Source organism: Puntigrus tetrazona, chromosome 14, assembly GCF_018831695.1.
Source record: "Puntigrus tetrazona isolate hp1 chromosome 14, ASM1883169v1, whole genome shotgun sequence".
Taxonomy (NCBI): domain Eukaryota; kingdom Metazoa; phylum Chordata; class Actinopteri; order Cypriniformes; family Cyprinidae; genus Puntigrus; species Puntigrus tetrazona.
In genome coordinates this window covers 11717348-11789436 of record NC_056712.1, presented here as the reverse complement: position 1 = coordinate 11789436, position 72089 = coordinate 11717348, and the positions used below count along the sequence as shown (strand labels likewise).

The following is a 72089-nucleotide window of genomic DNA, read 5'->3' as shown; positions in this document are numbered from 1 at the left end:
GTCAGATATAATGGAAAATATGTTTTATAATAATAATTGTATTATTAATATGAGTATTAATAACAGTATTTGTTTAAAACAGAACCTTTACAGTGTAAATGTTTTTACTGTAATTTTACTGTACTATAATTTGTACTGTAATATAAAGAAATATTTTTTTCAAAAGTAAAAATAAAACTTTCAAACGCACTATTGTTATTATTATTATGACAACAATGATGGTGGAAATAAAATTTTTCATTTATGTATTTAAAGAAACATAATTTTTTTTTGGAAATAATCAGTCATTCAATGGCACTTTTAGCATAGCTTAGCTTAGATCATTGAATCCAATTAGACCAGTAGCATCACGTTCAAAAATCATGCTGGCCTGTGGAAACTAGTCCCCAGCTTGCAAGACACACTGCCTCCGCGAGCAAGAGGGTCTGGCTGTTTTCAGGCGCTGCGTGATGTCACTGCGCCTGCTGCACCCATGGTAACGGCAGCAAAGTTCTTATTACGCCAGAATGATATAGTATAGTTATATCGTATAGTTCCTGGTCATATCAGCCTAGAATACTGCAATTTTCCTTTTTGTGCCGGTTTTAGTACAAAATATAACTACAGAAGAGTCAGGTTTGAAACATTTTTGAACACAATGTTACTGGTCTTATTGGATTCAATGTTCAATGCTAAGCTATGCTAAAAGTATTATCGCTAGACCCGGGGATCAGCTGAATGGATTCAAAAACAGTAAAACGCTACTTAATGAATTACTTTAATTAATTTTAATTAATTAACTCTAGGGGAGTTTGAGAACGAGCCTATTTCCTTTAAATTCACAATGCATTTTTAATGGTTTTACTTTTATAAATAGGCTGCATGTATTGTACAATTGCTAAAATGCTTTTTTTCACATCAGCTTCTCTTAAATGTCTCAAATACAGAATGTCATAATGTATTTTTTTTCAGTGACAAATAAATCATTTTTATGGTCTCAATTTGTCATCTTGTTCACAGTAGCGCTCAAGTATGCCATACAATCCTGCACAATTTAACATCTTCGTTCTGGGCTCTTGTGTACTCAGTTGACGTGTACTTTGGAGAGATTTTGAAAGCTTTGGAGAAGTCTGAGTGCTGATGAGGAGCAAGTGTAAAAGATCCGTCTGGCCTTTCACTCCCTCTGTCATTCATCAATGCCGTCTGACAGCCTGATGCAAATCCAGTAGGAAGTTTGTCTCTATTTTCATGCCACTCACAGAGAAAATGTTCCCAGGGCAAGGTGTCTAAAATTTCTGCAGAAATTAGAGTCTGAAAAAATGTTCAGTCAACCTTGGAATGGAATGACAGAGTATGAAAAGTGTCTTTCAGTGTAGCAACAGGAGTACAAAACATCCGAGGACAACAAATTTATAATTAGAAATGCTACAAAGGGCTTTTCACGGTAGGGAAATCTCTTAAGAAATATGCTTGTGGCACGTTTTTCCTGATCTTGCACACAAATTATTATAAATAGCCAGAGGAAAGCGGCTTTGAGAACCTATATAAATGAAGCAGCATGCTGTTTCAAAAAGGTGTGTATAGAGGTGAGAGTCAAAACAGTGTGTAAATCACATTCTCTCAATCAAATCTCTTCTGTGAAGCAACGCTATTTTAGGACTACAATTCCAATTCATTGTTTTTTTTTAATGCTGTTCAGTGATGTTTTAATAAAATCCCATTGGTTGTGTTTTTAGTATAATGTCACATAAAAAAACAACAACAACAAAACCATACTTTTGTAATATACTACGATTCAAAAATATGGGATTAGTAGGATTTCTAATGCACATCAAAACTGTATTTATATGATTAAGAATACAGAAACATTGGAGTTTCTAAAGTTTTTAGTATACTTGGAAAAAAGAGACTGAAAGGAGAATAATAAAATGACTCAGCATTTTTATTTTGATTAAATATCATTCTTTTTAATTTTATATTTATCAAAGAGTCCTGAAAAAAAGTATCACAGGTCCCCAAAATATTAAGTAGCACAACTGTTTCCAGTATGGATGAAAAATCTGTATATTAGAATGATTTCTGAAGGATCATGTGACACTGAAGACTGGAGTAATGATGCTGAAAATTCAGCTTTGCTTCACAGGGATACATTATATTTTAAAGTATATTAAAATAAAATAAAAAACTGTTATTTTAAATTGCAGTAATATTTACAAAAAATATTTCATATTTCATATACCAAAGTGATGCTTCAGAAATCATATAATTTTGTGGTTTTGTCTTATTACTATCAGTGTGGAAAATATTGTGCTGAATATTTTTATTTTTCAAATATCATTACTACAAAATTAGGCTCATTATAATTACTTATACAAATATAATTGAAATATTTAGTTTCGTTTTTTTAAAATGTATGAATTATTATTTGAAAGCATTGAAAGCTTTTGGCATGTTGTCACTAAAGATCAAAATATGTTTTTTTTCTCCCTTTTCCAGCAGTGACAGTCGAAATGGCTTTAAAATATGCGCCTATAAAGGAAAGTGTGACATGTAGTCCCTATCTTTCCTTATAACAGTTCCTATACATCTGCACTCATTATCTCACAGGACCATGGTCTTTCTGCAGCGCTGGGCCATGCTTTTCCAGTCTCTTTGAGAGACAGATGGACAACATTTCCTGTCTGCCGGTGAGAAGAAATCAACCCTGATGTTTCTGTGGCTCTCTACTCCTCCTGGATCCCTATTGTCCCACCTGGCACCAGGACTGAACTGCTTCACAACACACTCAGCTTGAATGTCAGCATCAAAGCTTTATTTTTAGATGTTCTGTGCTGTGATTGACCCACAATTATCTGAAGGCTCCCAGCATGACATTGTTGGGAATCGGGAGGTTCAATCAGGAGTTAAATGAGAGTTTCCTCTGTTTGTCTTGGTGTTAAGGAGGACCTCTAGATCGCTTGTTAACGCTGGCTGCATGGCAGAGCCTGACTCGTTTCACTGTCAGCTCTCTGTTTGTATGCTCGAGAAGCCCCAGGCCCGAGAACAGACCCCTGTGCTGAGAAAAGACCCCCCACCTTGTGTCATCTCCTCTCCTGTCTTTGGCAAAGTAGCGGCTTATTGCACAATATGCTGGGCCCTGACAGCACCCACAAACCCAGCAAGCATGATTACACACACACATATTTAGACAGGAGCTGCGGCGCGCACACACATGCTGGAGAGGCCGTGTGTCAGGGCCTGTCACCTTACTTCCTGTGAACCTGGATCTCCTAGTCTTTGCTGACAGGAACAGAAGGGGCAGAGGGGAGCAGGAGAGGGGTAAAACACTGTCATTCCTGTAGTTCTTTCCCTTTTTAACTGACAGGTTTCTTGCAAGTCAAAACGTGATGCTGCAAGGTCAGATGAGTGGCAGAAACATGTTCAGTGGTGCCCTGAATTTTCACTTTTTGGCATGACTTGGAGTCAGGTTTTTAGCTAACTGTTTGGCTTCTGTTGGTTGGTGCAGGTCTATTGATTCCGATGGACATACTGTAAACTGTATGTATATATATATATATATATATATATATATATATATATATATATATATATATATATATATATATATATATATATATGTGTGTGTGTGTGTATTATTGCAATTGTATAATTATAATTTTAAATATCTGTTTGAATATTTTAATATATTGTAAAATTGAATTCAGCCTCATTACTCCAGTCTTCAGTGTAACACGATCCTTTAGATTGTGCAAATTAATGTTTTTTTTTCTCATGATTCATTTATGAATATAAGGTTTAAACATTAGAAATGTCTTGGGTGTTACTTTTAATCAATTTTAAACACACAAATTGTTTATTTATACTAATCATTAATATTGACTTAACAGAAGTTAGTATAAACATATACTATAAAATAAAATATACATTAAATGTCATATTAGCATCATTCGTGTTTTCACTAATCACATATAATCTATATAACCATAGGCTAAATGCAAATTTAAATCTTCATATTTTTTCCGCTAGCACAAGCACACCCTTTTATAAACTGTGTTCATTAGCAACTTAAATTTCAATCATATGGTTTCAGGCATGAAATACACAAGTCATATTTACTGCTTTTATGATGATTTTATATAATGTTTGTTTTGTTTTTTCATTTTTGCAGCTTGACAGCATCTTTTCCCATGTGCTGTCAATGAATGCTAAAATTGTGTTGAGAGACATCTTTAAACAAGGATGAGTAAGTTATGGTAGATTTTATTTTTAACTTTAGAAGTTTTGAATGAACCGACAGTCAAATGATTATCACAGCTAGAGTGTGACGTAATGCTGTGATGTAGTCAGTTGCTGAATCACTTCAGGTTTTGATGCGGTATTTTTCCAGACAGTCATATTTCACCAGCGCCACTGAGGTTTAACTGCCAGCAAAACCCAACTGGCATCGATCACAAGGAATGACATCATATTCTGTCTGCATATCCAATTTCAGGGAGGTGCTGGTGCATAAAATTGAAGAATGAGGAACAGGGTTGATCTGAACCATCTATCATATCATATCACCTACCCACACACACACGCTTCTGAAGCTATATTAGCGAGGATCTCTAATAGATGCAATGGATTTCATACTAAGATAATGACATTAGTGCACACCTGCATGAACCTCTTGACATTATTAGACAGAGTTTGGCTGATTTCAGAAAAAATGAGACTAGATAAAATGTCCCCACAAGTCTGTTTGTGACATGCTAACATTTTTGAGGACATTTTAAAATGATTTGGCCAAATTAATGAATTAAAGGATTTTGTATTAACCATCCTTGGTTTCACGTTTTGTCAAATTTTGCACACATTTTACATTTTTTACTTTTTAATTAAAATGTAACAATTTTTATTAAAATGTAATTGAATTTTTTTATTGTGGGGATTTTCCTTTTAATATTAGTTAACTATTAGTTAACGATAGTATTATTATCTTACCTTAGTTTTCAACATGGTAATCAAAAGTTGTGTGTTAATATTATTTCCATGTTATGGACCTGACGTGAACATGAACTAACAAAAAACTGTTGTGCTTTCATTAACTAACATTATAAATAAAAAAACTAATGTATTGCTTTTTCTTAATTTATGTTAGTTAATGTATTATAAACTATTATTAAGAAAAAGATCTTTTTTGTATTATTACCAATAATGATATTTTATATTGTCTAGACCACACACAAACCTTTTTTATTTTATTTTTTATGAAATATTATTATTATTATTTATGTTTTTTAACTTTTGGTTGGTTACTTCTTTGCTGTTTTTATTTTGTATTATGATGGTAACACTTTAGTATAGGCACCTATCACTATTCTATCTTAATACATTATATTGCCAAAAGTATTCTCTCACCCATCCAAATAATCCAGATAAGGTGTTCCAATCACTTCCATGGCCACAGGTATATAAAATCAACCATCTAGGCATGCCGACTGTTCAACAAATCCAGTCATAAAATTTCCTAGCTCCTTAATATTCCACAGTCAACTGTCAGCTGTATTATAAGAATGTGGAAGTGTTTGGGAACAACAGCAACTCAGCCACGTCAGCGGACACTGATGCGCTTAGTGCCAAGGGGCCGCCAACTTTCTGTCAATCACTACAGACCTCCAAACTTCATGTGGCTTTCAGATTAGCTCAAAAACAGTGCGCAGAGAGCTTCATGGAATGGGTTTCCACGGCCGAGCAGCCATACATCATCAAGTACAATGCAAAGGGTCGGATGCAGTGGTGTAAAGCACGCCACCACTGGACTGTAGAGCAGTGGAGATGCGTTCTCTGGAGTGACGAATCACACTTCTCCATCTGGCAATCTAATGGACAAGTCTGGGTTTCGCAGTTGCCAGGGGAACAGGACTTGTCTGACTGCATTGTGCCAAGTGTAAAGTTTGGTGGAGGGGGGATTATGGTGTAGGGTTGTTTTTCAACTCTGAATGCTTCAGCATACCAAGACATTTTGGACAATTCCATGCTCCCAACCGTGTGGGAACAGTTTGGAGCTGGCCCCTTCCTCTTCCAACATGACTGTGCACCAGTGCACAAAGCAAGGTCCATAAAGACATGGATGACAGAGTCTGGTGTGGATGAACTTGACTGGCCTGCAAAGAGAACCCGATAGAACACCTTTGGGATGAATTAGAGCGGAGACTGAGAGCCAGGCCTTCTCGTCCAATTTCGGTGTGTGACCTCACAAATGCGCTTCTGGAACACACTCCTACACTTTGTGGACAGCCTTCCCAGAAGAGTTGAAGCTGCAAAGGGTGAACCAACGTCATTTTGAACCCCATGGATTAGGAATGGGATGTCACTTAAGTTCATACGCGAGTCAACGCGAGTCATTTTGCCAATATAGTGTATATTGGCTGTTTACTAGTACTTATTAAGCACTTATTCTACATTACTAATCATACCCAATACCTAAACTTAACAAATCCCTTACTAACTATTAATAAGCAGAACATTTTATTGATGTAATGGTTAGTTAATGGTGAGAATAGGACCTTAAAATAATGTACTACTATTATAATTTAATCATAATGATCTTAATGTATTTTTTTCTTCTAATTACACTTTTAACTCCTCACAAATCATGTCAGAGGTAGGATGAAGATTATTTTAAGTATTCCTCACAATGTAGGTAAAACTTGAGTTCTTTTCTTTGTTTCAAACACAAAATTAGGCTCATTATAACTACAGTAGCTGAAAACCTCTTGAGGCTGTCATTTTGTAGCTAATTGCCAATTTTCCATTAACGCATAGAGATTGTAAATATATACTGGGTGAAAAGGCCGCAGTTGTGTCACAAACAATCACACAGACAAGCTGGAATTACTCTTGGACTAGTGCGTCCATGACCTCGCCATTAACCTTTATTAGTTTAACAAATTGCCAATTTGAACTTCTCATTCAAGTATGACCTTTCTTTTGTATTAGTTAAAGCTTTTAAATCAAAAGCGTCCTTTGGGAATAATGCTGTTGACTGCAGGAGCTGTGCTGAGAATAGAAGAAACAGCTGAAGGTCATAAGAAGATGACCTACAACGTCTTAGTTTTTTTTAACTCCAGCACACACACACACACACACAGAGTGGTATATCTTAGCACTAACTCTAACTGGCTAGAAGATATCAAGCAGGCCCCCAAAAAAGCCTTTATTTTCCAGACACAACAGAAGGGTTGGAGGAAGTGAGGAAGAGAAGGGCTCGCGATGATTTGCGATGGGGAGAAAGAAGTGAAAGTAATGCCTTCCTGTCCTTCATGATCCACTGCCCTCTACGCCTCACTGGTAATGCCGCTCATCAGAATCACACCTGAGTGGCAGCAGGAGGAGAGAGACGCTCCTGGGAGACTGACTGCTGAAACAAAAAATAATTCTCTAACAGTGCAGTCTGCCCTCGCGTCTAATGGAAACACTCCACTGAAGCTGGTCTGCATGATGGATGAGATGTTCAGTGCTTTCATAGTGGCATCTTTCAGTACTGATTTAGAAGGCTGCAGGCGAGTGTACTAATGACCTTGCTTTATCTTACAGCGCTCTGTTCTCACCACTCTGTCAGATTACAATCAGAAGTGGTGTTTCCATTTATTCAGTTGTTGTTTTTGCTGCACTCCACCTCTATCTATATAATCATTTATTAGATAAGAATTTAAATGACTTTGCACGTTGCCTAAAATCCACATGCACCTTTTTAAAAAAAATTTATGTTGTTAAATAAGACACATGCTCACCAAGATTGCATGTATTTGATTAAAAATACAGTATAAAATGTACATTTTATTTAAATTTAAAATAACTGCTTTCCATTGTAATATTTCTTCTATCTTAAGATTTCTAGCAATGTTTTTTTTATATGTAATTGAACACATTTAAAATTGCATAATAGTAGCAAATGGCCTATTACTTTCTGTTCATTGAGCGACATAAGACCTATTGTAGCTTTTATTCAATATAGCCATTTTGAGGTATGTCATTTAGTCAGTTCATGAGGACTTTGCTTGAGAGTTTGAATATTGTATGTGTGCCCTTAATTTTCTTGTGACTTTTATAAATCCACATGATATTTTCAGGCTACTTGCATCTCTAAATGTCAGCTCAGCTCACCTAGAGAGACACCAACTGCACTTTTGCAGATCTGACGGCGTCATTGAGTTTCTTTCAGTCGTGTTTCTCACCTCCCACCAGCAGGTTTGAGTAGTTTTCCATCAGCAGACATTTGAATTATGCAAATGAAGTAAATAATACACCACCCAAAGGCAGGTCCTGTTATGAATTTTGACTTAATTAATCCGTTGTGATCTAAATGAATAATTAAAGTTCCAATAATCATTTCAAACCTTGTCTTGAGTGCTAGGAGACTGCAAAGGTTCTTTGGGGCATCAGATCAAGCGCATTTGTATCTTTTTGGTGGTCAAGTGTCTTAAAAGGATAATTGAAATTCTGTGAATTTTATCCTTGACTTCACATATTAGATTTTCCAATAAGTAAAATGGATGATACATTCTTCAAAATGTATTTTTTTTATACTCCACATAAGAAATAAATGATACACAGAGCATGAGGATGAGTAAACAATCACAGAAATGTCATTTTTGGGTGAACTGTTCCTACTCTGGTTTCAGTCGTTATGTCAAGTGACAAAGTTTGAAATTAAATTCAAATGAGCTTTAAAAATGTTCAGTTAAATATTTAATCAAACGGTCATTCCTGTTCTCTTATATTTTATGGTCTGACTATCTTAATTTGATTCCTCAGAATGTCTTTAACATGTTGTGCTAGCTCTTTGAGCTTTTCTGGCTAAGTACATTTGAGTCAAACCGGTGACATTTCTGATAAAAAGAAATACGAAGCACTCCTAGATGTTTCAAAGAAGCCCTCTCTTTTTGAACCATTAGCAGAGCTATGTATGGCATTCTTCCGAAACATCAGCACAGGCAGGCTGAGTTGAAAGAGGAACTGTAAAATGGAGGCTTCTGTTCAAGGTCATTGCTTTGACCTTGGTGGCAAAGAATTTAGTTAGTTTTCTCTCAGCAGAGTGTGGAGAGAGTGTGAGAGGCTGGAATCATGGAGCCGAGAATAAACTAAGTTAGACCCCTTCGATCTGTCACTTAGGCTTTGTTCAGACAGGCAGCAAAAATCCGATATTTCCGTATCCGTCCACAATCTGTTTAGTTCAGAGGTTCTCAACCTTGGGGACAGTTTCTGAACAAATGGATCCAATTTGATTACTTGCACAATGACAACACGGACATTCTGTCCTAAAGATTAGATCTGAAAAGCAAAAGCTGTGGACTGCCGCATCTATTTTTAAATATCTACAGAGAAATTATTGATGCATTTGAGTGTTTTTTAATCAGCTAAGACTGCTAGGTCTTTTCTTAGCATCAAAAGTTGATGTTGTACATGTTTTATTGACTATATTTTAATGCATGTATCTCATGTGGAGTCAACAGCGGCAAATGTGAGGGAGTGTTTCATGCTGAGACTGAAATAGAAAAACAGCCCATCTGATACATATCGATGACTTTTAAACACATGATTGATTTTCAAGAGATTAAATCAATGGTTTAGTTTCTTTAGTTCCTCAAGAATGCTTTTTATTCCTACTCTTGAAACTGGAATTCTGTGCATGCTTATATACATTTCATACTTTAAATCAAGCATCCTAAGAAGCGCATCTCAGCTTTATAGGGACATTGCTATGTCTGTTTCTGGTTCTAGTCTTGTTTAAGAATAATGAGCCACCTAATCTCATTAAAGTACTATTAAACACCAGTGTGTTTGCAGTGACGAACAAATGCTTACAGTGTTAATGATTTAGTATCTGCATTAAATCCTTTAATTAAGTATATTTGGTTTGAGTTTGGGCAAATTAATTTACCATGTGCCACTATTTTAAGACATTATTTTGGCAGAATCTTTTCCAGGCTTCTAAGATGTCACTCAGTTTTGTCCCTTAACAATTAAATTTACCGAGTGCAGTCAAAACTCTAAAAATGTATTTTTATTATACAATAACACTTGTTAATGATTAACTTTTCTTTCAATAACTTAATCTGATGCTTATTAATCGTTAGTAAGCTAGTTGTTCAGTTTAGGTATTCAGTAGGATTAGGGAAGAAGAATAAGGTCATGCATAATATATTGCTAATATTCTAGTAATATGCATGCTAATAAGGAACTAATAGGTGTAACTGTAAAATAAAGTGTTACCTTATACCAATTCCTAATTATAACTTTTTTTCAGGGGAAAATCATGTGGACATGTGGTGCAAATGTGAAACCTAACTGAATGCATTGCAAAATAATAATAGCTAATAATTTATTATCAGCAAGGTTGTCGAAACGTATTGATTTTAATCGATTAGTCAAGTGCAAGAATTTTAATTTGATGAGATTGAAAACACCTTTTTTTCATTCTGTGTAAATTTTTGGCAGATTGTTGTTCATCTAACATATTTTATAGTGAATCTATAAAACAAAACATGAGATTTGTCTTTTACAAAACTGGGAAACCAAAATTTACCTTATTTCAGTTTTTCACGAAAGTGCAGGTTGTTTTTTCATCCGCCCACAGTTTGTTATGAACAAAATTTGTATGTCACCAATGAAAAAATCAGAGAAAGATGCATTTATTCTCATAACCTTCCCAGTGTTTGTTCCCAGTTCCACCTTCTTGCTCTAGAGCGCACAAAAAAAGTGCTAGGTTATGTGTCCCCTGCCCCCCATCCATCCGCTTCCACTATTTTCCTCTGCCTTGATCTTTTTTTTGACTGAAAGTGCAGTGCGTGGGGATTTCCTTCACCCTGTGATTTGCAAGAGCTTGGCAGCTGTCGTTTTCCAACATGGAGAACAGAATGAATTATGGGAGCCCACCAGAGCGTGATGCTCCAACATTAATGAGATACAGCAACACATTAATGTAGTAGGTCTGCGTTCCAGCTGCAGAATATATAGTTAGAAAATCCCCTGTTGAACAACATTAAGATGTGTGATGATGTGAGAACTTGCTCTCTTTAAAAACTTTTTGCTTGAAAATTGTTTGAAAACAACAATTAGATGTTTTTATAGCTTTGTTAATAGTATACAGTTCCGAGTGTATGCGTTGCAAATTGCTATTGATTTTAACCTCCTCAAGCACAAGGTCTGATGCTTACATTTCTATAGCGTGTATATATATATATATTTTTTTTTCATGCTTCAAATAGATAATAAAACTGCATTTCATCAAAGTGTTCCCGTTAGTTGCCTTTGTAAGAAAGCTAGGAACATAACTGTAAGACAAAGGGTGTGGGAGAGATGTGCTTTCTGGGCTGAAGATATAGACCTTGGTTTTCTCACTTTCCTTAGCTGCCTCTTAAAGTGATTCTCAGAGAGCAGGTTACCAAGAGGCCATCATAAGCTTGTTTCACATTAATGTTTGAGGATTTCCTGTGTCCCCTGGAGAGCCAATCTTGCCATGTTCTGACTCTGATGGGCCACCATACAGGCTTCTAAAGGCAGAGCAACAGGAGAGCTGTCACAATTGCGATGGTGCAATCACCTTCTGCAAGCACCCGGTGAATGCTATGTGAGGAAATGCTTTTAAAACAAATCTTTGCCTCTTGAGTGACCTTCATGTCTGCCATAATCTCTGCACTCCCATGCATTCTCAAAGCAGGCATACTAAAATAACACAAGTATAGCGATCGTTAATTGAAATGTCATCACCGTGACATCGAGAATTTCCAGGTCTCAAACCCTGAGCAGTTTAACAATTGACTGTGTGATGCAAATAATGCTGTATATAGTAGTTGCTGAGGTATATGCAATGCTATTGTATTGCTATATGTAATGCAATTACACTAGATTTTGGGGTAGTTATTCAAGAAGATGCATATAAAGCTGTGCATTCATGCTTCAGAGATTTGTCTGAAACCTTGTAGCATATCTTTATTTTTATTTGCTACATTATCACATTTTTAACTTTTCAGTGTTTTCTGTACAACTATTCAGAAAGATTATATTCTATATTTGTTTAATATTATACTGTTGTGTATCATATTTTCTAAATGAATTTTTCTTATTCATAGCACTGATTCCTGTATAGCATGACATACTTTATCAACAAAAAAAAAAAAGTTTTAGCATTTTTTGATTTTGTAGCATTAAAACTGATACTATGGTGGCCCAGTAGTGTTCAACATAATAGCCACAAACAATGACAAAATTCGCACAACCCAACAGAATTATACACAGAACACAATGGAAACAAGTCAATGGAACAACATGAAATTGCCACAAAACAACAAAAACAATCCACTGTGACCACCTTAAATGTCAGTCAGAAGATTTGTTTCTCCTTGAAATGAGTAATTCTTAGGCAGAAAAAGATACCATCTGAACTGGCTAAAATAAGTTGGCATCTGAACCAGACTTTATGTTGATAGTGAAAATATACCTGGCTGATTTATACTTTGTGAAGGTGAGTAGGTCATCTTGGACATCCGACAGGTTTTTTTTTATATAGAGGCAATGACGTTGTGTCCTTCAGTGTCATATGAAGATATTGCTGGCAGTGGAGGGAGGAAGCTCAGATTTGTCATTGGAGGGCTTGAGGTGACAAACAGGTTGAAATGTCAGTGATAGATGGGATGTGGTTGTTGGCAAACAACTTACAAAATCACAAAAAGTGTGCAATGAAAACAGTAGTGTTGTGAAATAACTGTTTTCAAAATCATTTTTATTATCTTATTTTATTTATTTTTTATATTTCATTTATTACCTGTGTTTTCAGTGTCACATGATCATTCAGAAATCATCATATGATGTTATGTTGTTGGTCATTTTTAAAAAAAATGTTTTTTAAATTTTTTAATTAACAGAAAGTCTAAAAAAACCTTCTTTTTTTGTAAATTCCTTTAAATCCGTCATTTTGCTGAACAAAAGTACTGACCCCCAGACTTTGAACAGTATTGTACACTGCAAAAAAAAAGATTGATTGAATTCACAAAATGTTTTAAGGTAAGTGGTTGCAATGAATTTATTTTAGTTACATTTAAATTAACAAATTTAGTTGACTAACTTTTCATTTAATTTTTGAGTTTACTTTTTAAATGTAACTCCTTTTAAAAAAACTTCATTATCAGTTTTACATTAAAAATGCATTCTAATAATTGTTATACAGAGTCATATACTTGCGATTTACATTTTTATTTAAGTAAAATTACAATGTTAATGTAGTATTAATGTAATGTTCTACTGATTCACAAAAATGAGTTTTGAATTTAAACCGTAATTGGCAGACCCCTGAGGTCCTGCTGGAGACCCCCTGTTGAACACTCCTGATTTATGTTTTTCTTTTAAGTGTGTTTTTGCTTTGTATTACGATAACGATTGTGATGAATTTGTGTGTTTTTTAGTTTATATAGCATTGGCTTGCAGTTTATTAGATTCTACCTCCCATATCTCAATTTCACCACTGACTTTGATCGTTGAGAGAATAACTTTTCTCAGGAGCTTGCTTGTTTTGTACAGATGGCTCTGAGAGACACTCATGTCTAATCAACGAAGATTAATAGCTTCAGAGAGTTATGCAGTTGTTACAAAGAGAGAGAGAGGGAGACAGAGAAAAAAGACAAAAAAGATGATGAATCTCATTCCCAACAGGATTAAATTAAAAATGAGAGCGCAACACTTAATTATGATCAAGATAATTACAGATGTTGAATATTTAAAAGCCATGAGAACTTTGTCTTACAAACGTATTGTACTGTGTCACTTCTAGAGGTGAATGTGAGGATAACATAATATGCTTCAGCTTTAGTTTAACCGGTTTGAATTAGTTTACACTATATTTTTTCTTTTTTTTTTGCCTGAAGCCATGTGAAAATATTTAGATTAAGCTACATATATTCAACTGAGCCTTACAACGTTGTAAAAAAAATAAAATTGCATGTACTTACTTTCTCAGATAATATTTACTGATGTTTCAAACAAGATGGAAATGTATTGTAATGAATTAAAAAAAGCATTATGTACATTATTGGATCTCGTTAATGGCCCTAGTTCTGTGTTTGTGGAAATAACAATCAATCAAAGGATCTCTGACATGAGACACATGAATTGGCCCCTAAAGCAAGGCTTCGTGATTTAATCAGCTTCAGTGAGAGGCAGGTAGAAAACGAGAGTAAAAGTGCAAAATGAGAGGAGAGCCCGTGAGGTTCATCTGAACTTTCAAAGAAATCCAATTAAACGACGGAGATAAAGAGGCAAACACCAGCAGGGTTCCCTTTGTCTGCGGCTCTTTTCGTACAAAATGCTATTTGCTCACTGCATTGCCAGGAGACGTTAGACAAATAAATAAATAAATAAATAAAAAACAAGCCTGGACTGCTGCTATTGAAGTCTGATGTGTATTTTTTTGCGCGCGGGTTCAAAGTGAACACAAAGCGTGGTGCTTGACAAAGCAAAATGAGCGTCAAGGTGCTTATCGCATCTGCTAGTTTTCAATGAGTCGTGATATACCTTTTCTTTGCATGCGACATGAGACGTGCTCTCTGGATCCTAAAATAACACAGCGGAAGGAAAGCCATTATTCACACAGGTCTTGTGCATCTAAAACTGTGTAACTTCAAACCAGTTACACAGTGTTTGTCAGTGATTTCAGATTTTGAAAATGACACACTTTGTTGTTTGTATTATTGATTTGTGTGACTGTGACTGATATGCATGTTTCATTAATATTGAATTTATGACTTAAATCCTATTGATGTTTTTCTTCTTGTTCTGATTGCTAGTGTTATTTAAGGGTCGTATGTCTTTGCAATGATGAATTACAGACTAAATGAATGATGGGTTGTTGGATACGGCAGATGGATGGATGGATGCACTTCTGTTTTTCTTGTTCTTATTGTTATTTTTGGATCGTTTTTCAGGATTGTTACTGAAATTTTTAATTGGCCATGGCTCTCTTGCAAAATAAAAAGGGGTAGATAGATAGATAGATAGATAGATAGATAGATAGATAGATAGATAGATAGATAGATAGATAGATAGATAGATGCATTAGATGGGTGGGTGGATGGATGGAGATGAATTCAGTAAATAAATATACGATTGATGGATGAAATACAGTAGATGAATGGATGGATACAGTAAATAGACAGATGGATACAATAGATAGATGGATGGATGGATGCAATATTGGTTGTTACTCTGATTATTAGTTTTGGGTCATTTGCCTTTTCAATGAAAAAATACAGACTAATTGGAGAAGGATGAATGCAGTAGATAGATAGACGTATACAGTTAGCATGTACATTATATAACATTAATCCAAATTCACGTTTATGTTACTTGCTATATGTAGGATACAATTTCTCATTTTTGCTTCACTGGAGCATTGAGGCCTGTAAAGAGGCTGGTGCCGCGGGGTCTCAGAGAACTGTAATCTGTCCTTGCAAAGGGTCTGCATGAACGGCGAGGGCCGAGTGATTTATGATGCCTAACTGATGCCAAAAGCTGTGACTATGAGCTGCCAGTGTGGCTCCACCCACCTCTATTACTGGTCAAGAGCCATGGCAACAGCGGATTAGCAATTACATTATGAATTGGCTGGTCTTATGGAAATATTTTATGTTGAATTGATTTGAAACTGTATACAGTCAGTCTGTTTCCTTCTCTTATAGACTTTTATTAGGTTAAGCATTGCCTTGGTTGATATTTGTGTCATTAAAATACTTTCTTCTGTTTCAATTTAACAGAGACAAGAAAGTTGAAGGCTGATTATATATAATTAATAAATAAATCGTAAAATATTACCAGCCTGACACAGTAAGATTAGCTCAACCAATGGCACAAGTCTATGCCAGTGGCAGAGAAACCTGTTTGACAAAATTACACCCTTCACTGTTTTAAGTGCACTCCATTTTTATTAGAGACCTTGTGAGCATGTTTAAGATTGTAACGGACATAACGGGTTATAACAACGAGAGCATTCTTTCACAACACTGTAGATTAAGAGGCTCCCAAGACATTTTCTTTTCAATTCTGAATGAAATGAGTTTGAAGCAGTTTTTTTTTTGCTGTTGGCATTCTATATGAAAATAGCCTCTTTCAAGCTGTGCAACTGGATTGGAATAAAATCACTCCCGGGATTAATAGTGTCCTTTGATGTTTCTTAAGGTTTTATGAAATGGTTAATTTTACTGCAGCACACATGTCTTCTCTCATGCTAATAACTGATGTCCTCTCTTGTCCTTGTCTTCTGGTGGGCTCTGCATTCTGTGATCTGTAGCGCATCTATTTCTTGCGTCCTCTAGAACCACAGCCTGGCAAGCTCAGTGCTTCTACTCCAATCAAGATAATTAATAAGAACAGCTTCAGTATGAGTGTTGATTCCCCTCTCTGAAAGCATATATTTCAGCATATATGTACTATATGACATCTCATTATTACTGTAAAAACATGCAATGTTGATAATGTTGTACAAACATTGTTTTTGTGTTATAATGTAACATTTATGACAGTTTGCAGAGTAGTGTATTATAGCAAGCTGCTTTTTATGAGTATTGTGAATTACCTATATTACATATATATACTTTACCTATATTTTTGCTCCTTTTGTCCATTTTGAAAATTTAAGTATGGCTTTACTACAAATAATAATAATAAAAAACACATGGTTACTATAGTTGAGCCATGGTAACCACACATTAACCATGGGTTTGCTACACTAACCATAGCTTAACCCTAGCATTTGTAGTAAAACAGTGATTATATAAATTGTAATTAATACACCCCCCAAAAACATAGTATATACTACACGTTTAGTATAATAAAACAATGATTAATTTTGGAAAGGGGTATACATAAAGTACAATTGCCTGTAATTTCCAGTTGGAAGAAACTAGTGGCCTTAAAACACCAACAACGTTTTCCATTTTCAGTGTTAACTGTTTTCCTCAAAAGCTTCTTTTATTTAACTTTTTTAAATTAAGAGTAGCTTATCTCGCCAAGCAACGTCTCCCCAACACTGAAAGTACTGTATTATAGTTCTGTTGTAAACAAACCTCACTGATAAAGACTTGGCTCACAGTTATAAGAATGCAAGATTAATCTTCTCCATTGTAGAGTCATCAGCCTAACCAACAACTTCTGAAACACCAGGGAATTACCATTTCAAAGGCATTCATTCATTTGTCTTGTCTCCTTTGCATAAATCTCTTCTAGCCTCCTGATATTGAGTGGACTGAACACCTTAACTTCAATCTGAACCAATTAGCTCTTCCACAATAAGTAATTGGTATTCTGATAGGCGCCTGGTGGACTACACGTGGGAGGCTGCCTTGGCCATAGAGAGTTGAACTTAAGTGGCCCAGATGTTTCATCAATCAGTAAGATAATAAGATATCAAAGGGCCCCTCTGGGATGGCGGTGATGCTCCACCAACTCTTGAATTTGTCTTCTTATTCTTCATGTATGCCCTGCTTTAATAAGCATGAAAAGCTGATTTACTTAACGCCGCTCTTCTCTGAGGCCATGGAAAGAGAGAGACATTTGGGTTCAGTGCGTTAGGCTCAGTTATCAAATTTCTATAGGTGGCTGGCAGTTCAATTTTGCAGCCCAGCAGAGCTTAATCCAAAGAAATGCAGAGCATGAAGTAAGAGAGCGGATTTGCTTGGGGAAAATGGGCTGTGATATTTAGCACCGCCATATTCAATGGCAGCGGAGCTTGTGTAAATATGTTTTCAGTGCACACTGGGGCTGCACTATCTGCTGTCTGGATACTTTAAACTGGATGAAGAACAGCTAAGCTCCTTCTGTATCTTAATGTTATTTTGGAGCTGCAAACACACCAGAAAACAAGGCATTACGTAAACCAAGGCACTCGAGTGCACAGATTGGGAATGTAAGGCCTGTTCGTATACACCAAGATCTTCTGTGTGACAAAAACGTGGTCACATGGCCCTGTTTACACCTGGCATTAAAATCTATCTCAGGTTATCCGATCACACAAGTATGGCGAGACAAATCTCTAGTAGTAAACTGCATCTTTTAAGATATCTCCTGTAACCACTTGTGATCAGATTTCATGGAGAGGGTGTCTGATTTTTAAGACTACAAACAGCAACATGGATTTGTTTCTGAATGTTTCTAAGTAATCGTTGCCGCATATAGACAAGGATGTTTATAACTAAGTAAAATGTAATTAAATGTTTTGAACTTTTTACATATGCAGCAACTGTTCTGCAAAATATATTTGAATAGAACTTAATAATGTTGCTAAGCTGTTAACATAGTAATCCAATAGTCATAGCAAATATTTAGCATATTTAGATGATAATAAGGTTCCAAAATGAGAGTTTAAAATCAAATGCAACATTAAAATAAATAGGACAGTACTGTTAATCAAAATAAAACAGAAATAGCGATGTAACTTTATAAAAATTGCGATTATCCAATCAAAGGCTACAACTAAGTAATTTTGTTCTTTGTATCTTTTGTAATATAAGACATTTTCATATAAAATGAAAGTTTAAATCACGGCTCAAAATTCTATATATGCCCCCCCAAAAGTCAATCTGTCTATCGAACACAATTTAATTTAAGGCCAATTAATGCAGTCCTATACATTAAAATAATTAAAAAAATAAATATTATCAAAAAAATAAACATATTATTATCACAAAAGAAAGATAACATATTTTAAATATTTGCGTGTGACCAATAACAAGCACCAGAAAGGTTAATGTTTTCTAAAATTATTGAAATTTTAACTTAATATCTCAGGAGTTATATATAATTTTATAATATAATAAAATAACATTTATTTCTTAAACACGTAATTTTCATTTTATGTATTTCACAGATTTTATATCCAAATTTTTGTCAGCACTTCTTAATATAGATTTGAAAGGCCTTCACCACATGTCCCTGTGAGATTGCCTTCTTGATGTAGGATGCATGCTATGCTTTATATTTGACCTATTGGAGCAGACTTCATGTCAGTAGCATTCCTACAATTCCTTAAAATGCTGTCTATGTAGGCAGCTCACCAGGCATTGGAACAGAGCTATTATTTCTTTATAGCCCATAAACCGTGCAGTGCATTGTCAGTTTAGCTGAAGGTAACTGACTTTATCTCATGCTGTTTACTGCTTATACATGTCTTGATGCCTTTTTCTCTGTTTTTGTCGCATCGATTTGGAATCTTCCGACATTTGACTTCCAACTGAGAGTGTTTTGTCCCTGCTTTTCAGTATCGGTAAAATGGCTAAGGACACAGACTCACTAATTGAGGTCACAGGGTCTCTCCAGCGGTGCTTTTCTAATCTCCATAGCCTTCAGTCTCGTTCTTTATAACATGCTGAAATGGAGAAGTCCTCCAGGGGTAACCTTTGAAATTAAATGGCCCATAATTCTACTGATATGTGTCAGTGCCTGTCATTAGAGGCGGGACTTATGTGTGTGAGTGTGTGGCCATCTTCTCATCTGTCCCTAAAAGCTGCAGGTCCCGAAAGAGGTGCCTTCATTGCTCTTTCATCCCAGAGCACAGCCTCTTCTTTCCATCTGCGTGTCAATGGACCTGTCAATCAAGGTGTCCCTTGGCCATAAAAAAATACCTATCATATTTCAGAGGATGAATCTCAATTCCAGGGCCAAAAACGCTGTCTCTCGATGTGATGCTGCCCTGATGGAGATTTGACGATATAACTCTCCTCCCAATCTATCCTCTTCAGCCTCATTTACACATCTAATCTCAGAATCTATTGAATGCAAATAGATATCTCCTGACTGACAGACATGCAGATTTATGGGAGATAGGCTGGAGAGTTGATTGAATGCCTATATCCTTGGAGTGAGATATTCATTTGCATCGCATATTAGACATAAACAGAATTCAGAGAATCTACGGTAGTCATTTGTCATGATTTGCATGAACTACAGTTTACAGTGCATTTAGTCAAGATAATGTATCGCTAATGCAACATTTTGCATAAATTCTGATTCATGGAGCCATTCGTATTTGTGTGAAAAACATAGTTATTGTGCTAAGTGTTTTTGGGTGTGTTTCTGGTATAATAGTGCATGATTAATGAATACAGCTACATCAAAAAGAAAATGAATCAGGGTTTGGCAAATACATTTTGGTATTCATTTTTTTAAATAAATATGTTTTTAAATAATGAAACTGGTGGATTTTTGAAAGCAACGTGCTTCAGAAATGCAAATGCAAATTGATAAAAGGAGGCCTGATCTTTTTGACTCGTATTTGTTTGGTATGACAGAAACATTTATTTCTTAATACAATGATGAAAACTGGAAATGTTTGATCTGACAGGAAGCCCTAGTGGTCAACGTGGTATTAATGGTTAGCTTGGGTTGAATACTGCCTGAGGCATTAGAGGCCCCTGGCAGTCTGAGGCCCCAGGGCCTCCCGATAGCCATTTCCTTAAATTTCTGTCATCTTTAAAGGGCTAGTTTACTCAAAAATGCACATTCACCTTCATATAGGCCTTATAATACAAAACAATTTCCAATACTCCAACACTCCAATATTTTGTTGGTTCCCAACACCCTTTAAAACATCTTATTTTTTGAAAAGTATATTGAGTGTAAGTAAATAATGAGAACTGATGTAAATAAATTGAACTATTCCCATTAAAAACACTATGATGCAGTTGATCTTGGTTTTACAAAACAAGTCTGTTATCATATTAACCCTCCTGCAGTTACAAACTTGTGTGACTTATACTTTCTTTTGTGGGAGACAAAGAGAAATGCTGATTGATGATTGATATTTTCAGAGTAGGGACAGGAGTATTTAAGCTTTAAAAGAGATACAAAAGATATACTAAAAATATCATGAAATATTCTACTGTACATGACTCTCATAGTCCATGTGACCAAATGTCTGGAGTCTTACAGTCCATTGAGCTGTAAACCGCAGCAACCAGTTCATTGAATCAGTGTTTTTGGTTTTGGTTTTGCTGGATTTTTGATTAATGGAAAAAACTGCATTTATTTGAAGTGGAAATCTTTTGAACAATTTAATGCTTCCTTGCTGAATAAAATGTTCTTTCTTCGTTTCTTTCTTTCTTTTGTTCGAATAGTGTGTTTAACAGTCTTCGTCCCATACTGCTGCTATTGTTTTAGAAAACATGTGAAGCTGAATTCAGGGTGGATAGAGATCCACCTCAAGAGATTACCTCAGAAACGTTTCTTGTGTAAGATGTGATGGAAGTCTCCTCACTAGCCTTATGTAGGACCCAATGGAGACCATTTAATTGACATAGACTTTTCATGGCCGCAGGATGCCAATTGAAGCCTGGCTCTCCTACCAGCTGAGTGCTGTTCTGAGACGAAGAAAGCAGCTGAGTATGAAAAGGCCACCCTTGAGCGTAAATGATAATGGAATTGATTTTTTTTTCTCCAGCAGCCTCATGTTTTTGTGGAGCAGGAAGTGGAATGCGTGCATCGATGCAAAAGCACAGGCATGGAAGTAAATGGATATGCAGGAATATGCTACGCTACGCAATTAGAGCTCTAGTTTCTTGATTTCCCACTTGCACCGTTAAAAGTAACATAGGAGCCACAAGGTGTCTAAAGCAGTTTACTTTCTTTAGCTTTAAGACCAATGGTAATTTGGGAAGCTAAAATAAAAAAAGCTAGTTCTTTCCCATATGACTGAGAATATCTAGCATTCGGGCGTTTTCATATTGAATCTTAAAATTTTACATTCTAATAAAAATAATAAGATTTGAACTCCGAAAGAGGGGTTTTGAGACTGATTCTGCATTCAGCTTGTACCTAATTATGGAATTACAGGCTACTAAAACTTGTTGAGAGAGATGCCAGATGTTGAAAGGATGTAGTAAGCACATGTTTATATCGTCACTGTCTTCTTTGGCTTCTGGATCTATCAGAACTGTCAATCTGAACTTTTTCATTAAGATAAATATCTGTGCTCTTGAATGGGTAAGGGGTGCTATCTTAATATTCATGTGTAATAGTCATCAATGGCAAAAGGCTAAAAATTGTACTATAATACTCATTATAGACAGGACGTTTTGATAGCATCTTTTAAAAAGGCTTTTTCAAGACTTGTTTTCAGTGAATACAGGGTTTTCAGTTGAGGGTTCAAAAACTACAACAGTCTTTCAATAGAAGGGAAAAACTTCTTATCGCTAGCTGGTACAGTTTTGAATGCAGTTTTGACAATTTGTCAGAAAATGTGTACGAACAGCACTAAAATAATGTAAAATGAGAAATGTTATAAAATGGGGATTTTTATTTATTTATTTATTTTTTAAATGAGGAAGATTTTTGGATCAGCATAAAGAATTTGCTATGTAAAACAAACAGTCGCACTCCATAACAATCAAAAGAAATAAAAAAATAATAATTAATTGAAATAATTATATTAAAAAAAATCATTCATTGCAGTTTCCAGTAAAACATCTAAAAACCCTAACCCTAACTACTAACCCTAAAATTGAGAGTTAGTAGACATGTGATTTCAAACTAATGAGAATTAGTTGACGTGTAGCTGATATGTAGTTGCAAATTAATTAGAATTAGTTGACATGTAGTTAGTAGAATGTCTAAAGTGGGCTATCAAATGAAATTGTAACCAAACCCTAAAGACAGACCAAGATACATTAGTTCGAGAAGCAAGACTGCATAAAATCTAAAATCTAAACCTTTTTAATAAAGACTATTTTAACTAGAAAATAAGATAAAATACTCATTAAAAAGACTTTTGCATCTCAATAAGCAGTCCAACAGAAAGAAGGAACACAAGACCCTAAAACAATTATATGAAATCACTTTATTATTCGTGTGTTGGTGATTCCATTTGGCAGGAATGTTACAGTCTAAAATCTGTCTATAACGGGCATGCAGTGAGGCCTACAGGTGGAGCGCTCAGAAAACACAGAGGACACACAGAAATATCATTTACAACCTCACCTACAGTGCACATCATATGCATGCATACAATTCATCAACAAAGAGAGAGGGAGAAGAATCTACAATGACTTAAAAAATGCACCAAATAAGAAACATAATTCTTCCAAAACACAACCACCAAGAGACAGGAACAGGAACAGATTACAGACAGAAAATCACACCGAGATAATCGTTTTTAACATAGAGGAAACCGCGCAGGACGATGCAGTAGAAGAGTAGACATGTACATTCAGATAACAACAATGGAATATTTCATAATGTTACTGTGTTAGGCAGTATCTTCATTAACATCTGAGAGACACGGAATGACTTTGAGTGAATGCATGATTTACATTTAGAGAACATGATGATGACTATGGAATATTTTTCCTTCACTCTTGCACAGTACTGAATATAAAATATGTTGAGGGGATGGGTGAACGTTGTTTTTAGATTTTAAATTTAATCGTGCGATCGTTTTTTGTTCGTTTTAGGAATCTGTTATGGGCAATCACAAAACCCAAAGCCCAGAGAGCTGAGATGGAACAGTAATCGCATATCACACTACCTGACACAATAATGTAAAAGAACAATAATAAAAATAAGAAATAATGATAGACATTCTCACAAACAGGAACACTCTTTGGTTTAATAAAACAGGTGATAATAGGATGGGTGATGGGTTTCGGGCAGTATTTATTTATCAGTGCAGCTTCACACTTCACACAGATCTCACTATGAGAGCGGCAGAATCAAGGGCAGTTGATAGTCATGTAGAAAAATCACCAAAAACTGCAAAATTTGTGCTCAGAAATGGCCTCTGTTGATTGTAAAGTACACCGAGTGGTGGAAAAGTGAGATCTTAAGTCATTTGAGTGGAAAGTATTTAGTTTTTAATTTTCATCTCTCCGAAAGTGTTACAGCTGACATCGTCACTTCTGGTGAGTAAAGGCCTTAAACACAAGTGGCAGTAAAATCAGACAACATTCAAGATGATTGACCACTAATATGAAATATAGCATCTTAGCAACTGGCTAGTTTGTTTAGCTGTTGAAGGACGCCGTTCTAATCAGCAAGCACATTCATATCATAAACATTAATAAATATATATATAATATAATATATATAATATATATTTTTGTGTTGTGTTCCATGGCAGGACAGAACGCTATGACATCACTATGACCGTGCGCTAGAAATCAACTATTTTATTAATTAAACTGAGTTTCACTTTAAAAGCCACGGCTTATATGCTTTCTAGAGACACAGAAAAACATGATTTATTTTTTTTTTCTATTTATATGCACACAAGCCAGTGTGGATCAGATGGAATGTCTGGAATATTCGGAATGTTCAAAACTACAGAACGGCAGCCTGATTCCTAGTATATTTCTGAATCTGAAAATTTCGCCTGTGTCTAGACATACACAATGATCTGCGACTAACAGCTTTTCCTGAACGCGTCGTTATTTACAATAATTGCGGACATAATCTAATGAGAATACAAGCATACCCTATCAAACCACGGCGTACTGTAGCTTATTTTTTTCTTAGTAAAAATAAGAGAGGATGGATAATACAATCTGACTCCACATCTTTCAATTCTGATTTTCTCATTATTGAGGAATTCAGTCCTGCTGTTTTCCCTCTTTTCAATGCAGTTACAGCAACGAGAATTAACGTCATACAGTAAACTAGCAACAAGCAAGAATAAAAACGCAAGTCAGATCCTGTCGTAGCTCGGAAAATAAGAGCCAGGCTTTGTTTAGAGACCCTAAAAAAATCTCGCAACTTCCTTCTTTTACTAAGCTTGTTTGACTGATACTAGGAAGACGACACGGCATTTGCACACAAACATTCTCTAGCAAATAAGCTTGAATACATAACTATGAAGATTGTCTGTTATTGCTGATCTGGGATCAGAGTCCCATATACAACCAACGGACACAGGACACATCTTCATTCAGAAACAAATATTGCACCATTGTCACTGTCTGTTTACGTAATGTGTGCTCACAACCGTGTTGTGAGAGCTAACGTAAATAAATGTAGACACTAAGAACTAGATTCTACTGTACAGCAGTGAAGATGAAGATATTATATATTTATATTTATATAGCCCTATTGATCCAATTGTAGTTGTATGTGATCGATGTCACCCCTCTCATTCTTAAGTACTGTAAAAAGCACAAATAAGTCAGTTCAAGATGAACGCTAAGCTGAGCGCTAAGGTTTTACTCGCGGCGACTAGCTAACACATGTGATTCCATTTTAATCGATCAAATCCAGTTTTCTAGAGTGTGATGTGAATGCGTGTGACAATGTAATGAGGGACTTACTTTATAGTTTAGTTACCTAAACTAGAGATGAGAACAATAAGCTATTTAACACTGGTGTCTGTCGGACAACAAAATCCAAAACCAGAGTTATTGCCTTAAATTTCTGTGTATTTCAGCTAAAATGCTAAATGAAATGGGATACAGTGTACTGATTAAAAAAAAAAATTGTCAGCATGCTTAGGGGAAAACAACCAGACCGTGTGTGATATTATACGTTCTCTTCCACATTACAGTTTTCAGTCATATTAATCAGATGTGATGTGACGGTTCATGATGGCAGCAGGAACTGTATACTAGTTTGGATGATAAATGAACCAGTATACAGTATATATCTATAAGTATACCACATGGATTCATCAGTAATATCTATAACAGAGCAACAATCAAAAATATGATATGATTGGAGAAATCTCTCCAAGATAAATTTATGGCTTTTAATCATAGTCATAGTTTATATATATATATATATATATATATATATATATATATATATATATATATATATATATATATATATATGTGTGTGTGTGTGTGTGTGTGTGTGTGTGTGTGTGTGTATGTATGTATGTATATCTGTAGTCATATACATTTTTTTCTTTGCTATTTACAAACAAAATTAATGAGGCATGGGAAATATTCTTGCTCTAAGGTCCGGACTCAGGGGGATTTAAATTTGCCTTTAAACAGAGTGATGTATGCAATGTAACATTTCTTAGTGCACACATTGTATTTTCCTCATTGTTTTAATCAGAAAATGTAATGTTTCGCAGTTAAAGACAGATGTTATGGCACAAATTTTTGATTCCAGAGATCTTAGAGCACATGTGAGAGAAGGGAAGGAGAAAGAAGAGGTGGATTTTATGACATTAATGATTCCCGTTTTATCACAACTTGTCATGGAACCCTGTTACTTTTTATTAAACATATCTTGAAGCGGGCCTGGGAGGAACTTCATAACGGTGTCCACAATGCTTTCCTCCTCCTCTTCTTCATTGCCGCAGCCGGCAGGGATTGCTTTCTTGGGACGGGTCAGACTGCCTTCTGATGCCTGCTCCATGGCTGCCTGGGCTTCTGCCTCTTTCTCTTCCTTCTTCTTTATACCATACTGAAAAATACACAACATTGTGTTTCCACATCAGACCTTCGGTTGTTTTGTAAGCACATTTCTATCTGTTGCAGGTTTTTTATGCAAAGATTTACATGCTAAAACAAAATAATTTTTATTTAATTGTTTAATCATAATTTTTCGTTAAATTAAATAATAAGTGAATAAAAAAATAAAAAAATGTGTTATACTAAAATAGCTACAACTATATAGTAGGCCTACATGTAGTATAGTAGTAAGTACATTTAGATAATTAATGTTACTCATTACTTAATTATATAATTACAAGAATAACAAGGACACCTAACAATAACAACCTGGTCACATAAAAATATGTACCACAGTTTTTATGCACCTGCATGTTTCGCTGCAGTTTCAAAGAGAAATGTCCACTGAGTGTTCATTTCTTTTGGAAACAGCAGTGATATGCACTTGTTATATTTCGTTGTCTCACACAAAAATGCACCAAGGTACGTTTATGCCTTGATATAAGGTAGTAAAATAAAGTATGTATGTATGTATATACTAAAACTTTTACTCTGAATTTCAGATGGATATAGCCTATTACTATAGCTGAAAAAAGAGATAAATATGCCATTGCTTAATATGATGCTATTGCTGTTTACTTTGCAATTGTTTGTGAATTTTCCCAGATAAAATACAGCCAATGTGTGTCACCCTGATATTGTCTGAATGTCAAAATGTCATAAAACTGAAAATGTATGAACACTTTGGTGGCTTGAACGGACAGGCAATTTGTTAAATGAATCACTTGCAGGACCATTTCCTCTTAATTAGCATACAAATGTTTGAGCATTGGAGAATTTTGGAATTTGGAATTTTAGATTGCCTCATGACCTGGATGTTAATTTAGAGACATTCAAATTGGAATGGTGTTGACTATGTCCATAAAAGCTTGGCATACTGCCACTTGGCCAGTCAGTGTAATCATTTGGACCTGACAGTTAGCTGAGTGATTCACAGAAGCTTCATTTAGATCTGAGACACTTTCTCATTTGCAAACAAATGCCATGCTTTTAAGTGGTCTGCCAAATATTGGCAAGGAAATCCACTTCATTAGATAAGTGCTTATAAGACAAATGGTCTTTTTTCACCCCTAAAGGGTCTGAGGCTTATTAATTCTTGCGTATTGTGTTTTAACCTTTTGGCTACACTGGAAAGACCACAATTTATTAACTAATCTAACATTTAATGTGTGCTTATGCTGTTGATATATAAAAGGTTGCTTTTGTGATATGTTAAATCCCAAGTCTTTTGCTCACCAAGGCTGCATTTATCTGATTAAAAAATACAGTAAAACGTTATGAATTACTATCGCAATTTAAATATTAAAATGTTTTAACGGTTACATTACAACTCCAGTCTTTAGTGTTACATGATGCTTTAGAAATCATTCTAATATGCTGATTTGCTGCTCAAGAAACATTTTAATTAGTATCAGTGTTGCATTAATTTGATCAATATTGCATAAATGTAATGCATTCTTAATTATTCCCAATTATTGTTATCATTATTTTATTTTAATGGCCTTAAACGTTTTAAGAATTGTGCACATGTACACATATAATGTATATTTCTTATTTTATCTGACACAGTCTGCAAATATATGATGGGTTCTATTTCCTGTAACGCTTCAGGAATCACGGTCAAATCCTGAGGATTGAGGATGTATAGAAATGGGGTGGTAGGAGATTTATATGAAGGAATGATGAAGGCATATATCCTCTTTAGGAGTTTCTGCTGCTCTAAGGCATACATAATTGTGACGTTTTGCCAATAAATGGATTAAACAATGGATGATTTCTGCCTCTGTGTACTGAGGTCACAAACTAGCTCATGCAATCAGCAGCTGACCTTCTAAACAATGATTTTCTGCTTTCACTAAACCATCAATCTACTTGCCATAATTCCATCACTTATGTACCCATGAAATCTTATTAATGCAGCTTAATCTGAGAAATACTTATGGGTTACTTGAAGAGAGTGCTTGGCAAACCCTGAAGTTCAGTCGTCGTGCATAAGACATAAGGACTACCCTCAGTATTGCAGTCACGTTTTGTACAGAATGTGGAGATGCTGCCTTAATCCTTGTGGTAAATTAGACCCATGGGGTGATGGCTTAGTGGAAAAAAGACAGGCTTTTTGGCCTCCCATCCTCTCGACATGGCTTTGCATAAAAATGTATCTGTTTTACTCCTCACAAGAGGAAATCATCCTCCATTTTTTGCAGCCATGTGTACATCCTCTGAGACTCAACGGCTCTAGGTAAATTATCACGACAAAGCAGAATAATCATATTCAGCTTTGACTTTAATACGTTAGATGAAGAAAATGTTCTTCATGTCAAACAATCAGTCCATTAAACTATCTATCTATCTATCTATCTATCTATCTATCTATCTATCTATCTATCTATCTATCTATCTATCTATCTATCTATCTATCTATCTCTCTATCTATCAAGAATCATGAAATATTTTTAAGCATTTAAAATAACTGCTTTCTATTTGAATATATTTAAACATGATCAAAGCTATATTTTCAGCATCATCATTGCACAGTTTAATATTGCTTATTGTATTGTGCATAATGTAATGAAGTTGTTAAATACCACCGTCTATTATTAGAATAATATTTCCATTTTCATAATCCCTGGGTCTTTCCTTCCATGACACCTTTTCCCTTTTTTTTCCTTCTTCTTCATATTGTCACACAAAAAAGCAGCCATATGGTGGTATGAGCGCAGGGACTGAAGCATAGTCAATCTCCACAGCCTCCACAGTAATGGAATGCTTGCCAGAGCTAGACTGTTATTTTTCCAGTCCCTCTGGTTCACAGCGTGTGCCTCAGGGCCCGTCCATCCCCATACACAGCGTACCACTCAACTGCTACAAAGCAGCATTCAGCCTCCCCAAGAGTGACACAAACAAAGAAAACCCCCATAAATAACTTTCACTTTATGTATTTATTGGATCTGTACGATTCTATAATGTTATTCAGTCACTGCTTTCCAATACAGTATTAATATAATATTTTCGAAATGGCCTAGATCAGGGATTTCCAAAGAAAATGAAATATGATTGTGTGTGTGTACTGGTTTTTGTGGTTTACAGGGACAAATTTGTTTAATGACATGGTTATGACATGGTGTTACAATTTGAATGTGGTTTATGAGGACAAGATCTATGTCCCTGTAATTAAAAGTAAATGTAGAAAAATGTTTTCAATTTTTGCATTTGTAAGTCAAGACCTAATGGCTTAATTTTAAGTATAAGAAAATTAGGGTTTTTTTTGTTTTGTTTTATTGTACAGTGCAAAAAACAGTTTGAAAAACACTGTTTTATTATATATATATTTTATTACCGTTATATATATATATATATATATATATATATATATATATATATATATATATATATATATATATATATATATAAATATAATAGTATAATTTTCTATTTGATTTTTTTCTATATTTAACATTTTTGTTTGTATAAATATATAGTATAATATATTTTTATTTAGTTGTTGTTTAGTTTTTTAGGTCTTTTGGTACTTAAACTACACTAAATAAAAATTTGAAAGGCTGCCATGGCAACTAGCTGAAACAAAATAAGTTTAAGTTTTCTTTTTATGTTATTTAAGTGAATGTTAATGATAATCACCCTTGCCTAGATAATCATAAGTGATCATATAAACATTTTGACACCTCATAACAGTGAATAATTATTTCACGGTACATTTACCTTGTCCCTGATGCCCTGTCGAATCGATTCCCTCTCCGCTTCCATTTTTGCATACTTTGCCTTCCTCTCCTCCTCCTGTTGTCTGAGGGCTTCCTGTCTTTCTTCCTCCTTTCTCTCGGCATCAGGGTCCTTCTCCTCTTCGCCCCCCAGCATTTTCCCCATGTCTTTGGTTGCCCCTTTAAGAAAAAAAAAGGAGACTATCAGAAATAGGAAATCATGCACTGCATACCGGTCACAAATAGGGACTTCCAAAGACATTTGGAGGATAACCTCTAACACAAGGTGAACTGAAAAGCTGATAAATTAGTTCTCACTGTCATCCGGTTTCTTTTATAAATGCTTTCAATGATGACTGCTCTCTTTGTCGGTAAGACATGCAAGTAGGACAGCCGCCAGGAAAAGGACAATGGGTCAGATCGTTATACTGTAACAAAAGGACTCCATTAGGACCATGAGAATACAGGATTTTGACAAAGCAGATAATAAGTTCTGATTGCATTCGCAGCTCACATTCATCAGTCATCAGTCTGCTTGTTAGCGCTCCGCAGTGTGACTATGTGAGACGTCGTGTATCCCTCCACTGATTGGTCAAACCGTATTATTGCAACGCAATGTTAGGTTGTGTCAGGATTACTTTTGTTAATAAGGGAGTAATTAGAATTAAGCAAAAGACAAGTGCTTAAAATCACACATAAAGTATCCCTTCAAGAGACAGCTAATATACAGACACTGACACTGAATGTACCATTAAATGAGAGGAAATTGTGGAAATAATGCACTGATTTTGCATAAGATGAACACACAAATCTAATCTGCATATGCATTCATTTGAATGCTTTAGTGATAATTAATAATGTTGCAACTTTGCACTGAGCCACTTACTGTACATAACCATTGTGCAAATGCTCTTTTCTCAAAGCGACTAACAAACGTAAAGTATAACAGATTTTTTAAAATAATGTATATAGAATTAGGGCCCTAACAGGATTGAATTGATTACAGAAAGATCCATTTCTTTTTTGATTTCTCATGTCATAGCTTTCTGCCTTGGTAACAGATTTAATAAAATAATGGAAACTTAAAGCAGAAATGTGGCCATTCAGTAACAATGAGCTTTCAGATTTAAATATTATTTGTGACAAGATATTATTTTATTAAATAAGAGCAGAAAGTTTTCAAATTCATGTCATCGCAAGTTTTGCATGTACTGCAAAAAATTGTACATCTTAGTATTTTTTAGTTTTCCAAGATTAAAGAGACAAATCGTAAGTTGAAGATATATTTCACAATAAACACTACACAATACATAAAGATACGAGATACTTGAGATTCAAATGAAACATATGAAGTCTTGAATCATGAAGTCACAAGTCATAAAATGCAATAAAATTAACTATTCAAACTTTTATCAGTGGGGAGTGAAAACTTGTTTTCCCTTTGAATTAAGCAGATTTTTCTGAGCCCACTAGCAGATATTTGTTCTTGTCTAATCATCAACTCAATTCACTTTGAAAAAATTCTCATAAACCAAGACTTCTTATTTTATGCCGTTTTGCCTCTCAAGTAAATATATCTTGATTTATGAATCTTTAGACATTTCCACTTAAAAGCAACCAAACTACTGATCAAGAGCATCATTGTTTTGCTTTGTGAACAGAAAAGTTATTTCTATAACAGAATTAATCAAGCTTCACGCTTCTTTACATTTTTTTGTAAAATTAATTAAAAAGTAATGGAGATCTATTGGTAGTTATATTTTTTAAATCTTGCAGCATTGCTTTTACAAGACCAACTTTTAAAAAAGCAGAGGGAAAAAAGCACCTCTGGGTGAACTGCATCCACTCCTCTCTCGACAACTTCCTGTTCCTGGACTATAAAAACTGCAGCAAGCCACTCACCTGCAGGTTGCATTGTTTCGCCTGTCTCATAGTTAGATCGTTCGTGGATTATAGTTTCTGGTTTCCCTGGTTTTGACCCTGTCTGTTTTCTGATTCTCTGATCGTTTGCCGCCTGACCTGACCTCCGCCTGTCTCTGGATTTTGTTATTGCCTCGCCTCCTATGTATCTGTTTGCCCTGTTTGACGCCTGCCTGCTATGACCATGCCTTCGTTTAATAAAAGCCTGCACATGGATCCGCACGCCTCAGACCGTTCATTCATGACAGAATGCAACCTCGCACCAGGATCCAGCAGCTTTTCACCTGATCCATGGCCAGGTAGGACTCTCGCTAGAATTGGCCCTCAAGCAAGGTACCCGATCAATTGAGGATTATACTCAAGAGTTTTTGGACATGGCTTACCTCTCTGACATACCGGACTGTTTATTGATTGAGTTGTATCATGAGGGAGTACATCAGCCGCTCAAATCTAAACTTGTTCGCGAGGGTCCACGTGAGTCGCTTGCTCAGTTTATTGAGTTTGGTTTAGTGACTGTGGGGTCAGCTTTTACGTTGGGTATTGAGGAGGAGAAGGACAACACATCAACTCCAGTAATGGCCACCTTCCCCGAGCCGCTGCCCAAGATGGCCGCCTTCCCCGAGCCGCTGCCCAAGATGGCCGCCTTCCCGAGCCGCTTCCCAAGATGGATGCCGCCTGCCCAGAGCCGCTTCCCAAGATGGCTGCCGCCTGCCCAGAGCCGCTTCCCAAGATGGCTGCCGCCTGCCCAGAGCAGCTTCCCAAGATGGCTGCCGCCTGCCCAGAGCCGCTTCCCAAGATGGCTGCCGCCTGCCCAGAGCCGCTTCCCAAGATGGCTGCCGCCTGCCCAGAGCCGCTTCCCAAGATGGCTGCCGCCTGCCCAGAGCCGCTTCCCAAGATGGCTGCCGCCTGCCCAGCGCCGCTTCCCAAGATGGCTGCCGCCTGCCCAGCGCCGCTTCCCAAGATGGCTGCCGCCTGCCCAGCGCCGCTTCCCAAGATGGCTGCCGCCTGCCCAGCGCCGCTTCCCAAGATGGCTGCCGCCTGCCCAGCGCCGCTTCCCAAGATGGCTGCCGCCTGCCCAGCGCCGCTTCCCAAGATGGCTGCCGCCTGCCGTGCAAAGCCTCCAGTGCCAGCGCCTCGTGCAAAGCCTCCAGTGCCCGCGCCTCGTGCAAAGCCTCCAGTGCCCGCGCCTGCGTGCAAAGCCTCCAGTGCCCGCGCCTGCAACCTCCAGTGCCCGCGCCTCGTGCAAAGCCTCCAGTGCCCGCGCCTCGTAAAAGCCTCCAGTGCCCGCGCCTCGTGCAAAGCCTCCAGTGCCCGCGCCTCGTGCAAAGCCTCCAGTGCCCGCGCCTGCGTAAAAGCTCCAGTGCCCGCGCCTGCGTAAAAGCCTCCAGTGCCCGCGCCTCGTGCAAAGCCTCCAGTGCCCGCGCCTGCGTGCAAAGCCTCGTTATCCCACCCAGCGAGCCGCTGCCCAGATGGCCGCCTTCCCGAGCCGCTGCCCAAGATGGCCGCCTTCCCGAGCCGCTGCCCAAGATGGCCGCCTTCCCGAGCCGCTGCCCAAGATGGCCGCCTTCCCGAGATGCTTCCCAAGATGGCTGCCGCCTGCCCAGCAAAGCCTCCAGTGCCAGCGCCTCGTGCAAAGCCTCCAGTGCCCGCGCCTCGTGCAAAGCCTCCAGTGCCCGCGCCTGCGTGCAAAGCCTCCAGTGCCCGCGCCTCGTGCAAAGCCTCCAGTGCCCGGCGCCTGCGTGGAAAGCCTCCAGTGCCCGCGCCTCGTGCAAAGCCTCAAGTTATCCCACCTCCCACCCCTTGCTGCGTCGTCAATGGATCCCAGCAGCCCCTGCACTCATCCTCTACCCTCCACCTGGAGCTCGCCACGTATCTGCCAGTCTCCATCGCCGCCGTGGGTGAAGGATCCTCGCTTCACCGTCCCCGCCTCCGAGTCCCAGACTTTACCTCGGCTTGTGACCCGCCGGCTTCCCTTAGGCTCCTAGCTCCTCCTCTCTCTACCGTGCTCAAATCCACCAGCTTCACCAGGCTCCATCGCCTCTCTCGGCTACGCCTTGGTCGGTCGTCGACCATCTGCTCTCAGGATTCCACTCCTCCAGCAGCCTCGTCCCTCCATCCCTCCGGCTCTGTCAGGCTCCTCCCTTCCCCCGGCTCCACCTCAGTCCTCTGTCGCTCTGGCTCCGCCGCGTCCTTCTCGTCCCCCGTCTCCGCATCAGTCGCCGAAGCCTGCGGTATCGCCTAGGACCTCCAGCGCCGCTGTGTCACCCTGGCTCTTCGGCTCTCCGCCTCCGCCTCAGTCTCCCCGACCACCTGCTCCGCCGCCGTCGGTCGGCTCCATGGGGTTGATGACCGTTACCTCTCCATGGCTCCTCCTCCGTCGGCTCCACCACTGACCATCATGGCTGGGCTCTGGATCGCCTCCCGCTCCGGACTCCTCTGCGTCTTCACCCTGGCTCCTCCCACCGTCTCTTCCTCCCTGGTCTCAGTTTGCTGACTCCCTCCCGGAACCCCCTCCCAAGCTCACAGTTATGTTTTGTTTTGTGGAGCGCCAGGAGTCGCCTCCTAGGAGGGGGCTATGTCACTGAAGCCAGCAGAGGAGCCCTGACCTCTGGGTGATCTGCATCCACTCCTCTGCGACAACTTCCTGTTCCTGGACTATAAAAACTGCAGCAAGCCACTCACCTGCAGGTTGCATTGTTTCGCCTGTCTCATAGTTAGATCGTTCGTGGATTATAGTTTCTGGTTTCCCTGGTTTTGACCCTGTCTGTTTTCTGATTCTCTGATCGTTTGCCGCCTGACCTGACCTCCGCCTGTCTCTGGATTTTGTTATTGCCTCGCCTCCTATATATCTGTTTGCCCTGTTTGACGCCTGCCTGCTATGACCATGCCTTCGTTTAATAAAAGCCTGCACATGGATCCATGCACGCCTCAGACCGTTCATTCATGACACAAGACCAACTTTTATAAAAAAAAAGAAAAAAAAAAAGCAGAAACTGGATAAACGTATAATAACACTGTAAGAAGGAAAAAACAAAAAAATTGTTTCTGAAAGAAATAGAAAAGTTACCGGTAATTTTCTGCCATGACATTATCCGTTAAGTTTATGGAGATTTCTATACTGCACATATATACTGGATATATACTAATAAGGTAAAAATGCAGTCATTTTCAAAGATTCCTCTGTTGTGTCAGGCTGTAAACACCCCTTTGTTTCCAATGAATCAGTTTTATAACCAAAGATCTTGTGGTCATTAATGCTGAGCTCAAATAACAGCACAAATCAAGCCAAATTCAGAACTATACATTCTGTCCCACTGAGTTACTGTAAGCTGACATAGCAGAACAGAAGTTATCCAAGTTCATGCAATATGTATTCATGTCACGTCAGTTTGTGCTGGGAGACAGAACGGCATGTAAATGCATGAAGGGTTCTGTTTTCAGTCCAGGAGTTTTGTTCTCCCTGGATCAGCAGTTGAGGGCGGCACACTGCCATTCCACCGGTCCATGAGGCCTGCGTTCAAACTGCGTGACACATGGTCTCGCGTTTACCGCTCTCTAGCAATTGATTTTAATGAGGGCTAGGTCTCTCTGACAGCAGAGATGCGTAAAGGCTTCAGCCTTCAGATCTGACGATTCACGTCTCTTTCATCAACCTGGGCTGTTCGCTCATATCACACATGAGGGTTAGGAGGCCCAAGCTTATCTTTACTCTGGAGAGGGTTGCTGAGCATAGTCATCTGCTTTTTGTCAGGTATTCATTAGAGACACAGTTTTAAGGTTAGTGTCTGCGAGAGTCAAGTCTTAGCGAAAGCTGCTAATAACTGGATGGTGAGAAAGTTTAATCGGACTAAATTGAGATTGCTGGTATTTTAGTATACTTGCTTATAACATAGAATTCATAAACCTGTAAAATGTATGTTTTAAAAAAACTGTTTTGGTTGCAACAGTTTTTACAGAAGTAAACTAAAATTTACAATAAAAAGGTATGTTTTACTGATAGAGTTAATATCTAATATCTTGTGTATTGTGTATTGTGTGTGTGTGTGTATGTGTGTATATATTATACCATACTGTATAATAAAGAGACTAAAATTATGCATTAAACATTAATTTAACAATAAAAGATGTAGCAAAGTGTACATAATTAATTACAATTAGGAAACGTAATTATTTTAACAGAATACCATGAAATGTAAAATTGTGAGTATCTCAGTTTATGAATTTTGACTGTAAATTATAAGATGACTGCTTGTTGTACTACAAAATCTATATATTTAGCCATATTTTACTGGACATTGCATAAAAGCCAGGTCATTAAAACCTTTTTTCTTTACCTAGGCCAAAACAGGCTAATAGCACTTGCTTACCCTTTTCAGATGGGTTTTTCGGTCAAAAAGACTCAATCAGTCAACCGCAAACTCACTTTCAGTCTGACTCCATCTGTTATTGAATGCCCACTTATCTGTTTCAAATCTTTTTTGATGAACTTCAGGTTCAGCCCTATGTTTTTTTCCTCGAAATATCCTGTTTTTGAAAGTTAAATGCACTGTAAATGGCAGTGGTTGATTTCAAATTTAGCTGCATGATGTGAGGTCAGAACATAAATTTATATCACAAACTGATTGACGTTTCAGCGTGACTCAATTTAATCTTTCTGTAATTCCAACGAAATGAACCAATTATCCGCACTCGTATCACACTGGAGCCAGGCATTCAGCTTTAGCACAATCAATAGGTTAGTAAGAGGCAGAATTGTACAACTTCATGAGCTTGAAAAAAGCATGCCCATAAGGACTGTAGGCTTACTACTGCTCTCAAATTGACTTCTGAGAAGACGGAATGAGTCTGTGCAAAATGGGAAAGTGAGAAAAAAAACATCTGTCTCCATCTTTAAAATGTATTGATTTGAGAACTGTTGTTTTGGGGTTTTAATTTTAGGGTTGGATCAACCTATGAAAACTGACTTGGTGGTGACTGAACTGAAACTACCCACTAGGGCATCCATGGAAAGGATTAGCTGACATAACCGAAAACTTGCTGAAACCGAGAGATTCTGTAGAGAGCTGTCATCCTGAATTACCAGTCAAGTGCAGAGTATATCCCTGTACGGAACAGCTTTAGCAAACTCAAGTTTTGAAATGAGAATGGCTGGTGTGCATTCACAGAGAATATCTTTGGCTGCAGTAGGTGAACGTCTCAAAAGTACAAATAGTGCTTTACTGCATATATTTTGCTTCGAAATCGCTCTTTTGAATCGCTCAAAGTGCTGTGTATTTGTAGCATTTCCGTGTCTGAGAGAATACAGTAACATATGATATTTGCACCAAAGGCATTTGTTTAAATTCTCTAGTTATATTAGAAATATTTTAACTTTTTAAGAGAATTTGGCATTTAAGTCAGTATGTTTATGTACTTTACTTTTGTAATGTGAATTATTTCTAAGAGCAAGAGGATAAAACTCTTTCATCTAAAAGCCCACTCACATCGGGGATAACTATAGATATAAAGTTTTTATAGTCATTCTCATTCTGTAATAATAGTGAAACCCACATCATGACTATACAACACTAATAACACCATGGATTAAAAAAATAAAATAAAGGTAACTGCAACATTCTATCTCACAGTTAAGACTTTTTCTTCACAATACAAAGGAGAGAAGTTAATTCTTAGTATTTACCTTTTTAATTTTTAATTTTGTGGTGGAAACAAAAAACAGAATTCCAAAATGTTAAATCTAAATTCTATGAAAAGGTTTTCAAACCCAGACCTTTGATATGTAAATATTCTTTCTGACCTTATTTCTCTGAAATGTGAGTTTATATCTCCCTTTTTTTCTCAAGAAAAAAGTTCAAATTTTAAAACAAAATGTTGCAAATACTTTTCATTTTATTTCCTTTTTAATGTAATTTAATTTTATTTCATTTGAAAAAAGCGATTCCACAGAATCTATCCTTGGTTGGAGTGAATGTTAATAAATTAGTAATATGATTATTTTTATAGTCATCATTTTTAGTGTGATGGGTCTTTAAAGTATTGATCATATCTGTTGGCAACTGAATCTTGCTCGTAATAAGTTTACTCATAATAACAGGACCATAGCTCCAACCAAAGAATTTTCAAACAAAAACTTGTTTCAAACATGCATATCTACATTCACTAAACTTCCAGTCCAATTAATATTAACCGTTTCCCCACCAAAGTTTTTGAAGATCACAGGCGAAAGCCATCTCTCAGTTCTCCCGTTTGAACTGTAGTGTTTTTCATTGTCTGTTTTTAATTAGCGCTGTTTTCACTGGCTTGGCACTGGCTCTTGTCTCGGCTCCTCTGCAGCACGCACTGTTAATCTGCGCTCCTGAGGCTAATTAGCTCATCTGATCGTGACAAAGTCGCCGCGTGACACACAAACTCTTTACGCCGTCTCTGTGCAGCATAGCGCTATCTACTGCTCAGCCGTTTGTGCAGCCCAGACCAGAGTCCCTGAAGTAGATCTCTTCATAACAAGCAGCTAACCACGCTAAAGCTACACTGTTCAAGGGTCTCCTCTATGTGTCATTGAATGTCTGTCGGCCGGGAGGCACTGAAAGACGCCAAAGTGATGCTTGAATTTGGAAAATGGTACAGTCACATGGACTGGAAATGGACTGTGTTACATAAAAAGAGTGTGTTTGCGTAAGTATGTGTCGGATGTAGCGGAAAAAGTGATGGAGATGGCATACTTGACAGGTGGCGTATCCTTATACCTTTTTGTGGTTGTCAGTGTGTGTCTGTATGTCCTTACTGTGAGAGGAGGTGTGGGTAGATGAGAACAAAATGTGCCACTCTTTACCCGAGTGCCTGCGTAGAAAAGGAAAACACAGCCGTGTGGCCGTGCGGTATGTGTCGTGTGATAGTTGAAATGTGTCAGCTGCCTTTATATCACAGTAGATATATTCGTGCAGCTTCATATTATCTTTCCTAACCAGGAAATGGGACTGATTGTGCAGGGCTGGACCGAGCCATCTCCGGTCTGGGACACTAAACAGGTCGCTGTCTTTCTGCAGGAGTTTAGCAGCTATTGTGGCCATTAAAGGATTTCTTTAAAATGATCTTTCATGCAGAGTGTAACACAGCTCTAAGTGATTGAAAACATCCTGCAAAGTTTTAAATCTGAAAGTGCACCGTGTATAAAGTTATTGTCTCTCAAAAGAAAGAGTCGACTCTGAATCATTGAAACAAGTTGTTTTTAAAGAATCCCAAATCTTTTGATGTTGATGTCAAAATGAAACCATAGTATATTACCCTCCCACTTGTTGGTCTTTTCAGATTTGTCTGAATGAAAATGCAAATTAATTCTTTGCCACTAGGTGCTGCTTTAGTAGTTTTTAAAAATCTATCTATCTATCTTTCTATCTATCTTTATCTTCTTTATTTTTTTTATCTTGCATTTTATCGCTCTTTCACTAGTTTTGATTGCCTTTGTTGTCCTCATTTGTAAATCCTCCTAGTGAATTTTAAACACACATACATACACACCATGTTTTTTAAAGATGTTTTACCATTGACTGGCAATTTTATTTATTTATTTATTTTTTACAATTATTCTTTTTGAAAGTGTTTGTTATGAAACAAGCTATTTCTTTTGACAAAGAAAATAATACTGTTTACAACGGAGCACCTTTTATGCGTCAAGGTTTTAAATTCACTAAATTATTCAAAAATAGAAATCCCTTCTGAAGTAATTATAAACCAATTTTCTCACTAAACCTTCCTCAAAAATCATTATATATATTGTTTTTTCTAATCTTATTGCTCGTGTCTCCCACTACACTTTTCAAGGTCATTTCCTGTCTGTGGATGTGTGTATCTGTGCCTGGGTGTGTGAAGGTCATCTGCACACTGAAGGACTGTGAGAAGGGTGACTAAGTCCCCCGTGGAGCCGGGGCACATGGAAAGAGTGCAAACTCAAGGACTCTGTGTTCCTTTCTTGCTCCATCTGTCTTTATCTCGCACCTGCTAAACAGCGAGAGCCCAGCGGCACACCCTGCTCCCTGCGAGGACATTAATGTCCACCGACAGATCAGATACCACACGGGACACCCGCAAACACTGTCTCTTCTACAGTGCCACACAGAAGAGAGGGCACGACCTCTCCGCTACTCTCCATATGTTACCGCTAATCACGTGTCTCATGTGACATTTTTCATCCATCCCAATTAAATGATGATTTATGGTGAAGGTGCTTCCACCTTGAAAAAAAATCCAATTAACTTGAAAACAGATTTTTAAAAAAGCATGCCGTCCTTGATTTTCTTCATAACTCCAAAATAATGATGTTTTTGATCATAAAAAGTTTTATGTGCTCCTGAATTCTATCAGATTGTGTTGGACAGTTTCCCCCCCCTTTGTTTTTTTTGCTCGCTATATATATATATACCCTCCCAATTCTCAGTATTGAGGAAACCAAAAAGAGAAGAGCAGCGAGCAATCAGCTTCACCGGTGTGATATATGTGTCTTTCCGGAGAGGTCGAGTAAACTAAGAACTGTGAAAAAGCCTGGAGCCAAAATGGAAGGATTGGACCAGTATTCCATGCTCTAATGAGAGGTGGATTTTTTGGGGGGGACTGGGTTAAAGAAAGAGAGGTGTATCTCCTAAATCTCCCAAGAATAGATTGTAGAAGGTGTCAGGAGTGCTATCTCAAAAGCCCTTTATCACCCATTCTCTGCTATTATCTTCCCTAACCCGCGTGTGAAGGGCCAGGAAATAGGACTGATTGTTCAGGCCTGGACCGGTCTGGGACACTTCACAGGTTGCTGTCTATCTGCAGAAGTTTAGCAGCTATTGTGACTATTAATTCATGATACATGACAATCTGTCTGATTATCATTCTATTCATTTATTTTTCAATCATTATGTCATTCTATGTTTCGTTTCATCTATCTATCTATCTATCTATCTATCTATATGTGTGTGTATGTGTGTGTTGTGTGTGTATATATATATATATATATATATATATATATATATATATTCTATCATTCTATAATTTGTTTTAATTATAATTGTATCATGATGTCATGCTATCATTTGTTTCATCTATGTATCTGTTGTTCTATTGTTCTATCTTTCTATCGTTTTGTCATTCTGTTCTATAATTAGTTTTATCTGTCTGTCTGTCTATCATGCAGTCATTCTATCTTTATTTGTCATTCTGTCTATCATTCTATTTCTATTGTTCTAGCCTATCATTCTATCACTCTGTTGCTCCTTCTTTTTATCGTTCTGTCATTCTATCATTCTTTTCAATACCACCTGAATTCGCGTCACGGTATCACTCACTTTCTGTTCTTCTAAATCATATTTGCAGCCTCTCTTCTCTCATGCAGATCCTTCACCTTTAGTCGTGCGTGCTGGAAGTACTGCAGTCCTGGGCAGCCCAGCATGCTGATCTTGGTGGGCTGCCAGAAATCGTGTACGACTGCAGCTGCCTCTCTCACACTCTATTACTTTCATCTTGCTGGGTACAGAGTTATGGCAGGAAGGCAAGAGCACCTCGTCCCTCAGTACTGAGAAACAGACAGAACCCACTCCACAAAATCTTAACCTGGGGCGAAAGAATGATTCGAACGAAATTCAAAGTGCTGCCATCCTTGCCCAATGATTGCCCTTCACCACAGATGCCGTGTCACGCGTAAAGGCTCAGCATAGAGAAATGAGAGGGAAGGAAGTGGAGAGAGAGGATTGCTTTTGGGTACTGGAGTCCATGGGATATTTAATCTTCAGCTGAAGAATTCAGGGACGCTACTTTGTCTCTGTAATGGAAGCCTGATCAGAAGAGCTTATGTTCTTGTAACTTTGAAGATTCTTTCAAGGGTCTATGACGGACTTGTGTAATAGAATCTAGTGTGCTAACCTTGCATACCAATTACCAAGGATCCCAATGACACCTCCTGCCTAGAGTCCTATGTTCTGGTATCTAAAGGCAGGAGGAAATATTTCATAGGTGATTATTTTTAGATTCAAAGGGTTAAAAATAGTTTTCTGGGGGGTTTTTGCTGGTCTGCTCAGATAAATGATGGAGGATATAAGCCCTGAAAAGAGTGCAGAACAAGATTAATGGGGAGGAAAAAAAACATTCTAGTCTGTAGGTCTCGAAATTCAATTGCTTCTCTCAGAAGGAGGTTGTAAGAATGGAACCTACACACTGATGTTTAGGAAATAAAGCAATTCATCACCTAAAAGCATCTTAGCCGACTTTGCAAATACCACAGAAAAACACACATTTCTTCAAAAAAAATTATTAAATAAATAAATATAGAGAAAATTATGAGATGGCACCCACATTCTTATTTACTAAAGTGCGTAGGATGTCAATATGTTGCCTTGGATACGCCAAATGCTTGTGGAGCTGTTTAATTATGCTGTTTTCTTTCATGTTTCTGTCATTTGTGACCTTGAATATTTTCATGAGACTATTTTTTTCAAGCAAGCTGTGCTCTTGTATTATATGGCAGTCAAACAAAGCACTGCTTTAAGGGTTTAACTGAAGAAACAGACAAAAAAAAACTTAATCCAAAAGCATAAATTGGGTTGATAGATAGATAGTAAGACAGATTTTACGGAGATGTGCACATTTGTTTTTCCTTGCTTTTTAATGAATACATGCAAAATGATGAATTGTAAATGTAACACTTGTTTGAGTTAATTACCTATCTAAATGTAGCTATAAATACCACTGAACAGATGATAGAAGTCTCTGATAAATGAGCGTTGGCACTGAATGTTATGTGCATTTTACATTAAATTAAAGCATATATATGATTAAAAGAGCTTTGATAAATTTTCAACCAGCAACACGTTTCACAGAATCTTCTGAGAGCATTTAGATTTTTCTCCTCATCTGTGAACAAAACAAGAATTTGTAAGAAAAAAAATTATAACAAGCCAGCCTAGTCTGTGTAATTAAGGTATCTAACTCACCTAGTTACTCTATAATTTAAAGAAACCCATGCAAATGAACTATAATGAGATAAGTCTCATTTCATTTGCATATCAGGTGCAGCTACACATGCCCCTAATTGTGGATTCGGCAGCCAATTAAAAACGTTTCTCTGGCAGGGTCATGGAGATGGAGCTGGTTATTAACACCTACTCTAACACATTTACACATTAGCATTCAACTAACCAGCTACTGGTCCGGACTCACTTACAAATTACATGCTGCATGTTTGCATTGTGTGCTCTCTTAATTGTCCTTGTCTTACACAATTAGGACTTTTCTTTGGGCCAGCTAATTGGTATTAAGATTTTTAAGTCTGGAATGTTTAAAGTAGTTTTTTTTTTAAACTTTCTTTTCAGACTTTCTTATTTCCGCCGGTGGTAAAGTGTTAATAGGGTAGTGTTCATGTGTGATTGCATCTCCTATTGCGGTGCACCGTCACCTAACACACCGTGAGAACAGATTCAGATGTGCAAATTAACACATACCTGTGCATTGCGCTGTGTACCTGCACTTCGTCTGCAGTACATCTTTTGTACTTGCACATATACGCTGTAAAATAAACCTCCGTGATTAGAGTAGCTTTTAATTAGGTTGCTTTATACTAAAAGTCAACAGGGGCAACCAACAGGGTGGTGTTAAAAGCATAGCGACAGGTTTTATGTCACTCTCTACTTCAACGCTGCTTTAATAAAACTACTGGTGTGTTAATTTTTCATTAATTCAATACATTTAAGTAAAAACAAAGCAGCTTGTACATCAAAAGGATAGTTTTATTGCTTCACTGTGCCCTTTTACAGCTTATTAGACTTGCTTGAGCTCTCAGGTATGTTTAAGGTATCAAGTCTCAAATGCTTATTCTAAAACTGAACAATTGGACAAATAATTTTTTTTTTTGTTGCATAAAAGGTAATGTTATGCTATAAATGAACTACAACAATGTGGTCAGTTCAAAGAGAAATTAGTTTTTATGAAATCTCATTACTGATACAGTATATATGTATATTAGCTGTGTCTCAGTTTAGAGTCTGCATCAAGAATGCAGACTTAAAAGGCCACATCTTTGAAGGCCATTTATGTGTTTCTTTGTTTAAAAAAAAGTGTACTGAAACCCAGTGCTTACATTTAGAAGTTTAATCTGGCCTTTCTCTCTCTCAAAAAAGAGTCTAAGCCACTAAGGATTCATTTATTATATCCTTCATGGCCTGGGAAACAAAGGATGAATTTCGAGACCGCATTTGAAGTAGCTTTTATAGTGGAACAGCCTTCATCGCGCAGCTGTGACACATTCAGTCTTCGATTGCAGACTTCAAAGGATGCAGTCTCTGAATTGGGACACAGCTATTACTTATTTGAGAAATCGAAGAGGTCTTGTTTATGATCTTTCTTCCTTTCGTTGAGTTTAAATGTGTACTTTTAAGTGTAACTTGATGCAGGTTTGCATGCCGTAGCAGCAGTAGTGCCCCTATTACTCTCTGCATCTGATCAGCGTTTGCTCAAATCATATTTTCTTCGTGACAGGAGGCCATGCTGTTGTTTTCACAGCTGAGTTCTGTCCTTTCTCATTTCTGTTTTTTGAAGCTCTTATTTTTTGCCGTAGATCATAATAGTATGTATTATTAACCTGTGGTTTCTTAATAATGAAAATTTCAACAGGGGAAATTGCTTTTTATTACAGAAGGAGTTTCAGCTAAGTTAAATGCTATATTGCACTAGCTCTGCTTGTCACATGTCAGTATTAGGTAAGAGTGACTGATAGCTCATTACAGGGCCTGGTAAATGTCAAAATAGGCTGAATAAGGTCAGGCTTAAGGTCCACTGACTAACACAGATAAAGGTCACAGAAAAAGGTCAGACTCAATGATTTGCCATTAGGACAGTATTACTCAAGCCCTCAAGAAACCAACAACCAGGGCGCTAATATTAAAGGAAAAAGACTAGATTCTTGCTTCTGCTCTCTGTGAACCCAGGCAAGAAACATACAAATGCAAAAATTAACAATTAAACATACTTTGTTACTGCAACGGTATTAAATGTGGAGCAAATGAAGTGGCTAATAATGATAATAAAATTGTTTGTTTAAAGTAAAACGTACTTCGATTCTGATAACTAGATTAGATTCTTAAAACCTTAATAATTTAATTTATCTGAACAAAGTCTTTAGATATTTGTATTGTAAAACAAGTTGGGAAGGGAAGAATTATAAACCTTATAAGCCTGGCTCATTAATATTTATTAGGTGATAGGTTCACCAAGTAGTCCTGGTTTGCTAATAGGTAGAAAGAAGGTTTTATAATAAAGTTCATAATTTGACTTCCTCTGAAACCAAAATCTTTTCAATATAAGATCAAATATTTCTTATTATATTTGTCAAAGACTAAATTACTAAATTATTTTTGTATGTCAACAATTTTATTTTGTCTAAGAGGAGAAACACTGGAAATAGATCTTCATACTTGGGCCAAGAACCAGGTATGTTTCATGAGCTATAAATGAGAAAAAGCTTTCAGTTTCTCCTCGGTTGTTTGCTGGCACTTGACTTGGCATTGTAAAGTATTAACCAACTAAATATGCCTTTACTTATTCTGCGCAAACATATCATCCTTCGCTGTGACTCGCAGAAGTTAGCCATCGATCTCACAGCCGTTCTGATTCCCAAGATAACTAACATCGTTATTCAAATTCGGGTTCGCCTACGTCCCTCCCAGCCTCTGCCTGTGTGTGACGGAATTTGTTTGCATTCAGTTAATCGTGAGATCTGTGAAAACTCATTCGAGGACAATCCCAATCCCAGCATGACGCTCACGAGAACGCTACGGACGGGTCAGGGTGACACTCGAAAAGCTCTTGAGTTAGTCTCATCAGAATACATTATTCAAATGCACAGTGTTGGTTAAGCAGCTTGGTATTTGCCCTCCTCTTTCATCTTTTTCTCCCAGCAGCCTTGAAAAAAAGCCATTTGGCGAGACATATTGAAGCATGCGTTGAGCCAATAAGCCAAGGTCAAGGACAATTGCGCTCCATGCAGGTCACGTCATTTGTCGATTCACAGGATTAGACTCACTTTATCTTGCCGACACCATTAAGGTGAGGCTGTGATGTTTGGCCTGCTGAAAAGAACATGGTAGCCGCAAGGCTTCTTATCTAGTATAACCAGAAATGAATGCGCAGTATCACCAGTTGAACTGCATGGCTTTGTTGGTCACTATATATATATATATATATGTATTTATTAATTTGCAATTAATTATGGTAAAATAATGTGTAGAAATGTTTAATTCAGTTAATGTTCTTGCCCAGTCCAGTCCAGTACTCTCTTAATGCAGAACAATGTGATGTAGCTTGAATTCAATTACTATCCTCCTAAAAATTCCTCCTGTATGGGTTTTTGCCTTTTATTTGCATCACATAAAGGAAATTACTGTTTTCCTGAATATCTTTACAATCACAAATGTATGCAATAGTACAATAAACAAGTTTTTAAACACAATATTGTATATTTTATAAATATACACATACATATTCTGTGTTTTGTGTAAATTTAGTCTAAAAAATACAGATTTATAATGTTCAAAACTGGGCTTTAAAACATATTTATGTTGTAATTGTTGCTAACGACTGATCTCCTAGTTTTATTTTTTTCAATAATCTGTGTGATTATATGTTTTCATGATGTGGAATTAGGGGGCGGAGCATTCTAAGAGGGTGTTTGGACAAAATCCGTTTAATGCAAGTTTTTGGTCAGGTGTCCTCAAAGAGAGACTTTTAAATGTCAATTGTAAATGCTAATAATTGCTTAAAATCAATTAAATACAACAGTATTTTTGGTCACAGCACACCCATTTTATTGTAAATAATATGAAATAATTGGTCCCATAACTACTTTGTACTACATTTAAATTAGTCATTTGGGACATTGGTAATACATTTATTGTGTACATATGTGTTTTTACATTGTATTTACATTCTAAATCCCTGCATGTATTTAAAACTGTAATTAATTTTAGTAATAACATTTATAAATACACTGATGACTCATTCCTTACACCTTAAACCTGTGCATACACCACCAAATCTGTCACTAATCTTTTGTGTATCCGTCCTTAATAGCAGCAAAGTGTTTACAAAACAATATGACCACAACAAGTTATTTGTACTTATTTTTTTGGTGTAAGTACATAGCAGTTAAGGCCACCTAATATAAAGTGGGACCAAATGTTCAATCCAGAATCCTTGTGATCTGAATAGAGGCCCTTTTCTGTGTTGTTTATCTATTCTGTTCAGGTAGGCGTTCAGGTATTCATCAATCTGAGTTGTCTAGTAATTGCGGAGGGACGGGACCTTGACCTGATTATTTGCTTACAATTTGATTCAGAGTTATGCAGAGTCTCAATGAAGGTGTGAATCTGCAGCTGCTCTCCTCTGAGTCCATTAATCCAGTGTAAATATGACAGTTATAGTGTTTAGGGTTTGTCTTCTCAACCATTGAAGCCCCTGAAACCACAGCAATGAACAAACACCTCACAAGCATATTGATCCAAAAATCCCCATGTTCTCCATTACAATGGTAAGAAGGGCAGAGTGTGTACTTTTCAAGACAGTACTGTATTTCTAATGTCTGATTAGCGATGAGCTGATTTTACTACCTAGCGATGCACATTGTCAATTTATGAAATGAGTATATTCTGTGGAAATTAAGCATTTCTAGAGGTTATTGTTAATGTGCAATCTATTAAAATGAGTCTCAAGCAGCCTAAATTACCTTTTGCCTTTTACCAAGCACAGCTAGCATTACGAAAACACATCTTTATGACTTTTTGTCTAAACTCAAATTTAGAGTGCTGGGGTTTAGGGACTAAAGTGTTTTTGTGATAAATTAAGGTATAATGAAGTATGAAAGTTTCTGCTTTTGTCAGTGTACTTTCACATAGTGATTTGAACGGAATGTGTTTAAGTAGCCGACTGTTGCTATGGTTACTTGATTTGGCCAATATAACTTTTGTTGAATTAAAGTTTTTTGCATGTGTCATTTTTACATTTTTTTAAACTTCATACACAAACAGGTGCAGTTCTACACTGAGAACACAGGTATGCCCAATTTATGATTACTTTTACATTTTATTATGTTTCATTAATGCGCATGTATGAATGTAAACAGTCACAGTATATCACTCTCTGTCTCTAAGGTCTGTGATCGATATATAAATCACAATGTATTTGAATTGATTCATTTGATTCAAGTCAAATTTTAATTTCTATTTTGTGTCTTTTTTTTTCTTCAAAATTACAAATTCAGTGCTTTGATTTAGTTCTGAATGGTTCACAACCCTTTCCTTTAAACCTAATTATTATCACACACGGAGGTTGTAATGTGCAATTGGGACAGAAAAATAAAATAATATAAATAATGCAATGGAAGGTGATATAGGCAGATCTCTCCACATCATGCACTAGTGTTATCTCAGTTCTCTATGTATGATGCTCTGCTGCAAGATGTACAACGTACAAAATGTTCAAATGTTTCAAGGACAGTTGGTGACCTAACAAATGTTCAAAGTTACTTCAAATGTCTTATTACTGAAAGTGAAGATTCTATAACCACTTGCCAAGCCTCTGAGGCATCAGTGTTTTAACTATCGAGAATTCCCTCGTTGTTAGTGACTGGACAAAGACATTAAAACAAGAAGAGCCAAGCAATATGTCGTAGGTTTTGATATATGCTGACTCATTCACCATGCCGACCTTCTTCTGGCTTGCCCAGGAATATCAATAGCTATATCTTGCAGAGCCAGGCTGTTTATTTCTCCCAGCGTTCCAAGCTTCCGTTTGCTATTGCCTCGTTTGGCTCATCTTTCACAGAAAATGTTTTAGACAAGGACAGCAGCAATGGTACAGGAATACCCAAAAGGCACTAGAGGAAGATCTTATTTTAACAGCTCTCCCCTTTTGTATTCAGACTTTAACTTTGTTCTCAAGGCTGTCGGGTTTTGAAGATTTTTAACATGTCAAAACTTTGCTGCAGAAGATTTTCTTTTTAAAATTATGTTTCAAGTGTAAATATTTTGCTAGCTTCCACATCTTTGGTTACTTTGCTAATTTAACAGACCACCGCTTGGGAATTATTCATGATTTTCAGTGAAAATAACGTTCATAACGTGCTAAAAAAATAGGCAATTGTTCTTAAGTGAGAATTAATCATGATAAGCATTTTATCTGTCATTTTTCTTGGAAGAAATTAATATATGCTGTTAAAAATTTAATTGTTTTGAAGGTTGGGGTTTGCAAAGGGTCTAAACTCATATATTATTCAATAATCTCACAGCACAAACATATATATATATATATAAAATATATACATGACATGCAATTTAACAGTAAATAACCTTTAGTGCTGTAGAAAGTTTCCATTGATGGAAGCATTGAGTCGGTTTCTAAAGCAAGACTTGAGGAATTTCCCGTCTGACGCTGTCTTCCAGGAAATGTACTTAAGATAGCATTGAATGATTTATATATGGATAAAAGATGACGCTTCCTATGGTAGGATCATAGATGAACCTCTTGCGACTCGTTTAACCAGAGATCCTCACTTTTCATTCAGTCTTGCAGGCACATTAAGCGTTGGAAGCTTTACACATGGCATTTACATCACTGTAGACCCGGAAAGCTCAGTCTCTCCTCGAGTTATCTGACTCAACACTCAATGAGCCATACGGTGAGTGTGTTGACCCTCTGGCCGTTGCTCAAAGACTCACACACAGTTGTTGCAGAGATGCAGTTGGTGTACACACTGCCATTGTCTGGATCTATTACATTCGTCATTACTGTAATGCATCTGACAGGACCTGCTCACTTGGAAGATTAACCTTTTTATCCTTGAGGGGAGACTGGCAAATGGAGTGGGCATGGTAGGCTTCTGTGCTAGATGCTAAAGAAAGAATGAACATGAACGTTGATTTATTTGGTGCCAGAACCACTTGGATTGTTCGCACACTTGTGTTAAAAGCCTAGAGCTGAACAGTACAATGACAAGTAGGCTCAAAGCAACGCAAACAAAAGCCCACAACAGCCACAGCACCAGCAGGACAACTGCTGATAAAACTAGCATGCATCTGTTATTTGTCCGAATAGATCTGTCAAGAAAGTTCTGGAAATCTTAAGGGCTTTCAGACAATGCTTTGTGGTTTTTTTGTTGTTGATTTTTGTCACAGCACCAACCTCAAATTGCTGTGCCAAGAGAATTCAGAAACAATGCAGTACTAGAATGTCAAAGCGTGTTGTTTGGCAAAAGACAACCAATCTTGAAATGCCTCAGTGTTTGAGTCATTAAATATTTATGTACTTTTTAGTCACCAAGATGTTCATGTGTTGCGCTTAGTTTCAGTGGTTGAGCTGTAATGTCCAACATTGTTTCAAATTCTCCCTTGCATGTTTATATTTGTTTATTTCAATTTACATATCTAAAATCTGTATTTTAATACTATAAATAGGCCCTTGTTTAATATTTTGTAATTCCAATAGGATATATTAGCTTAAGAAACAACATTATTTATTTTCTGTTCCATATTGAAACATTAATTACTTTTTTTTGTTTTGAAGCCACCATAACAAGCAATATGTAAAAGACCAACCTGAGCTTACTGAAAACATTTCTGCAAATATTTGTTTATTTTGTGACCATTTAAGTGAAATTTCCAATGAAGTGTGCCATTAAAAGGGTTCAATTTTATTCAACTTAGTCTAAATATGCACCTCTGTGCACTTTTTGTGCAACACCATTTTCTACGTGCCTTAATGAACGTTTTGCCTCAGTTTTAAAGATAAATGTTCACTGAGTGGATCTAAAACCCAGATTCAATATGTGGGCCCTGCCACATTCTTTTTGTGTTGGCATAGGTATGTATTGCGATTCAGAATTTCAGTATCTGTCGACTGTTGCTAAAAGTTAATGCTCTATCATGCTGGAAATATGCCCTAAACCAAATCCAACCCTAAACCTACCTGGTGTTAATGAATAAAAAAATTATATAAAAACACATTTGTTGACGCAAACTGTGCTCCCCTCTTCTCAAATATGTCTCACACATGTCGTTGTGTGAAAAGTACGCTTTCATTAATTAAAATTTTGTGAGAAAAGGAATAAAAGGTGGTGGTACACCTGGAAGCTATAGTATCTTAGTTTCTTATATGCACTGGCATATTTTTTTTCCCTTGTTTGAAGTGTGAACAAGTCCAAAAATCTGCCAGTACACATTATACTTATGAATAACAAGTATTAATATCTTATGCAGTGTTGCTTCTCAAGTAAATGTGTCTAGTTGGATGTATTTTTAGATATATTTACTGGAAAAGCAGTTGAAAAAATACTGATTAAAACTCATTAAGTCATTTTTGCAGAGTTAAAAATATGGGAAAATTTGAATTACGAGAGACTCCAGCACTGTGGGAGCTACAAGCATGTAGCTTTGATTTTGGGTTTACACCCCCATTCCTGGTTAAATCATCTATTTTAAGATCTTATCGTGTAATGAGCAGATTCTAATTAATCAGCTTCACCCTGATTGCATTGCAGCATCCTTCTTCGCTAATCGAAATCATTAGTAATTAACTGCTTTAAGCATGTACCACCATTGTCCCTGTCTCACCCCTGAAGCCTAGCATATCATTTTGGTTTCCCCCTCATTAACAAAGCTCAGCTTGAAACAGCTCAACTTGGAACATGGCCCACTTTGACACCATGTCCAGTGATGAAGCAGCCTCTGTATTATGAACACTATAAAGCCACTGTTTGCTTTAGGAATGCATTTCTAGAACCACCTCCTTGTCTCATCGCTCCTAGATACTGACATGTTGATTCAACTTTGTTATCTTCCTTATGTTAAAAATGAGCCAAAACATTATTTCTATAATTAATCATGCCTGGCAGAGGTGTAATAGTGACATAAATCATCACAAAAGCAGAACAAACATGATGACAGTTCAAAACAAGAAATATTGTCATTCTTCAAAAATTCTTAAGTGCAATAGATCGCAGATTCTCCAGAACATATTGGTATATTTAATCAAATCAAAATTCATATCTAGAGTATGTGGAATAGTATTACTTAGGTTGAACTATTCACAATGTTAATATTTGTCTTTTAACAACATATATTTTAGTGTAAATACTTACATGTACATGTATCTCATCAAAAACAGTAATATTGTAAAATATTAAAAGAATAATTATATTGTCAAATATTAAAAGAACAATTTTGATATGTTTCAAAATTACCCTTAATGTAGTGTGTAACCAAGCTCTAAATGAATGAAAGCATCCTGCAAAGTTTTAAATCTAAAAGAGCACCATGTATAAAGTTATTCTCTCAAAAGAAACATTTTTTTTTTTTTTTAATGGGTCCCAAGCCGTTTCATGTTGACATGAAAATAAGACATATTGCTCGCTCTGCTTGTTGGTCTTTTCGTGTTGGTCTAAATGAAATTTACTTTCGTAGCGTAACAAGCTCACAAACGTCACTGCTGTCAATGAAACTGACCAATCACTGGGGGATATGGAAAAATGAATCATCGAACGAATCATTTGGAAGTCGTTGAACAAATAAGGTAAGAATAAATGCATATTATAAGAAAATGAAAGTGTTTTTTGACCTTGCATGCATGTCAAACTGTTGTTTGGGACTCCCAAAACTAAAACATGAACCTTTCATAACCCATGATGGGGCACTTTAAATGTAATTTACTTTTTGTGTAATTTATTCCTATAACATCGAAGCTGAATTATACTCCAATCAGTTTTCCTGATTTACCCACCATTAGCAAGAGTGGAAAAAATTGCGTTATTTTCTAACTAGACCATCAGAGAAAAATCAAGCCCAGTCCCCTCTGACCTGTTAATGTAAAGGAAGAGAGGCACTTTTAACCTCCCCTTTGAATTCTCTGTTATTACAGAGCTGATGGTCTCTATGCTGGCCCCCATTTTGAGCTATTACACTGCTATCTCTGTGCATTAGCCACAAATGGGTTGCTAATTACATTCCTACATTAGCTTTGCTCATCCACTGTCTGCTCTGACTTACAATAACAGCAAATGACAGTCGGCCCTCCTCTGATGTTTTCTTCCATAGAGTACTCTGTTGTGCACTTTCTGAGATGTAGCTTCAACGTAAATGACATTCATTGTTGAAGTGTGCTGGAACATCGGCGTGCAATTCCATTCACGTCTCTGACCTTTCCATGTGTAGCCATGCATGACTCTGGAATTGTTCACCTGCAGAATTGGTTGATTGCAATTGATTTTGCTTCCATTATTATTTTATGGGAGTCACGCTATCTGTCTGTGTCTCTGTCTGTCTCTGTCCGCCCCTTCTGTCTTACTCATATGATAATCTAAACCAAGACAAACCAGATGCATCAAATAAGCTTAAATGTTTTCAAAACTTAATTTGTTCCCAGGGTCAAATTAGGTCCTTAATGTGGGCTATGCCTTTTGGATCCCGTGTTATCTTCTTTTCCCAGGATGGGTCGGTTTGGCCCAGTTCGTTTGGCCTGTAGTCAGATGTCTTTGTGCGTTGGAGTGTATGGATAAGACTGATATCACTAGCTGTTGTTTCAAGAACAATGCTGCCCTTTGATGTCTGCACTCAAACAGTCCCAGAAGTCCACCTGTCTGCCAGCCATCCAGATGAGCTCAGCATTTCCAAAAAACAAACAAAAATAGGCTTTCTTCTCAAAAACAAACACTACAGTCCTGAAATCAAGTAGCTTTAACCCAGGTTATTTTATTAGGTGTTAAAACGTTGAAGGAAGTGTAGACACAATACTGCTTTTCTCTCTTTCGTTTGCCCTCTTAACCCTCCTTTTCTTTTCCCTAGAATCAAGCCTGTCTGTTCGTCATCCAGAATGGGCTGACGTTTTAGAGGCATCTCTGATCAATCGTGAAATGCGCTGTCTTTAATTCAGCTTGTCAAAGAATACAATCACTTTAAAGTGATTCACCAAGGCTTTTCATAAGCTGCAGTCAGCAACTTTTTGGTTAAAAATGATCCAAAATCAATATCTGAGCAAGTACATAACCAGACAGTATCCAAAATTATTGCCTTACTTTGGCCCGAATCACAACAGGAAGCTTATATTATCGTTTTTTAATTTGAGCGGTACAGGTACAGGCATAGAACTAGGTCATTACATCACATCTGTAAACTATCCCAGCTACTGCAGGAGGCGCATCGTTTATAGCCTTTTCTCACAGCAGCTGGAATAATTAAAAGTCCAAAAATGCTAAATTACAAACAGTTTGGTGCAATTACGAGGAGTCAGTCAGTCACTGATCAGGAGCAACTAGCTAAAATTAGCAATGCAGCATAGGGTCATTTATCCAAATTGGCGAAAATATCCTGGTTTTGGTTGCTTTATAATTGACACGCTTTTTACAGTCCTCAAACATGTATGTGTTTTTGTATGCCATTGTATGTACAGTATCCCTATTCCCCGTAGATCCCACCTACTCAAGTACACCTACACAACTGGTTGATCACCTGTATGTAGTCATGCCTGCGTGCTATTAGACAAACCACTTTTTTAGTCAAGCTTGAAAACAATATGAAAGCAAAGTCAAAACTCTGACATTTTAGGCAATTTTAAAATCTTGAGCAGCACAGAAAAACGGATACGGCCACATTAACGTGAAAAACATTTTTAGCATCATAGTTCAACTGATTTCAAAATAGTGTTGCTTTTCCACTAACCAGCTATTCTGTGCAAATGCTGGTGTTGCGTGATAAAACAGCAGCCTGTGAACGTCTCATCTGTATAAAGTGCTGAGAAGTCTGATTCATTTTAACAAATCAGTTTAATAAAATAATTCACTGACTCATTTATATGAGTCACACCGATTCCCAGCACTGCACTTAAAGTGACCATTCACCCAAAATGAAAAATCTTTCATCGTTTATTCACTGTAACCTTTTCTAAAAGGACGCAATATATTTTGAACTTTGGAGTCCAAAAAACATCTGACCCCACTGAGTTTGTATGAAGAGAGAAAAATCTTTTGTTTCATGGAAAAAAGAAATGAGTTTGAGCAAATGATGACATCATTATTTTTTTAGTGGAATCTCCTTTTAACATTGTGTTGCTATATTGTATAAATTGCTGTCTGTGTAGTTGTTGCATGAGGTAAACTTACAGATCTTAATAAGGCTGGTGTGTTCAGATTTATTAGTCCTATTAGTTGAGCACAGAACTGGCAAGCCCATGAATTTGAGCAAACCTGCAGCCTCATCAAAACACCAGCTGTAGCCACAACTGGGGATTCTGGAGTGTGTTTCCTATCTTAGTTACTAATTTGTCATTTAGCTCAAGCTTTTATCCAGAGCAACATGCAGTACACTTATTACAGGCACAATCTCCTTGTGCAAGGGCGCAATACTGATGCTTCACAGCTAAACCCTTGTGAATCTGAATTTTTACAGTTACAGTTTCAGATTTAACCCATTAGACTACACTTTCAAAGATATAGTAGCTCTACGCTTTTAATTTCCAATAGTTTATTTGCAAATTAGTGTCAGATGCAACGAGACTGAATGGCGGAATGAGTATGAAATTGAATGGGGTTTATGGTCCGGAAGCAGGAAAATACACACACACACACACACACACACACACACACACACACATACATAGACTATGCCACTTTGCTATAAGAATACAAATAAGGCTATAAATCATTATAGATTTCTGAAGACAGGCATTAAGCAAAAGTCAACTGTAAGTGAGGAAGTGTGTTTGGCAGCTTTTGCTCTCCCTGGCTTTCAGTATTGGCTGGAAGTATTTGTTTAGATGGAGGTGGTGCTTTCTAGCGGAGCTCTGCAGGGACTCTGTAAAGTGTTGGTGGGTCAGCAGAGGCCTCTCCAGACGCCCACTACTCCCTTTTTCTCTGACGCCTACCTTCACCACGTGGGTACGGCTCTGAAGGCATATCGAAACACAAGATTTGTTCTGAGACCTTCAAATGAAATGGAGAAAAAAAAAAAAACCTCCTCTACAAAAGATGCTTTTTCTGTTAAAGTAAATTTTAAAGATCACATAATTCTGGCTTTGATCATTTTTTGACCTATCACCAAATGGAAAAGTTTGATGTGTAGCTTCATTTGGCTTATTGAAAGTTTTAAAATGTTAAAAGCACATGTTTCGGAAGCATGCAACCTTCTGGTATTAGTGTGAACACAATCCTTTTGCAGGCCATGGACTTCCTTTTTATATTCCTAAGGCTGCACACAGTGCAAAGCTCACGGTGATGAATGGTTTCGCAATGGCGTCACTGTAGGCCATAACTCTCCACCAGTGTCACGGGGACCACAGTGACTGCATATGCTGCACAATTTCATATACACCCTTTGTTAAAAGCAAGGCCATTCTCTTTCTCTCTCCTGAAATAGATTTTAGTGGGTGCATAACACCAGGTAGAAAAGTGGTGAGAGATGCTGAATAGATGTGCTTTGGCATTTAAGGCTCAATGAATGTAAAAAAAAAAAAATAAATATATATATATATATATATATATATATATATATATATATATATATATATATGTGTGTGTGTGTGTGTGTGTGTGTGTGTGTGTGTGTTTGTGTATATTTTTGATTTTCGACTGCTTTAATATTGAAGTCTTTTGAACATTTGCCAGCAAACGTGAAGCCTAAAATAGCTTTCGTGTACTGTAGATACTTGCCTTTGTTCTGTTTAGCCCTTCTCCTTTTAGCCACTTAAGGCACTGAAAATTTATTACAACTTTCACAAGAGGGGGAAGGAATGTCCCTGTGACAGATGGTGAATGATGTTTCCTGCTGTCTGCATCAGTGGAAGCTGGGGGGTAATGCTGGGATCCAGTACTGTCTGAAACCACTGACAGTATCACACACTCGTTTCTATATGTGCTGGTGACATTTTATATACTCTAGTTGACCGTAAAGGTGAAGTGTGTAATTATTCTGATGTGAAAGTACACTTTTCTTAGAGTAATGTGCAGTGACAACTATAAGTAAACCATTCGTAGGTTGACTTCCTGAAGTGTGTAAACACTTCAATCCTGTGAATCTGTCAAAACATGGGTTTCTGACATCCCAGTTTCCAGCTCAGCCAAGAGAATGTAAGGATATTTAGAAAACTCGTTCAAGTACAATCATTACCTTACCATTTAAGTTTGGTTTGTGGCACAGGAGGGTCCATAGTGGGGATGTATATTTCCTGAAATACTGTAATAATGTATGCAGGATTTTTTTTTTTTTGCTTTTAGGTGACCTATATTTATATATATATATATATATATATATATATATATATATATATATATATATATATATATATATATATATATATATAAAAAAGGACATTTGTACGTATTGATGATTTATTTAAAAACAGGTACATAGTAGTCCACCTAATATAAAGTGCGACCTTTTTTGGCAATGCTAACAGTCTTTGGGATTACTGTTGCTTTGCTTTTCAGGGACAATATTTTTTTGAAGTTGTTTGTACTCCATCTGCCACCAAACACGAAGCCAAAAATAGCTAGCAATGATCAAAACATACTGTAGATACTTGCAGCCTTTGTTCTGTTCAAACCTCCTTTTAGCCGCTTAAGGCATAGGAAATTTATTAAAACTTTTACAAGAGATGGAATCTGACCTGATATTGATAACTATAACTGTACTGCTGTTGTATCAGCTTGAACAAAGAGTAGGTAGAGCAAAAGAGAGGTTTTCAGAGATCAAATACAGAATACTCAACCAAAAAATCACATTAATGCATGTTCACTTTTGTTTCTGTATCGTTGACAAAAGGTGTGATCTATATAGTAATTATGCCGAAACAGACATTCCATTAAACAGTGTGAACACATAACCTGGGTTATTGTTAGCACAGACCAAACACACACACACACCTCAGTATCAAACACACACACACACACACACACTGACAAACGGTCTAGTAGTTCATCACAAAAGCACCAGACCGCCTAATAGACCTCCACACCAGCCTGTGGGTCATAGCTTGCTGGAGAAAAAGTCGACAGAAAGTTCTGCGACCGCAGTCACGGAAAGGGAACGGCTCACAACCTTTCCAGGCCTGCTGCAGGATTAACTCTACTAGGGACAGAAAGGTTGCCAGAGTTTCGTGCTGGGCCGCGACCGCCATTTTGGACAGGAGTCAAGGGCAAGCGGCGTGTCGGCCAAAAGACCTCTGCCCTGTGCCAGCGAGCGATGGAGTTCTCTCACAGGGATACCGGATAGCAGCTCGGAGACCCAACCGCCAGAGCGTGGCACGTCAAGGTTATCTAACAGCTGACGTCGGCAACCTATTTTTTGCTTGCCGAGGTTCCTTTATGTAATTTGCATGAGAACATTATGGGTGTTAACTTTCACTCATTAGTTCGAGATTTTATGTAGAGTGTGTTGAACTCTCAAGTGACTTTATTGTGTCTGGATGTATTTCTACGCTTCAATTTTACTAATTTAGGTCAGACGTCTTGTGGCTAAAAAAAGTCTTAAAACAAGGACGTTTTAAAGTTTTTGTCATGCCGGCAGACATATAATGATCTTCACTGAGGAGCTCCGGGATACGGAGTATGATAATTGTTCCCTGGGCCAGGCTGTTTTATGGCTAAGATTAACCTCACAATGGTTTCATGACACTGGATTAATATTAGGCCGACTGCAGGAGGAAAGTAACAGTTGAAGAGAGAGCTTTGAGAGTTGCCTGTAATGAATCAAAGAAATGAAATGTCAAACAGGTTTTAATGGGGCCATTTGGACAACGTCGAGCCACATCAGTAGGTGCTAAATCACTTTTTTTCCTTATTTTAACTTTTTTTTTTATTTCTGTCGAGGCAATAATGTGTGTATCGAGAAAGGAGCATTACCTATTTTTTACACAGGTTCTTATAAAATATTAATTTAGTCAGTTTATGAGTGGAGATGTTGAAATGTTTGATAATGGTGTTAAAGATGAGGTGAAGGATGTTGGTAGTTTATGACGGTGATAATGATTACTAATTAATGAGACCTTTCTAATGATCTACTGACACCTGCCTAAATCAATAACTACACTGTACAAAGAGAGAGCTCACTAAAGAGCACTGCCTGTATCGTTTTTCTTACATAAATGGTATTATCAACTAGTCGTGGTAAAAATTGCTGGTACCCTTGATAAATATGATCAAAGAAAGCTGTGAAAATAAATCTACATTCTTTATCCGTTTTATCTTTCAAAAAAGGATTTCAAAAAATAATAAATAAATCTAATCTTTCATTTTTACAGTTAATAACTGATAAAAATCTATAATATAATGAAACGCTTCTTTAAGATAAGATTATACTTTTATGTAATTTATTTGTTGCAGGATGCTTGAATGGTGTAGTTGAAACGTTCATCAGCAGGGGTTGGATGATGAGTCATTTTATAAATACTAATGATTTAAATTGTTGCTCTTACATTATACTAATATTATTCCTTATAACTAAATGCATTTGTTTTGTTTTGTTTTTTCATATCTTATCATTACTATATTGTTCTATTTTAAATGAAGTGAACTCTCAAATGTTAAAAACTCAACTTGCTTGAAAGATCAGTAGAATGTTGTGTTTAAAATGATGGTAAGCACACCCTCAAAGATTCCTATTTTTAATTATTATATTTAATGTATAATTTTCCTGCTAAAATCTTTGAAAAAAGATAAATTAATTTGAGAAACAATACTTCATAACATATTAGGGTTAGTTTTGTAAGTATTATTTATCTTTAATATAGATTAATTTTGTTAATAGGGTTAATAAACTGATTTAGGCTAACTAATCTTGGTCATCGTTAAGCTAATTTTGTTGTAAATTCAGTTTTTATAAATAGTATTTAGAAAGTAAACCGAGGTAAGTTAAGCTGAAAGTGTTGCATAAAAACAAAGATGTGTAGAAATTTTAAAAGGTAAATAAGCTTAAAAAATGTTAAATCATTTGACTGAAATGATTCAGTGACTCACTCATTTGTTGTTAAATGAATCTGTGTTTCTTAAAGAATCATCTGAATGAACGATTCAGTGATATTCTCATTATTTTGTTCCCGAACGATTCTGTGTTTTTGAATTGCTTGCTAATGAAGATCATTTCACTTCCATTTTTTTTCTCCTGTAAAATGCGCTTGCCATGTCAAACTGGCAAAGACCTTATGGAGCCCCATGGCACCGTGTAGGACCATCGGCCGGTCCAAAGTCATGACTCATCCATTTATAACACACATGAATGGCTGCAGCTTGACCAGATATCTAACCCGCGGTCATTCTGGGGACAGAGCCCATCTGTGCTGTGTCTGTATGTGTATGTGTGCATATACGAGTGTGTGTGCAAATGTCTCACTGCATGTGACTTGGCAATTAAAGGACATTGATTGAGAATTGATGTGTTGACAAGGTATCCACAAGGCATCATTTGCACATGAATGGATCACAATGTTAATTTGATGCATGCATTGGTGCATTGTGGGTATGTATGTGTGTGTGTGTCATGATGGCAGGTGTTTTCTCTGTGTGGAACTGAAAGGGCCATTGCACACTTGTAGTCCCTGCAGTTCAGAGCCAGAAACCTGCAGCCAGAGAACCTGCCCATGTGTCCTACCATGTGGTCATCTGATGACCCGAAAGAGAGATGGATTGAGCTAGTGAGAGAGAGAGAGTAAGAAACAGAGAGAGCGTTGTGTTCCGCTCAGAGGTTAAGGTCAGGCACGATTCACAGCAATACTGCTTCTTACACTATCTACAGGAGGGACAGGAAAACATATTGCATCCTGTTCTGGAGAGCCATTTAAACAGGTGTGAAGGTGTGCATGAAGAAAGGAAGTGGGTGTAGGTTTACTAAGCTGTACAGACGATGGCCTTTAACATTTTTGAAGCCAATGATCCCCAAATATGATTATATATATATATATATATATATATATATATATATATATATATATATATATATATATATATATATATATATATACATAGTATTATTATAACATATTAAAATGTTATTTATTTTGTTTAATAAATTTGATGTTTATGGTTAATTTAGCTACTTTATATATGTTTATAAATATATGTGATATTTACTATCCATTTCTCAGTGAAAATGTATTCTACAACCATTTTTTGTAAATTTAGCGTATAGTGATTTTATTTTTAATGTATATTGTTCTTTGTCAATATGACTCTCAATAATAATTATGGCTCTATATATTTTATAAAATATTATACAAAATATTAAGTACATATTAAATAATAATATGCTAAATTTAGTAAATGTTAACATTCTGAACTCTGTTTGATAACCCATGCAACTTTGAGGGCAAAATCGTCCTTAGAAATTAGCTAAATATAGCAAAACATCGCTTTGGGGATGCTTCATAAATAGAGTTCATTGGTCATTGTAGATTTTATTACCCCTTCTTAGCCTGATTTTCCTCCCTTCACTCACCTTAGAGGCTCACATTACAATTAAAACTTGATGACTGTCAGATTAGTCTATGAGTTTGGCTCTAAGAGCTCCTAAAAGCCCTATAATCAATTTAATGTTCGTCTGATTCCAGTCAAAATGCCGGATCTAGCATTTAACCTCCTACCCTGCTGCGGAGGGATCGGCACCTGGCCCTTTCTGAGCTGGCATATTGATTTCAGCACATTGCATTTACCGTTCTTCTCATTACATGGTTAAAAATCATGCAGGCTGAATGTAAGTAATCAGTCGTTTATAGGTCAACACATAAATCAATAGGCATCAGTGCTAGTGCTGCACAGAGCTGGGCTTCTTGACCTCACAGGCTTTAATTTCTCCTTGTAAGATACACGTGATGCACATGGTTGTCACTGTGGTAATCTATGAGTGCAAGAAAATTTCAGACATAACAACTGAAAGTTAACATTAACAATAAGAGACATTAACATTAATAACAATAAGTGTAGAGTCAAATTAATGAAAACAATGACCCTAAAGTCTTTCACTTGTATTGTTACTAAATGAATCAGCATATGTAAATACATTAATTGAATGAATGAACGATTCAGTGACATCTGCATTAAACATTTTTGGGTTATGGAAGCTTCTTATTTTGGTTTTTCAACAGTTTGACGTGCATGCAAAGTCAAAAAACACTTTTGTTTTTCTTATTATATGCATGTTTCTTTTCTTTTTACCTTATTCGTGCATCAACTCCCAAACGATTCGTTCAGCGATTCATTTTTCCAGACCCGTTTTTCAATGAGAACAGTTGTTGTGAACTTTTAACGCTACAAAAGTGGCACCTAGTTGCAAAAAATGAATTTGCATTTTCAGTCAGACAAACGAGAAAAGAAGGACAAGTGGACAATATGCTAATTTTGACGTCAACATGAAACAGCTTGGGACTCGTTTTAAAAACGACCCGTTTCGATGATTCAGAGTCGACTATTTCTTTTGAGTTTTACCTAACACTTTTTAAAATATCGACTACCACATGAATATAAAATGCTACTACCATATAAATATAAAATACCTACTGTTTTCTCACACAAAATAAATGAAAAACATAATTCCAAGGGGATAGCTTTTTTATATGCACTGCCAGCACAGGACAGAAGTTTAAAATGAAAAAATGTGACATAAGTAATAGCTTGTTTTCACATGATTAATTTTTCTGTCATTAAGGTGAAACAAATGAACCTCTGTGACAGCAGTGATGTGGTATTACAGCACCGTATTGCACAGCCATCACTTCAGTAGAACTCAATTTAGTTAATTTCAATTGACTTTTGAAGTTGCGTTGCGCTTTTGATTAGAGTTTGATTAGATTAAGCATTTCCACGACCCACGCTAATGTATGACCCTTTGTCAGATTGGCCCGACAGAACCCCGCAGGAAGTGCGAGAGCGTTGACGCTAGTGCGAAGGTGATCTGATTCAGATCCGAACACCTCAACGCAGTTGTTAAAATTGGATTCAGCCGAGAAGCTTCTGCATATTAATGACAACAGGTGTTAATTTACCACAAATGTGAGCATCCCAATTAACAACGGAAATGGCCTGAGAGCACACTGAAAATCTATGACTTAAACCAAACTTTCAAAATTAAAGCACATTCAGGCATGTCGAGCTTATTAAGAACGCTGACCAACTCCATGCAAAACTCTCTTTACACTCCACTGAGCTGCTTTAGCTGGAGAGATGCAAAAAGAGGGGTAAAAAGAGGAAGTGGTCAGGAAAATCTGGGTTATATGTGGAAGAAAATAGTGCAAAAATGATGTGCATGTCAAGTCACGTTTATTTATATAGCACTTACAGTACAATACAGATAACCTATCTACCTCCACTGGAGGGCATATGTTTTTTATGTGTATTTTATTCAAATCTTGGAATTTACATTCATTTTTTAATACAATATCCGAAATAAGCATTTAAAAATGTAGCTTGAAACATAGCTAATGGTGCAAAAGTCATCAAATATATGAGACAAAATCCAATTCTGTTGTGCAGTGTTTGTGAGGTTTAATGCTAAAAAGCGGCATCTAGTGGCAAAGAATTAATTTGCATTTTCATGCAGGCAAACTCGAAAAGACCAAGTGGGTGGGCAATATGCACATGTTTCACTTTGATGTTGACTTTGATGTTTTCTTTTGAGAGACAATAACTGTATACACTCTTAGATTTAAAACTTTGCAGTATGGTTTTCATACACTTAGAGTTGTGTTACTCGCTGCATGAAAGGTCATTTTCAAAAATCCATAATAAGGGCACTTTAATAAATGATGAAAGAAGTTCAATTATAAGCAGCTCTGCTGAAGGCAAGAGTATTATTGTTCTGTTCTGTTCAGTTCATTTCGCATTTTGTTCTCATCCAATAGTATCAGTGCAGTCAATCGATATTGCTAAATATTAAGTGCATTTTAAATGCCAGCCAAGTGCAGTACTGAGCAGAAGATATGGAAGAAAAGAAAACAGAGCAAATGTAGGTGAAATTCAGCAAGAAAGTGAGATGAGTAAGTGTGAGAGTTCATGTGTGCATGGGGTGGCCTCCCATTCTGGTTGCATTCTGGTTGATGCTGCAGGGATGCCCAGGAGATTTCTCTCACATAACCGTGATTAGTCTTACATCCGTGAGCTTTAGCGCCGAACTCTCTCGCCACATGCTGACCTGCTGCCTCTAAATCTCTTACTGAGCCAGACAGGCCCATTATTTCACTTCAGCCTGAGCTTTATTATCTAATGTCGGTCAGAACCGCATGTGGGGGCCTGTCAAAACGGCTACTGGCAAATGGAGATTGCCTGTTCCATGATTTACAGGATCAATCAACGGTGGAGACTGCAAGCAAAAAAAAAAAAAAAGCCCAGAGCAGCAGTTTTGAAATGGGCCGATATAGTAATGCATTTATGGATGCATCCGAATGATGCAATAAAAGCTTTAGAGCAAGTACATCCAACCTCTTTCATTTATTTGGTATCATGAACTGTTTTTTTGTGGGGGGTTGGGTCAATTTGCATATAGGGTTATGATAAATGCTTAAATGCTTATTTGATTGTACCTTTCCTTGAGGGTGTGATATAGACACTTGTGCATCTGCAGAGTTACAAACCACAAAATTTCACAGTTAAGGGAGTTCATCTCTTCAACATAAAACACAAATATTGTTAGTAGTCTGCAATTTTTTTGTAACTTAGCTTAATCACAATGTTACGCATTTGCATAATGTCAACTTGTCATAATGTCATAATGTAAGCCACCTTACGTCGCATTTATTTATATAAAAATTTTATACAATAAATATTGTTACAAAGCAGCTTTTACACTAACAAACTGGAAAATAACAGAATCATTGAAGCTACGAAATATGAGAGAAATTCAAAGAATACAGTGTCATTTTTGAGCTCAGTTCAGTGTTGATTCAGTTCAGATCAATAACTGTATAAAATTCATTAATATACTTAATTCAGCTATATACATAATGTCACCATTCAGCTCAAGGTAATTCAGTATTGCAAAATTGATCATTTATGAAATGAAGCATTTACAGCTGCTCACGAGACCTGAAACCTAAATATGGTAATTGGCGTTACATTTCCGACATACTCTCTAAGTGGCTAACCAATCACAACAGATTGGGATTTGTAGAAATATGGGGTTTAAAAGCAAAGGTTTTAAACAGAGTGTTTCAGACAGACAGAGGGTATATAGAAGAAGAATAATGATGTGTTTTTGAACATAAAATGGACACTTTCACAATTTATAGCTGATTCTCGTGTGCAGCCAACTGAAAACAAGACGCACCCTGAGAGTCATCATCATTTGCGCAGAACCGAAGCCTGAAACTAAGCTCACCTAAAACTTATTCTCTTGCTGCCTTGCAAGCACTGGTAATTCCTGCAGGAAATGCAAATCTAGTTATAGGCGACTTGAAATCTTTAAAACATAATAACCCAAAAACATCTGAAGCCAGGATCAATTTATCTTAGACACGCACTGCTACTCTTAGAAAAAGGACATGATAGGGACGAGAGAGGAAAGTTGGGAGTAAACATGAAGCTGGGGACCACTCTCTCTTCTCAAGGGTGAAATCCCTTTCCATACAGCTCAGTGGATTTCACTCATTTTCTTTATCGATGGAGCAAGTGGACTAGGGCAGGACCCTCAAGGGCTGCTTTACCCGGCAGCTGGTTAATGAAACAGGTCGTACGCCACCTTTTTATAGCACATCCCTGCTAATCAACTGCCGCAGTCCTGCTCTTGTGACAGCCCTCGGGACTGAACTGTCAATCTCAGTCTTGATGGGGCTAAGTGCTCTGACGAGCGGAAGTCCGCACAGAGTGAGACTGATAAAACCCTCATTACGAATGCAAAGGAGATTAATGAACCACATTGAGATGCAGTTCTGTTTGGACATTTAACGCCAATATTTATGGAATTATTATTATTTATATTAAGCTCGGCAGAGCGTACCGTCAATAGTCAATAATTCTGGCGTGTCATGCCATGCAAAAATAATTAAAATGGAGGAAAAAAAATATAACGAACAACAAAAGGATCATTTCAAAACTTAAACGTAAATAGAGGAAAAAAATATGAATTGTCTTCCTACCATTTTGTCACGAGAACAACAGGGAACTGCGGCAGATTTTGAAATGCGCAAAGGCTCGCGACCTCTATCTACCAGCCCAGTAGATCAAGTGCTTTCAAATGCATCACAATATTATCTTAAACCTCACTGTTTGACTTACAAGATAAGCTATACAAGACTAAGACGTAAGAAAACACACTCCAAAGCAAAAAGAAAAAGCAACACTTGGTTCATTTTCCATCTGCATGCAAATAAAGAGCAGTGCCTGCGTTACAAGCCAAGAGAAAGGTTACATGTAAGCAGATTGAGCATAATGGTATTGCTGTGCAAGCTTACTACATTAGTGTATAGTTTCTATTCTATTCTGTGTGTGTGTGTCATGTTTGGAGAAACGGGACAATCTCAAACTTACCTCCCAACGCTTGCTTCATAACAAAATTCATGATGATGGCTTTTTATTCCTGCCTTCTTCAACCAAATATTACATTCAGGTTTAGCTTTTCAAGTAGTCCCTTGTCGCCAAATCTACAATGTGAAACAGACAATTACTTAACAGTAAGAGCTTAGTTTGTATAAACATCTATTCCCCTTTAAAAAATTAATACATTAAAAAAATGTGAGCATTTTTTCTCATTAGGGGCTATTTCTACCTTAATTGACCTTTAAAATTTCGTTTGAATGTATGCGCGATTTTGTCATATTAAATAATGTGCTTGACTGGATCAAAACCACGTATGTTTAGGTTATACGATAAAACATTACTAAAGACTATAATAATAATCACTGCATGGCATACGCAATACTATCCACAAGATGCGACGTATGAAGGACAGTAAAGGTCAATATACGTCGCGTACAGTTCACACAAAGTGCAGAGTTGTAAAATTACGACGGTCTCCTGTTAGTGTCTTATCGGTGCCTGCTTGCAACTTAACCTTCACGGGGAAAAATAGCGCTAATAACAAGCTCTGGGACAAGCATACATCGTGTACATTTGAAGTAAATCTACAGGGAGCGTTTGTTCTTCTCGTGGGGAATGGCAACATTACATTGCAACCTGAATATCAAGCAACACTTGAGAAAAAGGGGCATTTTGATGAGCGTTAGAGTTCAAGAACGCAAATCTTAGAATAAAGGACATTACAATGTAACGCATGGCTGGATCCCTTAATCTGTGTGTAAACTTTCCCTCATCCATCCGAATCAAACCCACACGCTTGTAGTCCGAATGCACCGAAACATTGGCTGATGAATGAGTCCGGGTGAATCTCGTACGCTGCCGTGTGCCTACTATCTTCTTGCGTCTAAAAATGTGTCAAAGCGACCCGCTGTAGTATTTACCCCCGTTCCCGATGCGTGCCGAAGACAAAATCACTTCCTCGTTCATTGAGGCTGATTTCAGCACCATTGCTGGCGGACAGCTCCCGCTCCATCCCACATAGAGCAAAAGCCAAACGCTCGCGTTCCATCCACACACACACACACACACACACACACACACACAAAAGGTCATAATTACCTGCACGGCGATTTCAAATGTCTCGAGAAGCGGATTAACTCCTCAGAAATGAAAGTTGAGCAGTACTGATACAGCGAGGCTTTAACTGCTCGTTCCTAACATCTCTGGTTTCCAGGCAAAAGAAGGACGTCCTTGTTTCTCGTGCTCAGAGAGGCAGTGTGAGTGTCTGTGAGGGGAACTGCAGCTGCCGCTGATAAAGGCACTCACTGAATCACATGGAGAGCTCCCATCTGAAGCGTCCCATGTTCTGAGCGATCAATTTTTAACGACTGTGGCTGTCGTGGGCAGGTGTCCTGCTACATATTCCCGCTACACGCTTCTGCAATCCCAACGCTGGGGGATGAGCTTATTTAAAAGCGCCTTGCCTTGATGCAAAGGACTTGTCGCATACAAATGGGACATGCATGGAAGGTTGCGTATATAGGATGCGGTGCGATGCTTTTAGTGTAACGGCACGGTGTGATTGAACGATTAAGCCTCCGTTTGCTTGGCCTCACCTCGATTTGTCCTTGAAGCTGTCTGGTGCGACTCTGCATGCGATTTCCTGACCTAGCGTGATTTCAGAAAGTGTGGCCGATATATTTACTCCGAGAGCGTGATAAGTGTTGGTGAAGGAGTACAGATGTGCTTCGGGTTTCAGTAAGCGGGTTAATTGTTGAGTGCAATAATAGTGAAACCCTCTAAACCACCATGCATTAAAACAGGTCAAACCTGCTACTGTGTGAATTTAATATATATTCGCAATTAGAGCGCACTATTAATAGTTTGTTTAGCTTATGCAGGTCTATAATAATTATGGTTTAAATTTTCATTCAGTAAAACTTTATATCCACACACGTGGCTTTGGGTTTTTATTTATTTATTTATTTATTTATTATTATTATTATTAGTGAAATTTCTAGCAAATTCTGGGTGAAAATTGCATCCAGTGTAGCAACCGAAAAAAAAAAAAACTTATTTTTTTAAAATGATCTTTCATGCAGTGTGACAGAATGAAAACATCCTGCATTGTTTAAAATCTGAAAGTGCACCGTGTATACCGTGTACATAAGCTATCTTGTCTCTCAAAAGAAAGACTCAACTCTAAATCACTGAAACGAGCCGTTCTGAAAACAAATCTCAAGCCCTTTCATGTTGATGGTCTTTTCGCGTTGGTCTGAATGAAAATGCTAAAAAGAAATTGCCACTAGATGCTGCTGTTGTAGCGGTAAAAATAGTCGTTTCCCCGGTAACGCTGTACACAAAGCAGCACTGAGCTCGCAAAGGCTGCTTTATCAGGAGTTACAGGCGTGATGAAATGAAAATGAGACCAGATTACCATCGCAAAGGAGAGGTTTGGAAAATTGTTGAGCAAGTAAGGTAAAAATAAATGCATATTATAAGACAATGTGTTTTTCGACGTCGATGTAAAACTGTTTTTGGGGACTCCCAAAACCAAAGCATGAACCTTTCATAACCTTAATAGGGACATTTTAAAATTAGATGCAAACATATTTGCCTAATATATTAAATGTATCCTATTAAACGCCAGAGTCACAATACAAACTTTAAACATGGTGAGATCAACAAATTTAAATTCAATAAAAATGTTAAATTAATTTTAATTACTATCAATAGAGAAAGATGCTGTTTGGTTTTAAATGATGTGCTTCTGGCACCAGAAGGGGCTGAAATATTTAAGATATATAGCGTGTTTGGCATGCTCTGTTAAATTCACTGATTCATTATTTCGGTTTCCCTCAAAAGCACTTATTGCATCAGTTCGATGTCTTGCAAACATAACTTCACTTCCAGATGGGCATTCTCCAATTTCCAGCCAATTTGATTGAAGCTGCTGATCTTTGGGTATGGCTTGCCAGATTTGTTTGCATCGTACAGTCAGGAAACAAGCAGCGGGTGTCCGTGGGTCTCTGTGCAGCTACAAAACAAAAGTTTTTGATTTACTTGAAGCAACCCGGGGACAAGTAGTGAAGTGGTTGAAGCGTTATCCGTGTTGAAAAAAAACGAAGCACTGACTGCTAGATCAGTCATGCTGCCTTTTGTGCCTTGATGTGACAAGAAAGAAAATCCATTTTGTTTATCTATAATCTTGCGTGTGTATGCAAACAAAATACATCAAGTGTTAAGTAGGCGGACGTGATTTTGAAATTACCATTAATACATGTCAAAAGATTATGCCAGACCTCCCTGTATTTTTAAAGCCAACTTAAACTGAAATGCTACAGGTAAAGTAGCGTATTTCAGCATGATTTACAATGCACGCAGTGGTGTGATGTATCGCATTTATGATCTGACCGTCCTCCCTGCCCTTCCGCGCTGCAATATTTTATTTAGCTTTGTATTCAAATCCACCCATTTGTACTGATGCCAAAAGAGAAAATGATTCACATATGGGGGAGTGAAGGCTGGTAATAACCTGGATTACAGACCGCAGTGGGTGTCAGATTCCCTGGGAATTTTGAAGTTGACATTTTGAGACATTTCGCCTCCCACCGCGCTGTTACAAACAGCAGTGAAGGAGCATTCAGCCTCAATCAGCGTCGTCGCCCACACAAGAACCTCACGAACGCTAAACACCTCCTAAATACTTCACTTTCTGACCGACAGCAAACGCACAATAATGATTAGGACGATCGCACCGGTGATGACGGTGAAGCTGGGCGGTATGCAAACAGCTGTGTTTTTGTATTGTTTTTTTAATGTATTAATGAATGCTGCCTCCTTAAATATGCTCCTTAAATGAGAGATTCATTCCCCACATCTGTGTTTATCCGTGTTGGCTCTGCCTCCCTCATTTCAATCTAAACACATTAAAATGTAAAATGGCTTTGGGGCTGAATTGAGTAGCATTATCAAAACAGCCCTGTCACACTTTTGCTGCATTTGATTTCTTGTCTCTATTTGTTGAGTTATTGCTACCTAAAATTGGAGATGGCTTTAGAAAATTGTGACATTATTATCACTATCCGAACGGTGAGTCTTTCTCATGTTTGTATAATGATGATGGTATCTCAGTAACCAAAGTAGTCTGTTATTTATTTAAACCTGGTTTTGTGCTGCCTAAAATCTATTTATTTTTATTTTCACATGTAACATTTTTAAGCGGCACCCAGTTCATGGCCAAATAATAGAAAATTAACCCGAATCAACTTCTTATTGGGTAAACAGCATGAATAGCTTTTTATTAAAACTCTTGTGTCCTTCATCACGAGCTGTTGCCATGCCGGCCGTATTGTTTTCGGGGTTTTTTTTAATCATCCCATAGTCAATTAAGCGAGCAGCCTGCACTTTACATGGGTATTAACAAAAATCCATTCTGCAAAATTGTCTAAATCCTGAGCTGTAGAAACTGAAACACCCACACGTCGTATTTTATAACAGGTGCCGCATCTTCGGCGTTCAAAGAGAAATCTAGAGACGGAGAGAGGCAGAAAAGACAAAAGTGTTTACTGAAGTAATGGATGTTCTGACTCATCGTTCCGAAGAAACAACACAGATCCTGCCTTCTAATCTCTTATATAAAATGCTCTAATTCTGAGGATATTTTCAACAGTTCTTCTGTGTCCTAAATATTAAACTGTGACTGCAGTGCCGTCGAACTAAATGTGTTAATGCACCATGCAAATGAAGTAATGCGTCATGTGGAAACAAGCTCCCCTGCAAGGAAATGTCAAAAACCAGCTAAAGAACAGGATGTAGCACAAACAAACCGACACGCAGGCATAAATATATATACCGAGCTATTTGCTTGCTCCCAAAATGAACTGAATTACCCTGAGTAAGCACAGTACTCCATCTGCGCTCGTGTTTGTTGTTATTTCTTGGTAGATGGTGTGCAGGTTTGCAATAATGACTGTGGGTAAGTGGACGCTGAGAGACCCCTGAATAGGATGATTGCAATTTTCTATTCCTCGTGGTTCCTTCCGCTTGCCCTTTGGGAGCACTGTTTTCAAAGCTATACGTCACGAGGAATGGGTTAGAATTTGCTGTTTGAGAATCACTTGTGGGACTGATTTGTTTTCATTAACAGCATCATCAAGCGTTATGGTCAGAAAAACATATTGGACCTTGAATTTAAACAGTCACGTGATGCAGCACAGTATCCTTAAGGTAAAGGATAATTACTAGATACATATCCCCGTTTCCCTTTAGATTCCATACGTTTATGCAAGCCGGAGTGTTTCAAGGCTTTAATAAAAATAGCTTAATTATGAAAGATCTTGTGTTCAATTATACCGCCTTTAGGTAAATACGAAAGCTGTAGTAAACAAACCTGCTCTCGTCCTTGAGGCTGTGATGACAATGCTTTTGTTTATTCTGAACTGATTGTCTTCAGACGCGTACTGAATCCACCTGCAAGTTTTTTTAAACGACGTAAACTGTCTTTGTCACTGGGAG

The 72089-nt window shown here is 37.2% G+C and overlaps 1 protein-coding gene across 2 annotated transcripts; it reads right to left on the bottom strand.

Moving 5' to 3' along the window:
* Positions 1–22822: 22822 nt before the first annotated feature.
* On the bottom strand, positions 22823–68050 carry LOC122358098 (complexin-1). 2 transcript variants are annotated; one of them, XM_043257873.1, is made up of 4 exons: positions 67692–68050; positions 66585–66697; positions 30168–30343; positions 22823–26400 (listed from the first exon to the last, which is right to left on the bottom strand). In XM_043257873.1, exons 2-4 carry the CDS (start codon positions 66613–66615, stop codon positions 26203–26205), a joined length of 405 nt encoding a protein of 134 aa, XP_043113808.1. In that variant the 5' UTR covers positions 66616–66697; positions 67692–68050; the 3' UTR covers positions 22823–26202. The 2 variants fall into 2 exon arrangements, with proteins under 2 accessions (XP_043113808.1, XP_043113809.1); XM_043257874.1 differs by lacking the exon at positions 67692–68050 and adding an exon at positions 67514–67532.
* Between the last annotated feature and the right edge of the window lie 4039 nt (positions 68051–72089).

Bases quoted from the DNA above. Each gene is read 5' to 3' on its own strand.
- LOC122358098 (XM_043257873.1), bottom strand. From the start codon at position 66,615: ATGAATTTTGTTATGAAGCAAGCGTTGGGAG. The intron at 30,344-66,584 runs GTAAGTTTGAGA...TTTTTCTTAAAG, and splicing joins TATGAAGCAAGCGTTGGGAG to GGGCAACCAAAGACATGGGG. The intron at 26,401-30,167 runs GTAAATGTACCG...TGTATTTTTCAG, and splicing joins GACAGGGCATCAGGGACAAG to TATGGTATAAAGAAGAAGGA.